This window comes from Trachemys scripta, chromosome 3 (assembly GCF_013100865.1).
Source record: "Trachemys scripta elegans isolate TJP31775 chromosome 3, CAS_Tse_1.0, whole genome shotgun sequence".
Taxonomy (NCBI): domain Eukaryota; kingdom Metazoa; phylum Chordata; order Testudines; family Emydidae; genus Trachemys; species Trachemys scripta.
In genome coordinates, this window is record NC_048300.1 from 88881466 (window position 1) to 88953554 (window position 72089).

A 72089-nucleotide genomic window follows, 5' to 3' on the forward strand; every position below is an offset into this window, starting at 1 on the left:
ATTACCACCTAGGCACAGCAGAACTCCCACTTCTGTCAATAGAACATATCCATAAAAATCAAGATAGATTATGACTTTTAGCTATTATTTGTTTAGGGTAAAAATTTAAAGAGTAAAATTTTCAAACTATCCCTATGGGTCTTAGGTGCCTAATGGGGGTTTCAAATATATCTAGGCACCTATCTGCATCTTTAGGCACCTAGTATCAGAGGAGTAGCTGTGTTAGTCTGAATCTGTAAAAAGCAACAGAGGGTTCTGTGGCACCTTTAAGACTAACAGAAGTATTGGGAGCATAAGCTTTCGTGGGTAAGAACCTCACTTCTTCAGATGCAAGAAGTGCATTACCCACGAAATTATGCTCCCAATACTTCTGTTAGTCTTAAAGGTGCCACAGGACCCTCTGTTGCTCTTTAGGCACCTACATACCTTTAAAAATTTGGCCTTAAGTATCTACATGACTTTTGAAAAATAGGACTTAGGTGCCTTTGAAAATGTTGTCCTTAGTGTCTTATTGTCACATTCAGCATCATTCACTGGGAAAATAATTTCACCTTTAGGACCATTATTATTTCTGCCATTTATTTCCTTTTCCTCCTCATCCTCCTTTTTCTATCACTCCATTGTCTTTGTGTTTCTCCTTTTTTCCCTTCTGCATCTTCTTCCCTTCAGCCATCTCCGAGGTCTCCCTTGTGGGTTTCACTCCCAGTCTTTTCCCTCCTACGTCTGTTAAAATTATCAGCAATGAGCATTAATGCTGACAGTTGGATTAATGGAGAGTGGATCCAGTCACACCTCTCAGAGCTATTTTCCAGGCTCTCTGAAGACTCAAGAAAATGACTGCACTATTGTAACATTTGAAAGTTTATTTCTGCAACCAATAGGGCTAGAAACTTAATTTAAATGACAGTGTGTATTCTGCAAAATCTGAACATTCAATGTGAGTCATATATACACATCGAAAAGGCCAGTTATGCTTTGACTGACAGCACTGTGCTTCGGCATGAAACAGGAAGTGTAATTGACTATTAACAAAACAGTGGTAACACTTGTACACAAAATGCTGTTAAATGCACAAAGATAAAATATTTCTCTAATGTGTTATAGTAATCATTGGCTCCAATCCTGCAGATTTATGCAAATGCTTACCTTTATTCACATGCTTAATGGTAAGCATGCATGGATTTTCAGAATCAGGACCTAAAGCTGTTACTTATATCATCAGTGTTTGGTATAACATTTTCTGATGGAAATGTGATGTTCAAGTTGACAGTGTTCATGTAACACACATCCATGTCAAATATTATTTTAAAAATTATCAGTACATAATAGTTTATTTTTAAATGGTCTCAGTCATTTTACATTGTAAAATATGTCCAAGAGGCCTACTGTGAAATCTATTTCTAGTTTTTCCTATACAAGCATTAACAGTAGTGATCTTGTTAAACTTTGACAGCCGTTCCCTGAGTATTAGCTATAGGCATAGGGCCAAATGTGAGAGTGAGGGAAGATGGATTTGACAAATAGTGATAGAATTAATCATAAGCTTTAATGATTTTCAAAGGCTTCAGAACATTAGCTTCTCATACCTGACTAGGAGAATGGGCTTGTTGTCTGGATTCTGCAAGAGTTGGTTTATAAAAATGCTAATTTTCATGTAAATATATTCAAATGAGAAAACGTCTGCCTGTAACTTAATTACAATTTAAACATTATAACATTCTAATCAAAGAGACCAGGAAATCTTTGGAAGTTGTAAAGGAAATTATTCAGTAAATAGGTAATAGTCATAGATTAGTCTAGGAGATGTATATTGGCACATACAATTTATCAAAAGAAATTTAGGAACAGGAGAGTGGAATGGAAGGAGCACAACTGGGGGGGTGGGAAAAAACCCACTATTTTCCTAACTTAAAAGAAAATGAAATTGGGGAAAACATACTGGGTCAAATTCAGACCTGATGTACCTCTTGCACCAGATCTGAATTTAATCCAGCCTTTGTTAAAACATACATATTTCTTAGGTAAAAAGAATATTCTTTAAAATATTGAGTTTTCAGAAGAAGGAAAAAAGTGACAGAAGGAATTTATCCTATTCTTGCAAAGATAAATTCAAAGATGTTTTGTCACAAGGAGAGATTTTGTGATTTCTTCCTTATCTTTATTTTTGTAACCATTTTCTTTTAAGATTTAAGCTAGAGATGTAATATTTAAAAATATATTATTGTGTAAATCTTTTTTATTTTTACAATAAGCAATAAACACCATAACTTTGTTTGACAGCATTATCCCTTTAAATAGATAAAAATACTATCAGATGCTGCATTCAATAGATTAAGAATGAAATTCACTTTGTCAAAAAGGAGCCCAGAACACTGTAAATATCATCTATTCTTAATACTAGGGACAGCAGAATTAATTGTACTGTGTAACAACTTTCTCTTAAGGTCTCAAAGCAGTCTGACCTAACCATAGCAAGGTTGGGAAACTGAGTTTGTGTCTACAATTTGTGAGTGTCTGGGAAGGCCTGGCTGATCTAAAACGATGAGTGCAGTATAGAGCTAAGAATGAAAAGGAGACCAGCAACATAGTGTAGGCAACACCTACCACAGGCCTCAACCTTGCAATGAGCGCTGCATAGCCAGACCTCTGTGCTTACACAGAGCTCATTACAGGACTAGGGACATGTTTGTTCCAAGTATCAAGGAACTGTAAACTTTGATGAAAAATTAAGCGTATTTTAGTTCTGTGAGTATATCAAAGCATTCTAAAACAAAGGGTTCATGCTCTTTTGTCTATTTGCTCCATTTTATCTATTGTATACCAATTAGTGCAACCCAAGATCTAGTGCAAAAAGGTTTAAAATAAAAGCTACAGAAGGTCAAGAGAATTTACAGCACTTTTCTAGAGAATAAATATGGACCACTAAATGCAGAAGTGGTTAGGATGCCAGTGGTTAGTTTTAAACTTTATTTCTGCTCTAAAAATGAAGCCCCATTTACAGCATAATGGAATTACAGACTTACTTTAATGATAACAGCATGAGTGGCGCCACTGTAATGAAAAATGGAAATTAATTTCCTAAGTATGATTTACAAAGTACAGTACTTCATGTCTCTACGAATTTTCAAACATGATGGTGCTCTAAAAATATCTGATCAAGCTAACTAACAGTGTTCAGTTAGTCATTGATCCTTTAATGTACTAGTGCACTTTGCCAAAATAAAATCAGTAAAGGTAATGTTTCAAGAGTCAGAAAAAGATTACAGGAGATGAAATATTAATCAACAATTCCAATCTGCTTCATACTTGGGATCTTAATATTATTATTTTCTTCTCCCCTTTGTCTCCTCTCTGGAACAAACATCCTTCCCTGCAAAAAAAAAAAAAAAAAAAAAAGTACCATGGAGCATGTAACAATTAGGCTTCATGTAAACTTGCCATGAAATTATACAAGTTTTGAATATTGAGCTGTATAGAATACCAACTGTCAGATGTGAGCAAACCAAAGAAAATCTCAGTCTGAGATCAACTGAATATTTAGCTTCAGCTCAGTTCTGTGATGATGAATGAAGCTGATCCACAGAAAACTGATATTAGTCCATGAGGATATTCTGTCATTACTCCATGGTAGTCTCAGGGCTGCTATCCAGAGTATATCACCTTACACATTTATTTTTTAACCATATACTGTTAGCTACCATATTGTACAGTACAGTTAGCTACTATTTAGCTCATTGATAGGGAGCCTAGTTACTATGGTGACAGGCAGATTAGAAGTGCATAGATAGATGGGATGTTTTGGTATTTACAGGAGAGCCAAATTTTTCAGAGGACCAAGATATTGCAGGGGGAGATTTTCAAAGGCACAAGGAATGCTTAGGCAATCAACTCCCATAGTCTGTCAATGGAAGTTGGTTATCTATCTCCCACTTATGCCTTTGAAATCTCCCTCTCTGAGTTGTGTATAGGTGCTAAATGAATAAATAATTTGGTCTTTTGGGGAGGCCTGAAAGCAACCCCAAATATATTCAACCTGCATATATCAGGCTGTGAAGCTATTAGTCCTCTCCCCTGCTCTTGGGAATGGTGGACTGACTATCTTTAGTGTGTTTCCTGAAAAATATAACATGATCATTTCTTGATGTTTTCAGTTCAGATGTTCTAATTTTCTTGATTCACTGTATTGTCCCATTAATGGGATTCTTTTAAGCAAATCCAATGTACAGAAAATAATTGCATTTTCTAAGGAGTCTAGACAATTTATAGACAGTAATTCACTCCAGTAATTGTCACACTTTCTTCTCTAGCTCAAAAGACATTGCCAACCTTACGCAGTTGGATATTAATTGTCCACCTTACCCCCTTTCCCTGGATGTCTCAAGCTGCTAATTAGCATTCCTGTTTTCCAAGGCATTGGCATAATGGCTAATGTCTTGTCAAAAACCTGCACAGAGACGGAGATGAGATTAAAACAGGAATAAAATTTGAGTGTTCTATATGAATCCCTGCCAGAACACCCTTTTCATGATGATGAAGTTCAAGGTTATACTCATTGCTTTTTCTTTCTCTCTCTTTTTTTGGGGGGGGAGCTATCGCTGGTGGGCTTGAGCCAATCCAATACTGCAGTACTTCCACTCTGCAGAAATTGTTGAACTGTTAACACAATGAAAATCTATGTATTTTTTAAAGATGATTTAACATGCAAATTGACATTTTAGTATGCAACTTGCTGCTCTTATAAACAGTATAAATAGGAAATAGTATAAATAGAAAATCAGAAGCACTTTATTCAGATTGCAGTATTAATTTATGTTACATGAATCATTTAATTAGAGATGCTTTTCCTCTATGTACCCACAGTGATAATTATCTTCCAGTATGAGCCTGAGAATCAACTACTTCTTCCAGGCCTTTTTTAATTGTAATATTAACCACAGTAATTAAGCTGCAAGAATGACCACAAGAAGGTCCTTTAGATAAAATGTTCACTGAAGCTGTTTAGAAAATTGGTCCCTTTCACATTATGCTAATTATTTTGATACTTTGGTATTTAAGTACATAATGCTCTGTATTAAGAGTGGATACTTCCTATTGATGAATGAATTGGCCCAGTTTCTTCTATCTTTGGGCTACTTTGCAACACATTGCCAGTGGTAAGTGGCCCCCAAACCAATTTAGCCAGCCATGGGAGGACCCCCCAGGTGGCATAGCAGCTCCTACATGTCCCATTCCAGCAACCAACACATCAGTATATTAAAAGGTTGTGGGGACATCTCTTCTCTAAATGATGTTTTCCTGGTGCCATAACAGCCCTTTGGGGCCTTTGGTATCCAGTGTACGTTAGTGCACTGAGTCAGGATCAGAGGACAGCTAATACAGCTTAAAACCATATTCATTCAGCCCCTCTCCTGAGTTGTACTCTGTGCTCCTCAGATGAAGCCAACGATCTAGGTCACAATATACTCAGCACAAAGATATAGTTGTTGAGTGGCTTAAACCACATGCAACAGTTTCAATATGTGCCCCAGTATATTCAGTGCCTTCCAATTTTTCATCAACTGCAGACTTTAGCCACAAACTGACCAAATTTACTATTGAAGAGGTTTGAGTCCCCATTACATTTTGAAAATGTATAGTTAGTTATTTTGATGCCATCTCAGGATCAGTGTCTCTTCTTGATGAGGCCTCCTGTGTAGTCTGACCTTTAAGTAGTTTAAGCAAAAAGGCAAGGTGACCATTAATCCACCATTGTCTTTAACAATCTAGCTTTTAAAAATTCTTTTGGAAGGTTGGGCTTACACTTGGGCCCCAAAGGAAGCCAGATAAACCCAAATGTCTCAATCTCATTTACATTTTTCCATTTTTTTTAAATTCAGGTTCAGATTACGAGTTCTTTAGGGAAGAGCCACATTTTCCTGTTTGTTTTGTAGTGTCTAGCAGAATGCAGCCCATGCCCTAATTGGAACCTTTAGGGCTACCATAACACTAATGAATAAAAAATATGAAATCATTTATGGAATGGAAATAATGCAAGATAGTTTTCTCATGCTATTTTCACAGTCCAGAGACTAAAAATGAAATGCAAATACTACAATCCAGACACATGCCCAATTCTTCAGCATTGTGAGAGATGTCAAGGATTTGTGTCTTTAAAACTATGGCACTTGGTGCTTGCATTAAAAAAGAAAAATCCTTTCAATAGTTTTAAACCATTGTCACAGGGTACAATATATACTTCTTAAAGTCCTCCCTCTTCTGGCATTATAAGCAGGAAGATTCCTGTGTAATTGAATCTGGTCTCTTGCCTCCCAGATGGATACTCCTTGCTACTTTCTCTTTTTATATATGGCTGTAACAGGACGCGACTCACTGCTGCAGCGCCGCCTGGGAATTAGCTCTTTCACAGCTTTGGAACACCCTCTGCAGGCCCCTCTCTCACCTTGCCGGGCCCCCGAGTCCCTCCCTGACCCCAGTGCCCCTTTCCACTGGGGTTCTGCCCCTTGCAGTACCCCCACAGTCTCAGTGGGTCTCCCTTCCCCAGGGAACCCCCACCCCCTATCCCCACCTTGCCTCAGTCTTGGCTACTTCCAGTCCCCATCTAGCCCCCATTCACTGGGGCAGACTGCAGTATGATTGCCATTCATCACTGGCAAGGAGGGTTTGGGCCTGCTGCTTCTGCCTTCCCGTGGACTGCCCTCTGCAACCTCAGTACCTTTTGGCCTTGCACTAGGCCGGCAGCCGGGGAGGGGAGATTTCCAGGCTGGAGCTCCCCAGCTCCTCTTGCCTTCCCCCAGCCCTGCTCCACCTTAGGTACCAAAGGTACACTCCCCAGCAGCCAGGTCCTTCTCCCTCTAAAGGCAGAAAGAGAGTCTCAGACTGCCTGGCTCACAGCCCTTTTATAAGGGCCAGCTGTGTTCTGTTTGGGGCATGGCCCCAGCTGAGGCTGCTTCCCCAATCACAGCCCTCTCCTGGGCTGTTCTAAGCCCTTTAAGGCGGGAGCGGGGCAACGACCCCGCTACAATGGCTTAGTACCTGGAGGAGGGAGGGCAGGGCCTGAAGTGCCTCCACACTCAGGTCCATGTCTTCCGCCTCCAGGCCCTGCAGAGGCTCCTTTATGGTGCAGGTAATCCGGCGTGGAGCGTATTGGCGCACGCCTTCCTGCGCCGCTTCCGAGGGCTCCGATACGACCGGCAGCTCTTTTATCTCGATCCGAGAGGGCTTCCGCGAGACCTCTCCGGGCTGCCGGTCTTCTACCAGGACCTCCTCCGGACCTGGAAACTGTTCTCAGCGACCAGGTCCGTGGCGGCCACCGAGGGGGCAGATCTCCTCGCGGAGCCCCTGCTACACAATCCCCAGCTCCGTGTGCAGGTGGCGGAGTCCCCCGCGGTGCACCAGAGGTTGGTCCTGGCAGAAGTCACTAGAGTCGGAGACCTCCTGGACTACGACCGGGGAGACTGGCTGGATCCCCTGATGCTCGCTCGGCGCATGGGGCTCTCCAGGCCTTGTACTCCCCAGCGCGTACTTCAGGAGGTGAGGGCCGCTTTGCCGCCCGCTGCTCGGGTTTGCCTCGACCGGATCCTGCACGAGGGCACGCCCCGCCCACCCTCCACCCCTGGCCCTCCGGACCTTTTCATCGGGCCCCTGCCCCGTGGACCCAACCGGCCCCCCTGCCCCTTCTCCGTGAGCCGGCTGCACGACTTGCAGCCGGTTCGTTTCCTGACCGCGCCAAGGAAACATCTATACACGCTCGTGCTGCACACTCTTCACTTCCTCACCCTCGTGTCCCGCCCCGATACAAAGTGGCGGGACCTCCTGCCACCTGTCGAGGGTGAGAAGCCCCGGTGGGCCAGCCTCTATTCCACTCTGGTCCCGAGGCCCGCCGGGGATATCAGCTGGCGGCTCCTTCATGGGGCCGTGAGCACGGGCGTGTACTTGGCGCGGTTTACCCTAGTCCCGGACACCTGTCCTTTCTGCGGCGTGAGGGAAACCCTGGCTCACGTTTACTTAGAGTGTGCCAGGTTGCAGCCCCTACACCGGCTCCTCACCGATATTATGTTACGTTTTTGGTTACACTTTTCCCCTCACCTTCTCATTTATGCACTCCCTATCCGTGGCCCCACAAAGTCGCGGGACCTCCTGGTCAACTTCCTCTTGGCACTGGCTAAACAGGCCATCTATAAAACCAGGGAGAGGAGGTTGGCCGATGGAGGTGCCTGTGACTGCGGGGCCTGTTTCCGATCCTCTGTCCGTTCACGTATCCGGGCAGAGTTCCTCTGGGCGGTGTCCACTGGCTCCCTTGAAGCCTTTGAGGAGCAGTGGGCGCTGTCCGGGGTTCTCTGCTCGGTGTCCCCGTCTGGTTCTCTTCTTTTGACCCTTTGACCACACTCCTGTCCCTGTTTTTACATTAGTTGTCCCCCGTAATTATTTGAGTTCCAGGCCCTGTGGATCCTCCCCTTAGGCTGGGGGGGGATCCTTTAGCAGTGGGCGGGCTTCCGCCCGCCCACTTCCCGGAACCCAATATGTACAATGGCCTAGTTGGATTTCAAGACTTAGCTGCACCTGCTCTACAGCCACTTAACCAAACCCTTGGAGACACGACAGGGAAAACTGAAATTTGGTCCTTGGCTCTACTTCGCCCAGCTACTAGTCCGGGGTCTCCTGTGACCCAAATGCATAGTATACTTTGTCACGCAGATGCAGCTGTAGAATTTCAAGGAACCCTAACTCTACATGGCTCTGTCGCTGTAGATACGATGTGTATTTTATACTTCTACAGATAGCTCCAAAAAATATTTTTGGAGGGGTCGGGGGGCAGAGCAAATTTAGTGCTACACAAGTTAGATTAATAGTGCCAATGATAAAGTCGTCTTTTTATCTACAGAACTGGTTAAACAAAGGAAGCAACAGTGCAATCTTCTCTGATACTGTCCTACCAATGTGTCTCAACCCTGTTCTGAAATAGCTCTTTCATATCCCAGAAGTGGTTTGATACCTAGTCATTCCTTGGTAGCAATACCAAGAATGCCAACAGGATTGCAAATTAATGCCATTTGTGAAGGTAGATTTTGTGATGAGTAATGTGAACAGTGATCTACTGGAAACGGGAGTGAAGTCACCAACTCATTTGACATAGACAACCAAGCCTTCATCGCATAGTTATGACTTTTACTTTCTACCAAAGTGAGTTGGATTTGAACTGGTGAATGATGCTATATTCCTTATCAATCTCCTGAGCCATCAAATCTCCTCACTTGTAATCAATTTTAACTTGAATGACCAGCGCTTAAACACTAGAGGTCTACGTTTCACTGCATGTCATTTTCACATACATAAAAAATAAAAATTCTCAGAAAGAGTTAGTAGACTGGAATAACATCAGGTATACAACTTGTTCTCACTGTGTTTTTTTCAGCATACACATCTGTAGTGAATGTAGTCTATGGTACAATTGGTAAATAATTATTCCATGAATGAGAGTCTTGTTCTACAATAAATATTGAAAAAACGCAGTGACCTGAGGATCTGTTCTTGACACGTGAATTACAATCACCAGATTTTTATTTCTGGATTGTTATAAGAAAGACATTGTTCTCACCAGTTTTTCCATTAAAACCCTGAGGATGGTGTAGAAATCTTAATCATAGATTCTTACCCTTTTCTTCAGTTCTTGCCCAACAGACCAAAAAGCTGTTTAAATGCATTTAACTATCACGGAGAGAATAGCAATACTTGGGATTTGAGAAAGATTATACTGCAGCTTGTTCATGTCTCTATCTGTCCACAAAGTTTTATTAGGGTAGGTGTATATAGTTTCAAAAATATTAAGAGACCAGGTGAAGACCCCTTCGAAGACTGCTTTTATAAAACCCAGCAAATGACAATCACATCAGTTTTACTCTAGCTTAACTGCTATATTCCCTTCCTTTCCAAAAATGTGTCTGGCTCCCTCCTGGAAGTATTTATATAACCAACTTCTGTTGCTGAACTTGGCAGTTTGACCAATACTCAAATCATCCTTCTATATATTGGATTTTTAATATATATATATATAGAAATCATATCCAATCCAATAGGCCCAGAACCACAAGCACAATTCTGTAGCTAATTTTGACTGCAATTATTGTGGTTACACTCATAAATCAGTTATCTGTGTATGCAGCTAGCCAGTTTGAGGAATTAGTATATATATTTACTAATTTTTTTATTTATTACTCATGGCTCAATGGACTTACACATTACCCTTTTTTCCTCTTAAGAGCTAGATTCCAGTGTGTCTTAGGTCATGAGTGAAATGATTTTGGTGGCCTCAAACTATTTGCCAACCTTATCAAGCCACTATACGATCTTGCACAATTAGCAATCTCTGCTCAGAAGAGGCCAGGAATAGTAGGGGAATTGAAGGACACAATTCAGATCCATTCACAGGGCTATGCTGGAAAGCTTGCACACTGTGCTTGGCTGTTCTCAATGCTGTCAGTCTGTTGGTGGCAGGAATACTAACATTCACCAAATTAAAAAATTTTTAAGCCATGTATTTACGTAAACCTGTTCCTTTTGCATTTTGCTTGAAATTCTCTCTTTCTGCTTGTTTTCCCTTTTTCTAAGATAAAGTCCAACACATACCTTGAAAACAAAATATTTTGATTGCACCCTAATACATATTTCAAAATTCAGTAACATCTTTACCATAAAAAAAAATCACAAATAATAGTCTGTGTTTTTGTATAGTGACTGACACAGTAAGTTCTACTTAATTATATTCAATTGTATACATTTTTTAATGTAGCTTCTATACTGTGTGCTCACAATTACTATTGTGTAAAATTCTGGATATCCATGTTTTTGTGTACACACACATGCACACACGAACACACACAAACGCATCTTTGTAACCAAATTTGATGGACCCAAACTGAGTACCTCCAATTTTGCAGTTTTGTCATACAAATATAGTTGATCAGCTCAAATTCCAGTTTATTGGTTCTCAGGTTGTAGTCAAACTCAACTAGCAAATGTCACTAGAAAGTAATTTATTTTTATTTTTCAATTCTCTCAACACTGTATCCTTACCATTTGTGCATATAGGATTTTAACCCCTAATTTTATGAAGGTCTAGGTATCTGATATCTGAAACATTAATAAAATCAGTGTTTCAGAAAAAACAGATGGGTTCTATATGAATTTTGGGAAAAGGGGACAAATTAATTTTGGATAAAAATTTTAGGAAAAGCAAGGTTAAGAAAACTGATATTTACATGTATAGCCTAACAGTGAGAAGGGAGGAACAAAGAAAGGTGAATTGGGAAATGCAAGTTCCTTCTATAAGGGATACTTCTCTTCTTTTTATGTGAGTGTAATTTTTTTATTCATGGTTGATGATGCAATATGAAGCCCAAGTAGCTAGTTTATAGTGAAGTGACACTACATCTTTCTGCCTAAATAGACATGGTTCTGGCAGATTTTGATTGGTATTGTTCACGAGAACAAGCACCTTTACTTTGTAATCTTGAGAAATATAAATGTTATTCAGCAAAGAGACTAGATTTCATGGGTTTCATGCTCTGTTTTGTGGCCTTGTCAACAATTAACAGAGCTTAATCTTTCCTGAATCCTTTAAAGATAACATTGGGGCTTTGCTCAAACTAGGATTAACAGCACCATTACTCATTTCCTTTCTTTTTTCTTCCTACTTCTGGGAAAAGTTTGAAAGAAGGTAATTTCTGATTTCATATCATTCAGGACAAGTACCTTGTAAAGAAAATCCAGGAGTGGTCAAAGGAGTATTTTATCATCAACTTTGTACCGCACAACATTTTGATTAAAAAAAAAACTAGAACAATACGAAATTAACCAGCACACATTAAATTAATTAAAAACTGACTGATGGTCTCAAAAATGTAATTGTAAAAGAGGAATCATCATTGAGTGGGTGTGTTCCTAGGGATCGGTTGTTGGCCCTACACCACTGTTTTTCAACCTTTTTTCATTTGTGGATCTCTAAAAAGTTTCGAATGGAGTGCGGACCCCTTTGGAAATCTTACACATAGTCCACAGACAACAGGTTGAAAATCACTGCCCTACACTATTAGTGCCTTACGTTATTTAGCCTTTTTATCCATGATCTGGAAGAAAACATAAAATCGCCACTGGTAAAGTTTGCAGATACCACAAAGAGTGAAGAAGTGGTAAATAATGAAGAGGACAGGTCACAGATACAGAACAATCTAGATCATTTGGTAAGCTGGACACAAACAAACAATATGTGTTTTAATACAGTATTTAATACAGTAAATGTAAAGTTATACATCTTGGAACAAAGAATATTTACAGGATGAGGAGCTCTATCCCAGGAAGCAGTGACTCTGAAAAAGATTTGAGGGTCATGGTGGATAATCAGCTGAATGTGAGCCTCCAGGAAAAAGCTTTGGCCAATAGGGCTTATGTGATCCTGGGATGTATAAATGGGAATATCAAGTAGGTATATGGAGATAATACTGCCTCTGTATTTGGCACTGGTGTGACCACTACTTGAAAACTGTATCCAGTTCTGGTGTTCACAATTCAAGAAAGATGTTGGTAAATTGGAAACTGCTCAGAGAAGAGACACGAGAATTAATTATTAAAGAATTGAAAAACATGCCTAATAGTGAAATACTCAAGGAACTCAATCTTTTTAGCTTAACAAAGAGAAAGGTAAGGGTGACTTGATTATAGTCTATAAATACTTACATGGGGAAAAGATATTTGATAATAGAATGCTCTTCATTCTAGAAGACAAATGTATAACAAGATCTAATTGCTGGAAGTTGAAGCTAGACAAATTCAGACGGGCAATAAGGCCCAAATTTTTAACAGTGAGGATAATTAACCACTAGAACACTTTACCTAGGGTTGTGGTGGATTTTCCATCACTGGCAATTTTTAAATCAAGATTGAATGTTTTTCTAAAAGATATGTTCTAATTCAAAGAGGAATTAATTCAAGAAAAGCTTCCGGCCTGTGTTATGCAGGAGGTCAGACCAGATGATCACCATTGTCCCTTCTGGACTTTGACTCTATGACTCAAAGAACATAAGAAGAAGAAGTCATTATCACTCCCAGTTCAATGATCCTTCTAGCAGATGCAACATCAATCAAGAATGAACTTTAATTAACAAAAATAAGAAAATGGGAGATTGTTTGTAGGGCTTTTATTACTAGAAGAAGGTCTCCTTAAGGCAGAATTATTTTTAAGTGATGGGGTTTTAAGTAAAAAGCTTTATAAAAAGTATCTGGGAAATGAGAATTTGAACCAAAGAAATACATTTTTCTGTAAGAGAGATTAAATGTGCCCAAGACACAGCCTGGTAAAATTCATGTGGGGAAATAGCCGTAAGAATACCTGCTAATTCCTGATAGTATTTGGTGTCTTATTGTCTGTGTGTGAAGAGACATTCCCTCACACTGGGTGAGAGGAGGCTGGTGCTGCCCTGGAGGAGGAGAAGCTTAAAAGGGGAAACTTACCACAGGAAGGTCTTCCCACTTCCCTCCCCAAGACTGACCATAAGAAAGGCAGTCCAACTGAGTAGGAGACAGCTGTGGGACCCACTGCTCCCAGAGCTTCCCTGGCTGTCAGAAAAGCAATATGCCTTAGGAAGAGGGGTAGAAGGTAAACTACATGAAGAGCAATAGACTTTGAGAGACTAAGCTGATAAAGCCAAACATCCCAGGGCTCTGAGAGACTGGCGCTTGTTCCAGCCACCCCCCAAGTGTTGCCAACTGGGGTAGAAGAGAGGGTAAAAGAGTGGGACCTCCAGGAAGGGAGGTGTAAGGAGCCTTGCCTCCCCACACTGTGTCAGAGTGTTCCCAAGTTTGGAAGACCTTCAAAGGTCTTGTAAATTTTCCATATCATAATTAACTGGAGTATATATGTGTAGGGAATTATCATAGCTTTCTAGTAGCTCTAAAGGGATAAAAAATATATTGATGGCTGGGGTTCTCCTGGAAGGCTGAGGTTTCAGGGTTTTGTTTGTTTGTATTTCCTCAAAGAAAAATTTTCCACTGGGTCAATGAGACCAAAGTTACCATTACTGGATTACTAGAATTGGAAAATGATATCAGCTTCTGTGAAAAAATTAATTTGGGTGCCCCAGCGATAGGAAGAAAAGCAATTTTCTATAACCCAAAGGTATCTATCTAGAGACTTTTCCCTTAGAAAAGGAACTTGACATTCTGGAATTTGGGAGTGGTGTCTGCTGCTAGCATCTGAGTCACAGATGTTGTCTTGAGATAATATTGTGAATAGATACTTTACCTTAAATCTTTATGGAGTGAAAGACAGACTCATATAGAAACATGGCACATTACAATTGTACCTCTTTCTAAGGCACAAATCCCCATATCATCTAGGCACTGTGACGTGGTTTTAAAGGTAACCTACAAAGGATTTTCTAAAAATAAGGTCTGAATGTTTTTCTTTTTTCTTTTTCAAAACTGTTTGTTTTTCACAGTTTTTTTTTATATTAGCAATTGAGGTCCTGTCTACCTTGCAAGAGTTACAGCCTTTCCTAAATAAAAATCCCATCAGTAGCACTGGTGGGAACCCTAGTGTAGCTAAGTTTCCAATAGCTTCTGCCAGTATTTCCATTGCATTGTTTGGGCTCAGTAAATCCTGAAAGTGGCCCCAGTTAAATGCATTCTGTCAGTTACATTGTAGTAAAATGTCTTCTATGTCCATAGTAAAAGGTATTTGTTATCAAATGCTTTGGTAAAAAATATTATTGTAAAATAGGTAACTAAATACTTAATCCACCGCATACTCTGTATTGGAGACATTAGGGCTGATTCTCCATTGTCCTGCACCGTACGTAGTCGCACACCTGTACAAAGTGGATGGGATAGTTGTTATGGCTTGCCACTGATCACATCCAACCAGAAGATTTATAGGTTCTTATCCAATTCAGACAACAGGGTTCAAGAACTCAGAGAGTTCTATATCGGGAGAGGACTCTCGAGGTGCTTGGCAAGAACACATACACTGAGGACAATACCAAATTGATAAAAACTTTATTGAGATTAACAAAAGAGTAATAAATGGTATGAACTTATAACTGCAAAACAGTAAAAGAATTCCAAAACTCCTGGTGGTAACATTTCTATTTTAAGAACCTTAACCTAACATACTCACACGCTTCCTTGAGGACCCGGTAACAGGAGGTGAAGGACCAGCTTTACTCCTGGAATGCCCGATAACATGATGGTGCTGGTTTCCCCAATAGTTAGGAATGTTGAGTAGTTATACTATATTGCACAAGCTGAGCTGATAGAATAGATAGATAGATAAAAAGATAGTCTATAGAATATAGGAAAACTGGAAAAAGCACTCCAAGAAAAAGAAGCTTCAGGAGCTAAAAGAGCCTCCTGACTCTTCCTTACAAGGTATTTTATAGGATCGTGACACTATGTAATTCAGGCCCAACCTACTATACCCAAATCTTATTTCCATACCCTAAGAAATTTATGGGTACCCTTCTCCTATAGGTTAGCGGATTATGACACTTACTTTCTATTTATATTAATAAGGATTATCTCACTCCAAAACTGGCAATCTAGGCTCTCTTGGTGACCTCCAAGTTGTGGTGTACCCTGGGGTTACCAACCGGTTGTAGAGGCTGGATAAACCTGTTCAGTGATGTGGATAGTTCCTCCCTTTGGTTCCTCAAAGTTCAGGGATCATTCCTATCTGTGCCAAAGGTTACCAGCTTTTATGCTGACATATTCTTAACTGATTATACTTTTTGCTATATAGCGGATCTTACAGGCCAGTAGGCTACTTGCATTTCAGCATTTCAGCAAAACTTATTATTAGGAAACACATGCCTCAACACATCCTAAATTTAAAGGAATTAATACTGATAACATATAAGAATGAAATGGATTAATTCAGAAAAAGAAACATATTATTTGATACGGCTGGATTAGTAGGATATAACAACTAGCAAAATAATCCTATGGGCTACAATGCAATATATCACCAAAACAAAATGGTGGCGTTTTATACTCTCTTTTTACAGGTGCAAATAACTTCACAAGGAGCAAGGCAGTGGAGAGTGAAACCCTATCTATAAAATGTATTCAACAGTATTAAAATCTGAGAATCCCAGCTGCATAAAAGCAGTAACATATTTCAAAATAGGTAATTTTAAAATAGTTCCCATTTTTAGCTTATTCAACAGAATCACTTAAAACTTTCCAAAACATTTTATTTAGACCACTTTAGTAACATATGTGAGTTTGGGGTGGGAACAATAGACATAAGACCATCCACAAATAAAAATAAATATCTGTAACATACAACCAACAAAAAACAAACCCTAAATAGAAGGGAGAGAGCCAGAGAGTCCTTGATTTCCACTAGCAAATTTACTATTGATTTTTACATAGATGGTACTCAGATTCTATGGCAATGTACAGCAGTATGTGTCACATAGATGGATTCATTCAGCAAAGCATTACACATATGCTTAGGTATATGCTTTATTCCCATTAACTTCAATGGGACTTCAGCACATTAATTTTGCTGACATGGGGTGTTAGTGACAACAGCTTGTCCATTTACAATGACTTGCATGTTTGGGATATATGGAAGTTGAGACCTGTGTGCATGGTGGGGAAGTCTGAGAAATTTCCATTCTAAACTAGTCATTCCCTAACTAATCATTCAATGGCTTCCCATCCCCTCAGGAAACGCAGTTTTCTCACCTCTTCTGTATATATTTTTTTACTGAGTGTATTATGGCATTATTTACTTTGTTTTGCAGAGTAGAGACCTTGATGTGACTTTCCATCTGCCTGTCCTAAGTATTTTGAAAATAAACCATTGGTGGAGAAAACAAAAAACTGAGATGGGAGAGATCATATAGATGGAATGTTAATTAATTATGTGTTATCAAGCTATCTTAGGCCCTGATCCTACAACTTGATAATAGCAGGGTGGATCTGTGACTTTAGTGGGACTCTGGGTGTAGGAAGTCACATGCATGATATAATTTGCAAGACCAGTGTGAACTTGCTCTTCCAAAAACACTACCAAAAAAGGACTGCTTGGATGCTAGGGATATAGCAAAAATGGAAAATCATAGAATAATAGGACTGGAAGGGCCCTTGACAGGTCATCCAGTCCAGTCCCCTGCACTCATGGCAGGACTAAGTATTATCTAGACCACTGGTCAGTAACCGGTAGATCGTGATTGACTGGTCGATCCTGGAGCCTCTGCCAGTCTATAACAATCTCCGGCCGCTAAAAGTCTGGCGGCACAGCAGGTCTAAGTCAGGCTCCCTGCCTGCCCTGGCCCCACGCCACTCCCAGAAGCGGCTGGCATGTCTCTGTGGCCATATCTCAGTCCGTGCACTGCTGCTGCCCTTCCCACTGGCGCCGACTCCGCAGCTCCCATTGACTGGGAACTGCAGCCAATGGAAGGTGTGGGGGTTGCAGCGGGTCTCTGTGTGCTACCCGTGTCTAAAAAAAGCAGATAAAGCACAGTATCTGCTACAGGAAAAGGCATCTATCACATGTTGAAGAGTGACAGAAATAGTACAGTTTAGGAATATAAGAGATATAAGAGAGAGAGAGAGAGAGATTAAATGAGTCCTTGAAACAGTCAGCAAAAGCTCTCTGTGCCCTAGTTTCCCCATCTGTACCATGGGGATAACAATACTGACCTGCGTTGTAATGCGCTTTGAGATCTACTGATGAAAAGCACTAAAAAAGTTAGGTATTATTTGCCGTGTTGTAGCTGTGTTGGTCCCAGAACATTAGAGAGGCAAGGTGTCTCTCAGATATTATTACTAATGAGCATATTTACATTGAGCTTTACAAAACATAGAATAAAACATATTTTTCCTTTATTAAAAAGTGTATCTTGCAGCAACGGAAAATACACTATAGTATTACTATTGTAAAATTATGTGTCTGGCCGAGGACCAGGACCCCACTGTGCTAGGCCCTATACAAACACAGAACAAAAAGACGTTCCCTGTCCCAAATAGTTTATATTACTGCAGAATACTTTAGTATTTTTTAAGAAACAAAGGCTGCCCCAAGAAACGGACAGTCTATAATACACATGCAGTGTTAAGCCACACACCACCAATCTTCATGGGATTCCAGCTGTTCTCACAGCTTGTCCCTTCTTTTACAAAAGAAAAAATATATTTTATTGCCACCAGTTCTAGCCCAAACAGCTTGCCCCCTATAGGGACCTCATGGTCAAGGAGCCACCAGGTTTGACCTGTGGGTCTATATGTCCCTAGGGCCAACTCTGCACACATCAAAAGTGGGAGGCCCTCGGAGCCCTAAGTTAATGCCAAGTCCGGGGTCTCTCTGGAAGGTGCCGATATGCAGCCACAGCTGTCCCCTCAGTGGGTGCGAGGGAGCACTCCCTCAACATTAGTGTGTGTGTATCATTTTAAACAGCTTTCACTCTCTTTATGCACACCCCGGATTAGCCTGCCTATGTCAGCAAGACATTTACAGGCCCCCTCAGCCGCTGTTTTTAAGTCGCCCCTTCAGGCTGATTGTCTCAATACTTTCTGACAGGTTTCAGAGTAGCAGCCGTGTTAGTCTGTATCGCAAAAAGAACAGGAGTACTTGTGGCACCTTAGAGACTAACAAATTTATTAGAGCATAAGCTTTCGTGGACTACAGCCCACTTCTTCGGATGCATATAGAATTTCACTGAAACTCTAAGGTGCCACAAGTACTCCTGTTCTTTTTGTCAATACTTTCTGTCACACACCAGTCCCATAAACTGCCCCGCCGAGCCCAGCTCCCCTCGCAGCTGGGGGGCGAGGGGGCATCATTTTAAGGCCGTTTTGACTCCTTGGAGGGGCGGTGTATCAAGGGGGAGAGGAGGGGAGCCGAGGCAGGGCAGGGTACCCCACTCCCTTAGCTGACGCTAGAAGAGACTGGCGCTGCGCCTCCCCCCCCCCGCAGACGGGTCTGGGCGGCTTGGGGAAGCCTTGCCGTGGCGGTGTGAGCAGTACGAGGGACTCTGAGCCGAGCGCTGCCGGGTGCACAGGCGGGGGCTGGGCTAGCGCGTCCCTGCCCAGCTCGGTTTCCATCCGGGTTGCAGGGAGGAGCCTCGCTCGCAGACCCGAGCATGATGCCGGCTGCTGGCGCGGGGGACCCCGAGGGCACCGCGGCTCCCGCTGAGGGGAACCCCGGGCTGGGAGCGCCCGTGGCACTGGCGGGCCGTCACCCTGCAGCAGCCCAGGACAAGTTCTTCTTCATCAAAGGTGCAGAGAGCCGGGGAGTAAAGGCCCCATAGCGGGGAGGGGGCGGAAACGCTGCTGCTCTGCCCAGTCTCCACAAGGGGTGAAGATTCCCCCTTCTCCTAATCACAGCAATAGTGTGAGAAAGCCCCTTGTCTCCAGGGCAGACAGGCTGTGTCCCAGGACGGGCAGTGGGGCTGGCTGGGATGCTACTGGTCACAGCCTTGGCTGTAACAGGAAGGTCCCAAGGATGCTGCTGCTTCTCCCCTCCCCAGCTGAGCTGAGTGCCCCACTCCTTGCCCTTTGCCTCCTTGGGGGAGTTATGGGTTGCCGGAGGGGCTATCACTGTTCTAGCAGGTGCCGTGGCTTCAGCCACATCTTGGTACTGACAGCCTCTATCCACCCACCCCCATCTCTGAAGGGGGGTTTCCCCTGCACTGCTGTTGCCTCAGCCCCAGCCCCCCATTCCAGCCTCAAAGGAAGCAAGGGGACCATCCCTTTGGGTGGAATCTGCTTCTCCTGCAGCTTGCTCAGAGGGCAGCAAGAGAGTGCAAGCAGGTTTAGAAATGCTTCTGAAGCAACTGCACTTGTCACAAAGCCACCACTCTGTATCTGACCTCTCACGCCTCCTCAGAGGAAACCTGCACAACAGCTTCAAAAGATGAGCCTGGGAGCTTAAATTCACACCTTTGCTAGACACTACAAAATATAGACTGAACAGACACACTGGATTTATGGCTCATTATAACAACAATCTGTAACCCTCATAATCAGCCTACGACTGGAGAGTTGTTAATGGGCCACTTCACCTTGAATGGTCCTTTGAAATATGTGTTAACTATTTATGCTAAACAATCTGTTCCATCTTATGTTTATCAATGAAATTTGAGTACATTTCCCAGACCGGAAGAAGAACTCTGTGTAGCTCAAAAGCTTGTCTCTCTCAGCAACACATATTGGTTCAATAAAAGATATTACCTCACCCACCCTGTCTCTGTGAAGCAACTGAAAGTTGCACTTCCCCTTTTCCCCAAGACCCACAGAAGCCCCTCAGCTACCACCATGGGTATAGAAATGGTGCTCCAGGCCACAACAGGGACAAAGCTGGAGAACAGCTGCTGAATGTGTCTTCAAATATGGGCAGATTTCCAACTGGCAATTTGAACTGATGAATGCTGCAAGAAGCAGAGTTAAGTCTCCCCCTTGAAGAAAGGGTGCAGCCATGGGATAAACAGCTCTTGAGACACCCATGCTGCTGTGGGGAGATATTATTCAGAGAGCACTGTAAAGGAGAAGGACCTTACCTGGGAAAGCCAGGAGTCTGCTTGGTTTTATCTGACTTTCCTATAGATGAATGCAGTGTAGTTGTAGTTGTGTCAATCCCAGAATATTAGAGAGACAAGGTGGGCGAGGTAATATCTTTTATTGGACCAACTTCTGATGGTGAAAGAGACAAGCTTTTGAACCACACAGACCTGACCAGAAGAAGAGTTCTGAGTGGTTTGAAAACTTCTCTCTCTCAACAACAGAAGTTGCCTCACTCACCTTTCCGATAGATGATCAGTCTCTACATGGATTTACTGGCCATGTGCCCTTTCTCTTCACCAGGAGTGTGAAGTAGCAAATCAGAGTTTTAATTTGTTGATATAAACTAATAATTGATTTTTAAAGTATTATATTACAAAACATTCCTTGTCATTCACTAGATTAGAAAATGAGCAGTTTGACAGCTATTCCTTTCCCTTAGGCAGCTGCTGATAGATCTGCACTTCTGATTTTTTTTTAAATGCTTAAACATTATTTTTTTCTAGGAAAGAAATCCATTATTTTAATTTCTTAAATTTTGTTGGCAGGTGGAATTTTTCTAGGTACTGTTGCTACTGCAGGAATGATAGCTGGTTTTGGTACAACACTTGCTATGGCTAAAAAGAAAAACCCCAACTGGTTCAATAAGGTTTGTTTCTTTTAAAGTACTATACAACCAGGCAAAAGTAAAAATAAAATCTTTGCTTCATAGTGTATTATTGCATGCTCGTTTTGGCTATACTAATTGTTAAAGGTATAGTAGTTTTATAACCAGGAGGCCTGATTTTGCATCAATGAAGTCAATGAGAGCAGGAGTTAATTCTAAGTTAGGTGTGTGTTCCTTACTGCTCTAGTGGCAGATCTGGGCTGGTTATAATAAAGCCCTATAAAAAGTTTATTCAGTCTGCTGTGATCATATTACTATAATCCAATGAAAAATATTAAATACATGTGTCACAGTTCAGGGCGACTACACCTGTATTCCCCCTCTATTGTCCATCAAGGGCACATATGCTAGGCTTCTGGCTCTCCAGCCATTGTCTCTCTTGGGTGGAGACATGCGTCTCTCACTTTTCTGACCGAGATATTTCCAGGCTGCACAGCTCCGTAATTATACTATAAATTCACCAGCAAAGTCAGACTGCCTAAGCAGACCTGTTTGCTTTCTCTTCAGAGACTAATAACAATGTTACTGCCAACAGTTGAGCTACCTCACAGCACTTTCTGTGCAAACTTATTTATTCTTAGGATAAAAGCATTAAAGAGAAAACATATTAAAAACAAAAAAGAACCTACATGTACGCTAATAAGCTTACCAGAGATCATCCCAACTCTAACATGGGTCCTGATAGGTGATTAGTCCTTCAGACCCCACAAAGGATTCTTGTCTATGGTCACAAGTTTATAACAGCCTCAGCACAGAACTAGCACACTCATGAAAAGTATACAAGGTATACATTAGTCAGTATCCTAGAAAAGTTGCATACAGTCCTACAACTACACAAACAATTCTATTTTTAATACAATGGATCTTTAAACTTAAATCTTACTGAATTAAGTTAAATCTTATTATCTGGGATATTGCAGGAAATTGCCCTCTGTCACAAAATGATTGAAACACAAAGCTGTTAAACAATAAATTTGCCGTTTAAAGCCCTGATTCTGCAAACATGCAAATACTTTACTCATGTGAGTGGTCCCATTGACAAGTTCAAAGTTAAGCACACACATTTGCAAGATTACAACCTATATGATTAAATGAATATCATGTAGATAAATACACTGTCACAGATAAACCTAGTGTGTGAATGATCACTGTTATAAATAAATGTGCAGAAAGCTGTTTTAGTAAGATTATACAGAGAAAAACATGGACATTCAAACTTAAACTCCATCTTTCATTTGTCCCGTGCCACCTAGGTATTACAACACATGGTATATATACTGGTCTGTGACTCACATGTATGTAACACTTGCAATAAGATACATAAAAAATAGTGTTAGATCATTCAAAAAGTTTCTAAAAGGTATTCAAGTTGAGGACATTTAGTATGTATCATTAATGTAAGTAGAGAATTTTAAAATAAAGATTATGTAAATACATAATGACCTAGTAGAACATCTGTGCCATAAACATTTAGACCTAGAAACCTATAAATATTTTGCATTTTTAACTGCAAGGACAAACCTATGATGGGACTGTATGTGCAAATATATCTAATCTTGGAACAGAACACAACTTTTCAAGAAGAGTTTTTCCTTAATCAGTTTTTCATTGAACGAGCATTTGTAAAATAAACACTTAAAATTGATCAAACACTAAACCTACTATAATATCTATTGCACCTAAGAGAGGCCTCATCCTCTAAATCCTTTTGATCTAACATACAAAATCATATCATTTTATTCATTGTACTTTCCATTAAGTTTATAACAGCATTTATTCTGAACCCTCAAAATCTCTTCTTTTGGAGGAGGGAATATCTGAGATCCATCCTTCATCTTGCAAAACCCTACTTTAGGCTGAGACATATCACTCTGTGGCTGTTCCATACTGATCCCATGTCGCCTCTAATACTAGAATATCTAGCAAAAAATGCAAACGCCATCTAATTTCAGGTAGGTGAACAGTAAGATGAAGCATACACATTTTTTTCTGTGAGTAATGTAATAATTCTTCTAAAGACAAACTAATAGAAAATAAATTATCAAAATCTAGATAATTTTAAATAAGAAAATAAACAGCAGGGTTCTTTTAGTAGCAGAAAACCAACAGGGATCAGTTTTTTAACATCCCATCCTCTCCAACAGTGAAAAACATTTTTACAGTTTAGCACAGTGGTGGGCAACCTGTGGCCCATGGGCCGCACATGGCTCGTCAGGGTAATCCACTGGTGGGCTGCGAGACAGTTGTTTACATTGACCACCCGCAGGCACGGCCGCCCGCAAATCCCAGTGGCCACGGTTCGCCGTTCCTGGCCAATGGGAGTAGTGGGAAGTGGCGGCCAGCACATCCCTGCAGCCTGTGCCACTTCCCACCACTCCCATTGGCCCGGAACGGCGAACCGCGGCCACTGGGAGGTGCGGGTGGCCATGTCTGCGGACGGTCAACATCAGCGAAATGTCTCGCAGCCTGCCAGCGGATTACCCTGACGGGGGCTGCATGCGGCGCACAGGTCACAGGTTGCCCATCACTGGTTTAGCACAATTATTATTCTGTTCAGAAGAGCCTTGTGTTACTAGAATACTGGAAAAGGTGTGATGTAGGTGAGGATTAAGGTACACTGGGTGAGATTTTTTGGAAAAACTTGCAGAGTGCCTTCCTGCCTTATACCTGGCTTTGGCAAGTGCTAAAAGATTTTGATGAACATTAAATTTCACTGGATTTAAAAATAAACAAGTCAGTCTAGTTGTAGAATGTATTTATACGTTATTGTGTGGCAATATTGTATTTTCTATGGCCTATTTAGATTTGAAAATATACAAAGAATTATTTAGTCTAACAATGCCCAGATTTTTTAACCTTCAAAGCTGTCTGCAAAACTCATCTTTCTTTCTCAGCTTTTGGAGAGAGGAGGGTTTGAGGGATATAAAGTTATAGTATCAGTTATTATGTTTTGTTTTGTTCTACTTAGAGTGTGTGAGTATAGTGTCGTTGGCTTTTTTACGTGTAATTATTTGTAATTAATGTTGAGACATTCAAGTTTTGCAAGATATGTAGAAACTAAGACAGTTGTCTCATTTTAAATCTATTAAGAAGTAGGCACACTGTATAATAATATAATTCCACAAATTATATAAATCCTGTTACAAATAGCACAGTTGGTTTCATTCTGACTGGCTATTATTTTTTACCATCTTGCAATGATGTTTTAAAACAACTTTTTCCTGGACATTATGTTAACACCATTTCAGACCTGTAATGCTCTTCACTGGCTAACCTGCCCTACTACTCAATATGAAATTAATCTAGAGGACATTAAGATGACACTGAAGAGTAGTAGTAAGATTGGACGAGGCACCAAATGAAGTGAAGGATTTTCCTTTTTGGTTGAAACTTATATTTGCTGCTAGCCCTGCAACTGGGTTAAAACAGTTTATCAGCAAACATCAGTGTCTACCAAGAACTAGAACTTTAGAGAGCATAAAAAGGAAATGCTGCTTTTTGCCATGCTGACTGTGAGGATAGCTGGTGAACAGTTTCACAAGACTGAGGCTAGACTTTGAAAATGGTATAACTGTCAACAAAAGAATGGCTGACTAGTCATCAGAACAGAAAAGTAGCTCTGTAGTAGCATTATTAATTTCATTTAGAATTGTATATTTTAGAGCACTGAACATTATCATTTGTAACAATACAACTTTTAAATGATATTGTACAAAAATAAAAGCATAACCATGAATAACTAGCTTTAAAGTTAAATGCAGTCATCATAGATGTAAAATGCATAGTTAAAATGAATAATGTTTTTATACTTACAAAAGTGAGAGACTAACAGCAGGGGTAAGAGCCAGGCATGATGCAGGAAAGGACTGCTATAAATAAGTAAGTAAGTAAAATCCATTTATTCATGTCTGACTATTGGTGAAACCATAGCAGAATTTTCAGAAGCCTTCTCAATCCATCACTAGCTTTGAGCACTCAGCAGCTGACCTCCCAGTGATCTGCTGGACACCATCTATCCATCTCCTCGCTGGTCATGCCCTACTATGATGACCTGCCGCCATTCCTTACATGAGGACTAGGGCCCTACCAAATTCATGGCCATGAAAAATATGTCACAGACCATGAAATCTGGTCTTCCACCGTGAAATCAGGCCTTTTGTGTGCTTTTACCCTATACTATACAGATTTCACGGGGCAGACCACCATTTCTCAAATTGGGGATTCTGACCCAAAAGGAGTTGCAGGGGGGGTTACAAGATTATTTTAGGGGGCTCATGGTAATACCAGCTTAGTTCTGCGCTGACTTCAGAACTGGGTGGCCGGAGAGCGGCAGCTGGTGGCTGGAGAGTGGTGGCTAGTGGCCTGGGGCCCAGCTCTGAAGGCAGCGCCCCACCAGCAGCAGAGCAGAAATAAGGATGGCAACACCATACCATGCCATCCTTACCTCTGTGCTGCTGCTGGCGGCGGCTCTGCCTTCAGAGATGGGGTCCTGGCCAGCAGCCGCCGCTCTCCGGCTGTTCAGCTATGAAGGCAGCACTGCCGCCAGCAGCAGTGCAGAAGTAAGAGTATTAGTACTGCAACCTCCCCTACAATATCTTTGCAACCCCTCCCCCCCAACTCCTTTTTGGGGCAGGACCCCTATAGTTACAACACTGAAATTTCAGATTTAAATAGCTGAAATCATGAAATTTATGATTTTTAAAATCCTATGACTGTGAAATTGACCAAAATGGACTGTGAATTTGTAGGACCCTAATGATGACCTTCTCGAGGTTATTTCCATCTTTATGCCTGACGTGACCACAGTACACAAGTTTGCACCTTTCGATTAGGAAAGTACAAGGCAAGGCCCCAATCCTGCAGATACTTATGTAAATGCTTAGCTTCACTCCCATGCATTGAAATAGGAATCAGTGTAACTACTCAAGAGAGTAAAGTTAAGCATGTATGGAGTATCTGCAGGACAAGCTTTGATAATGTACCTTAATTCTGACTTGCAACACCCAAAGGCAGAAACTGCCAATTAGGAGATTTTTTAAAAATAAAATCCAATGCCATTAAATGACAAACTCGTAATTTCTTTTTTTTGTGATTTAGGCTCCAATCCTACCAAGATTTGTGTATGTGCTTAACTTTACTCACAGTGGGGTCAATCATGCCAGGTGCTGAGAACTCTGGCCCCGATCCAGCAAAGCAGTGAGCATGTGCTTAACTTTAAGTACCTTGAAGGCAGTGGGGCTTCTTTGCAGACATAGAAAGCTGCTCACATGGAGACAATTGCAAGTTTGGGGCTTTTGTCCCTAATACATTTGAAAAAGGTACCTTCAACTCCAGTTTACTTCGCTGTCCCTCAATCTCGCCCCCCCAAAAGTAGAAATTTGGAACATATATTTTGGAATCAAGTCAGCCAATTCTGTTCCATATTTTCCTGGCCTGTTTTTAAAAAGTGTTTTAGCAGTTTATTTTTGTATTCAGAGAGGTTTTTTCAAACCTTGGAGCTGTGATGAAGAGAAACCAATGTGTACTGACAGTAAGTAACAAACGTGTGAGTAAAACCCCATTTACTTAAAAGAGCAACACATAGCTATTTCTATGTTTTAATTAATGAAACATTTTTTCTATGCTATTGCATTGTGGTCTCAGAAGTGTTTCTCCTAGCAATTCATTCATCACTTCTCTTGAGGATTTAAATAGCTTGCCTGAACATCTTATGACAAAGATTTCTGTAAACACAATTTACTTGGATATTTACTACCCCAGAGGAGTCAGCTTGTGACTGAACTCTCTTGAACTACTGCCAATAAAGCCAGATCAGTTTCTTCCATTATCACTTTTTCTGGTGCAATGAAGCATTTAAATAGAATTCATTTTTGCCAGCCGTTTCCACAAATAACACTCGTGTCTCCCACTTAAAGATTCAATGAAGTGGATATTTTTTGTGCATGGTTTGTCATGTTCAAAAGTAGAGAAATTCAAATATTATATTTGAAATATTTAGATAGGAAAAATGTCAGACAAAGAAAAGTTATAGAATTTCTAAAAGTAACAGAATCATTGTTATGAACATTCATTAGCTACTGTACCAAGATCATAGGATTTTTATATAAAGGACTTAGTCTGAATAATCATCACTGTAGTTTGTGTCTTTGTGCATATATATATATATGCATATACACAATGCATGTATACTTGCATGCCACTCTGATTTTAAACGATATGTGCCCATCATTCTAAGGTGAGAACTGAGCCAACAGTGTTTGAGTTGCCCCTAGTCTAATAACCTTTTGTTAATGGCTTCTACTCTTGAATTAGATTAGGCTATGTAAAGAGCCAGATTGCTATTGAATATATCCTTTGTGAACATATACTTCAGCTGGATAACCATGCTCAGAACTAAATCTCAGAAATTTAAAAAGTGAATGAAAATGGTTAATGTTTATGATTGTCTTTGGGATTATTTAAATATATAGTTGTTTGATGATTCAAAGTTGAATGAAAAGTTTTTGATCCTATTCCAAAGTCCAGTAGATATTGGAAGTGGTGGGCACTCTACATATGCTAAAGATAGAAATGCAATGCAGGAGGGCAAATAGCAGGATCTATATTAAAATTTTCAGGAAGATTATTTAAAGATGACCTGCAAAGGGAAAATCTTGGGTTCGTGCACTTGGTTTTTTGCACTTTTTTATGATGTATAATAAAGGCTTAACTAGTGGGTAGGGTGGGGTCAATTTAGATATTTTTTCTGCTGATTTACATTAGAAATATCAGTAAGTGTAAAATCTTGTCTTCTCTGATTTTGCTGGAGGTGACATTGGAGAGCTAAAGAACTGGTGTGGGAGTTTTCTTAACTTTAGGGTAAGGGTAAGGATGTTGATCTTTTAGCAATGAGATCTTTTCTCACAGCTGTTTGGCACATGTTTGAGTTAAATAGGTATTAATGAAAATAAACAAAAACCTAGAATTTCTAAAGTTTGTGACTAAAACTCCCTCTCTCAACTGCTCAAGGTTTATTTTACTGGTAATTATGAAGACATCATCCTAGTTCATCATATCATCCATCACCATCAAGAGATTTATAAAGCATTCCAGGAAAAACAGGATAGATAAGACAGGAATTTGTAACAAACTTTTTTAGGGAAAAAAATAAAACCATCACTTACTTTCAGGTCTTCTGTATATATCATACAAGATCATAAACCTAATCTTTTTCCATGGCAGGTCACCTTTGAAAAGCAAAAATCCAAGAGCTATAAATGCTTTAAACAAGTTCGGAAATCAAGCTAATCCCAATACTTAGTTTTAACTACATATTTCTCTTTGCTATTAGAATATCTGAAAAAAACCTGTTCTTTAAATTCTCTTGCAAATGAATTTTCTCTGTCAGGATTTCATATTTTTGATTAAATAATTTTGCAAATGAACCTATTTTTTTGCATGTTTACACTTCTAATGACTATTTGTTACCTTTGCACAGAAGTTTCATGCTCTTTAAAAATAAAATGGCAATTTTTGTTATACTCCCAGAATTTTACCTACCAGCATACTGTTTCCATGGAGAAGGCCTCACCTTGAGGATTCATTCCTTCCGTTTTTAATCAGTTCTTCCAGAATTCTGAGTACAAAACAAAATTACTGTTAAACAATTTTAAATAGTGTGTGCAGATACTGGTTTACTTTATTGTGCAGGTTTGAATCTTAATATTTCTAGAATAGTTTTATTTAATTTAAGGGCTAATTTACATACAGCAATATGTTCTTTGTCTTCTGTCCTGCAAGCACTTACGTATGTGCTTAACAGTCCCATTGGGTTCAGAGGAAAAACTCATGTATATACATTTAAGCACATAAAAGTGTTTCTAGAATCGGGGCCTGAATGGGAGCATTTTCAGGGTAGTAAACTTTAGCACTTACCAAGGTTTATCATGACCTTTTTATGTGGTCTTACCAAGAATTTTGCCTCATATTATAGTTAGCATACTAAAGTTTTAGGGTCCAATCCTGCAGTCCTTACCTGAAACTAAGTAGTTCCAATGAAGTCAGTCTGAGTTTTACTTTTTCCCAGGGGTGCTCCACCTTGCTCCCAAGGTCCCGCCCTCTTCCCGCCCAACTCTGCCGCCTCCCCCGAGGCCCCACCCTCATTCTGAATCTTCCCACCCCTGCTCTGCTCCCTCCCTGAGGCCCCTGCCCATTGCTGGCTGCTCTACACCCTCCCCCAAGTCCCTCCATGAGCCGCCAAAGAGCTGTGGCTAGTGAGTGCTGAGCACCCACTATTTTTTTCTATGGGTGCTCCAGCCCCATAGCACCCAGGGAGTTTGTGCCTATGGTTACCACATTGCAGTGGTATCTGGTTTACTGCAGTTACATTCTGTAGGTTACACATATTCTACAGGAATTAAGTACACTTAATCAGATATCACAGTGTGATAACTAGGGAAATGTTGACTGTTCAGTGTAAACCGTACTATGTACTCCTATATTAGTAATAATACATTAATATTAGGTCAGCACCCAAAGACCTCAAATCACAACAGGGAACCTGTTTGGCTCAGCATGAAATGATTTTTCCAGAGAAAGATTTCTGTGTTATTAGGTTTGTCAACCCTGATGTATCGGAATTTTGACAAATGGTTAAATGGTTAAAATGACTCAGCATGACCAGTACGGAGGCTGAACAGGATTCTACATTTGCCTGTCAATGGATTCTTTGGAGAAATGAGATCCAAGCAGTGCCAGACAACATTAGTTGTTGTTTTTTTGTTTGTTTTTTAAAAGCCCATTTTCAGAACTCCTTCAGGTTATGCTCCTCTCCCCCCATCCTCACATTAGTCCCACTCGTTCTGAGGTACCTGCTCCACATGGGGCTGAAGGTCATCAGGGCCCTGCTGTTTCTCCAGCTTTCTCTGCTGTTACCCAGGGGGCCAGCATACAGGTCTGCAGAGATGAGTTTTAGAGCATTATTACACTCTGACTCCTAGTGATCTGGGGCTGTGAAAGTGTTTCTGGGCCCTTCTGTTTTTCCTGATTCCTACTCAGTTACTGCATCTTCTGCCCCCAACCAGTCAGTCAGTCAGTCAGTCATCCCCGCATGGCAGCTGACATTAGGGTTCTTGAGATAGCAAGTGTGCTACCCACATGTGCTATTGACAACTGCTAGGACTGTCAATAGCACATGTCTCCTTCCTGGAGGATTAAGAGCAACTAATCCTGAGGAATTTTGTGGAGGGTTTCACCCCAGCTCTGTGGGAATTTGGGGGGACAGGAAGGGATTCAACTAACCCCCTTGTTCTACCCTCTGGTGCTACTGTCAAATGCTGTTGAATCTTTAGTTCAATAGTAGAGTTTGCTAAAGAGACAAATGCCTAGAGCTAATTTTTTTCTTAGCTTAGATATTTTAAAATCCTTGTGTTACTGAATCTTGACCTTTTTAATCTTGATTCTAGGGTATTACTGCCACAGCTGCACTACCAGAGAATGGTTCATCGCTGGCCTTACGAGCCTTGGGGTGGGGTTCGCTGTATGCCTGGTGTGGAGTTGGGCTGATCAGTTTTGCCATCTGGAAGGCTTTGGGAGTTCACAGTGTGAGTACCACACATCATTTCCTCACAGATTGTGATCTAGGTGTGGAATGTCTTTCGTGAGTCCTCCGCACCACTTGAGCCCTACAGAGTGCCATCTGCAGGGGTGTATGCTAAGGGAGAATGGCTGCTCAGCCTCTGTGCACCAGAAAGCGGGGGCTTCATACTAGCCACAAATAGGCTGTTTTGGAAGGGGCTGTTGTGGGTGATATGGGAGAGGAACTATTTATACCATACTTATATGAACCAAAAACAACAAAGAGTCTGGTGGCACCTTAAAGACTAACAGATTTATTTGGGCATAAGCTTTCGTGAGTAAAAACCTCACTGAACCAGTATTCCAGAGCCTTCACATAGGGTCACTATTCCAGCCATAAGACTAGAATAGTAGCCACAATTTTTCTCTGTGTTAGGGGGTGTGAATTCCAAGCTATCCCTTGCTTAGCTCCCCATACAGTCTAAGTTTTGCCTTTAGCACCATCTGTTTATTTTCAGCACCCCTTCAGGCATGAGATGTCCAAGTTTTCCATTAGTACTTCAGCAATATAAGAGCCATCTGTTTTTCTTTCAGATATCAATTTCCTCACTGGTGTCTTTCTGTAGAGAGTAAGGGGACAGTGGATGGCGGTTTCATGTGAAATAGAAGGAGGGGGAATCTTGTGAAGTCATCAGTCAGGGCCAAGGAGCTAGGGAAACATCCTTATACCACAAGGAGTTCAAGCTATCTTCAACACAGAGGTGTTTATGCTCCAGTGCCACATAGTATTGAATATGAACAGTAAAGATCATACAAGCATTTCATTTTGTCCCTGGTAGTGGGACATGCCATCAGGGCTCCCTGTGACTGCAGGTTTGTGGAGCTGTCTGCTTCCCAAGCTGGAATGTTAATGAATAGATCGTTTTCTTGGCTTCTTTAACAAACTACATAAATCTCCATAGCCAGCAAGAACTTCCCTCTTAGTTCCCAAAATGAAAAAAACATACTCCCGCTTGACATTTTCCTTATTAAGCAACACCCCTATCTCCACTCCTTCCTCTGGCCCCACTGTGAATTACCTCATAACCCTTCTACTAGTAAGTCATGTGTGTCATGGCCCTACTTCCCCTGGCACTTTTCCTAGAAGAACATTTGGCTCCAACATATAGTGTTCACACACACTCACAATATTCTTAATAGGAACAAGTGAAGGGAGGCAGAGCCTTCAGTTAGGACATGAGACAAATGCAAAGCAATTTTGTTTAAACTCAGACACTTTATCAGGCTGCAGTGGGGTACAATGGGGGAAAGAAGATGGGGACATCCAATTATCTCCTTTACATGCTGAGCTGCAGCACATCACTCAGCAGCCAAAATGGTGCTTTCCACAGTATATTGCTGATTCTTATTTCCATTCTGTCAAAGCACTTCTGGCAGTGCCAAAGGATGGTGGGATTTGTCTCTAGTCAGTAATTTCTGATAATTCTGTTTTATTGAGTTTAGTTTGTATTTCCCTGAGAAGTATGGATCTACGCTGACACTGGCCCAATATCCAACCTACCGACCACTGATGTATATTGTTCTGTTAGCTTTTTAAAATCTTCAGATCTTAGAGAAATTGGCATATCCCATATCTGATAATGCAGATTAGCACGGATTATTGAGTGGGTATCACCCACATGCTCAGGGTCTGACTGATCATCAGGAGTCAGGAAGGAATTTTCCCCCAGGTCAGATTTGCAGAGACCCTAGGGGTTTTTTGCCTTCCTCTGCAGCAAGGGACATGGGTCACTTGCTGGTTTGAACTAGAGCAAATGGTTGATTCCCTGTAACATGAAGTCTTTAAATCAAGATTTGAAGACTTCAGTAACTCAGCCAGAGGTTATGGGCCTACAAGAGGAGTGAGTGGGTGAGGTTCAGTGACCTGCAATATGTAGGAGATCAGACTAGATGATCATGATTGTGCCTTCCTGCATTAAAGTCTGAGTCTTTTGCACAATCAAAAATTGCTATTTTATACTAACTACTGTCATGTATTTGTTTCTCCTCTCCTGATCTTATCATGCACCTACTGAACTGTAAATGTTTAAAGTATCTACAAGTACAAAACCCAAAGTATACTGTAAATGAAAAGTTTTCTAACTGAACAAAAAATTTCCTCTGAATACAAGTAGTATTTCTGAGGCAAGTCATCTTTTTGTATTGTTGCTGGTGTTTTTTTGGCTAGCCCTTTAACATAATACACAGAAGCAAGGTTGAATATCAAAATAGCGTCATCTGGAGTTTAGAAATTAGTTTCCAGAGATAGCTCCCAAGTGTCCCAAGAGCTATCTCTGGGAACTCACATTGTAACATTGCTATCATTCCCTTAGTTCTAGTTTTGCATGTGTTAGACATAATCATTTTGACCAGGAGTTGCTGATATATTTTTTTTCCCTGTATCCAGGGAAACAAGTGCATGCTTTTTGGAAAGTTATCAATTGCTATCATGTGAGCAGAGGTACAGACCTACAAAATGGTCTGTTAAAAATATGTTAGCTTGTTTAACATATAATTGTGGAATGATGAAGTACCAGGCAAAAATCAACTTTAATTAATAGAAATGTTGTCTACTAACAGTTACTTTTAAGAGTGATCTTACATTCCTTTGCACATAAAACTATTAAAGCTACAATAGCGATTATAGTTTGTACCCCGAGGTCAACATTTTCAAATCTGGGTGCCTAAGGTTAGATTCCTACATGCATACTTAGGCACCTAAATAAAAATGTACCTTCAGCTCCCATTGGCTTCAGTAATAACTGTGACACTCAGATGTTAAGGCTTATGGACTGCATTGATCTGGCCTTGATAGCAATGTACCTGCCATAAACCTATTCTAATTCTTTCGTGCAAAAATATGTGGAGGGAAGTGGTGAGCATCTCATGCAACTTGTCTACCGCGTGCCTGGAAGTAAAGCACTGCAGCGGGACTGGGATCCCCCAGGACCTGCTGTCATAATAGCATGAGTGGGATAAAAATGCAACAAACAATGTGGGAGTGGGTGAGAGTGGGTATTGCATGGCGGAATGGGAGTGGCATTAAAAAAAACTACCCCATGCCGGGCTCTACCTGGAAGTATAAAATTAAAAACAACATAGGATATTACAATTTAAGAGCTATTTAAGGGTTAACAGAGGTGGATAAAGGAAAGGAGACTCACTGATAGGCTTTTATAAGAGCAGTGAAACTTGAGTTGTCCTGACAGAATTGGTATAATTAAGGGTAGAAATGATGCCAGCAGTTATTGTGATCTATTATAGTGCACAGCTATGAAGGCAGAAGCATTTATTAGACTGGGTTGTTATATTTAATTGTCAGCATCCAGGTTGCACTTACTTCCATGCAAAACAAAATCTTCCCTAGGAGACTTCAGAAGAGTAAGAGCATACTTGTCTAACAGTCACCTTCTAAGGATAATGCCGTCTAACCACAGAACTGGAGAGAACATCTCTGATGTGTTTGCATTGTGTATTGCACCACAGCTACATCTGCTGGCAGGAGATAAAATAAGCACACTTAAAATGACATTTCACAAACATTTTAGTTTTACTTGCTGGGATTCTTTTTGTATGTTTACACAAAAAGACATTTCACAGACGTTGACCTTTAGTATTTTTGTGTTTTCTAGTGATTTATTTGATCAAGTATTGTAGTAATGGTAGGATAGTACTAGTATTGACAAGTGGTCTGTATTCCTTGAATAACTGCCAAAGAAACTTGATCGTCACTTTCAGCATCTTTGCTAGTTCAGTACTGTTTCTTCTGAACATGTTGCCAGATGTATTGAATTGTGTGATGGGTGCAGGTGTCTGTTATGGTCAGGTTTATGATCATTTAATGCATTCATCACCTACAGAAAGTCAGAATTTAAATGAATGAAAAATCTAGCACATTTACTTCTAATGCATTTTATACTATAACTTTTCCAATAATTTGTTTTCATTAATGTGTTCATGTGGTTCAGAAGCAGCTGCAAAGCATTTGTAGTGATGTTTCTTCACTGGCTTCAAAACAATTAAAGCCAGCACCTATTCTGGATGTTATATCCTTAAGCCTCCAATAACAAGACTGTATACCACCGCAACTTGTGCCTGCTGTAGGAGCAACCACAGAATAGTTATTGTCTGTTTCTAATATTGCAACTGTATGCTGGTGCCCTAGTCACCAGCTGGGGACAGACAGTCAGCCATGCCCATCTTAGGTTTTTGTCCCTTTCTTTCGGGCTCTGTTTATTGTCTTCACAAAGAAAGAAAGAAAAGTGTGCGCAAAGTATCACAAACAGTCTGGTTGGGAGTTCAAACTGGGATCCTCTGGCCTCCGGTAGTTACTAGCTAGGACCCTTTCCAACCCTTGGATCCTCCACAGGGCTTGCCTGCCTGCAGTCTCCTGCTCTGGTTACCAGAGTGTATCTTCTCTCCTGGTTTCCCCCCCTTCCCCTCAGTCCTCCATGGAGCTGAACTCTGCTTTATATTATCTAGCTGAAAGTGTGGGCCAATCATGACGTGCTGACCTGGGCTGCCTTCCATATAGTGATTCAAAAGAAGAGAAGCCCATAGAAGACTGCGGGACTTCTCTGATCGCAAACCACAGATAGGATAACATCTTATCCAAGTTCCGGGACACAATAGTTACAAATTTTCATAGCATTCCTTTTAACGTGCAGTTAAACCTTTCTATCAATCCGTCTGTTTGCAGGGGGTAGAAAGAGGTTCTTACAGAGAGGACCTTCAGAAGGGCCCATTCCTCCTGCATTAGCCATAATGTGAAGGCCATGCCCCAATATGTCAGGATGATTCTTAGGCTCCTACCCAGGAGAATACTTTCAGTAACTGTTGCCTGTGTGGTTGCAGAGCGCAAGGCCACGGCCTCCAGGTACTGGGTGGTGTACTCTCCAGTTACTAAAATAAATCAACATTCACTTGAACTCCGTTCTAGGAGTCCTACAAGGCCTATCCCAACCCACTCTAATGGGGTGCCCACTAGTGGCCAAGGAATTAAGGGGCCCCTATGAGCCAGTCTGTGGCCCACTAATTGGAATTCTGGGCAGGATGCATAATAATCTTTGCTATCTTGGTAAATGCCCCACCAAAAGAACCAGGCCAGGATCCTTTCCCTGGTTTTGTCCACCCTCCCAAGTGGCAGGCTCAAGGTATATCATAAGCTAGTTTTAATATCTGGTTCCAGTATGGCCTGGGAACTAGGCTCTACGGACTCCAGTCTGTTTGTCTTGGGTCACCTTTATCAGGCGATCCCCCTCTAGTTCAAAAAGGGAGTCCTGAACAGGGCCAACCAGTACCCCATTCGCTATAGTCGGTCACCATATAACAGTCTGAGCACTGCATCCTCCCTCTGTCCCTGAATGAAGTTTTCTCCCTGGTTCAAGCCTGGCAGGTCTTCCCCTGTTGTTTGGGTCTGCCTTTTCTGGTGGGTGAACCCCAGGGGAGCCCAAATTACAGTGCACTCCAGTGTCCTTCCCTAATCTCTTCCCCTTGGGCCCCGAGGGCTTCCCTTCTGGCTTGACGCCGTTCCCAGTGTGACTTGGGCCTTAGATCAAACAGCATAGGGTCAGAAAAGGGAAGGACTTCTTCTAGACTATAGTCCGACTGGGCACCAAGAGTGGGTTCTGATCCTGCTTTAATCACTGCCCTCAAAATACTGGCTTCAGGGCCCAAGACTCAGCCTCACACCACCATAGGCTAGGGCAGGTGCTGAGCTGCAGCCATACTCAAGTCAGCTTCTTGGGCCCCCCGGTCAATTTAACACTGATTGTGGGGTAAAGCATGACACTCCCTGAACGTAGCCCATATACACCCATTCTGCACCCCATAGAGCCCCAGAAGCTACAAACTGCTCTTGTACAAATGTCTGTCCCGAGCCAGAATCCAGTAGGCCCCGCACTGTGGTTCTCTCTATTGTGATTGGCACACCATACCCCTTCAGGCCCCAGGGTTCCTCCAGGAATTTTAAAGCACAGGCATGGGTCTAGTCACACTTCATCTAGGGACTATCTTTATACCCATGGCCTTCCTGATCCCAGGTAAAGCTAGTTAGGAGACATCCCCTTGGGAGAGCACAAACATATCCCATAACCTACTGATCTGCTTGAAGGGGGTCTTGCAGCCTGTGCCCATCCTCTTATAGACTGTGAGGCAGTGGAGTTGGGCTTCTTGGGCTTTTTTGTCAGCTCAGTCTAATTTTGCCTCCAGAAAGTGTTCCGTGAGGCGGATTGCCTTTTCTACACACATGAGCAGGATGCCTTGTAGCCGCCAGCAGGCTCTTGCAGAGCTGTTCTAAGGTTACCAACTCCACTATTCCCATTAGGGAGTGATCCTCTGCTTTTAACCGACAAGTGCTAAAACCATGGCACCGCTGTACTGTCATCCTAGGGTGAAAGTCTGGGGAAAACAGTTTCTGTCTAAATCGCTGGTGATACCCTTCTTCACTGAGCTGTAAGTGATCTAATATGGCAGCCTTAAGCGTCCCATAATCTTTTGCTGCAGACACACCTACAATCCAGCACGCTACTGGTGCCCCTCCAGTTCGATAGGGTGCTAGCCACGCTTTCCAGGGCCACAGTGGGTATTTTCTACACTGCAGTTAAAAACCCGTGGCTGGCCCATGCCAACTGACTCACGCTCACAGAGCTCAGCCTAACGGACTGTTAATTGCAGTGTATATGTTCAGGCTCAGGCTGGAGCTCGAGCTCTAGGACTCTGCAAAGTGGGAGGGTCCCGGAGTTCGGGCTGCAGCCAGAGCCCAAACATCTATACCACAATTAAACAGCCTCTTAGCCCAGCCCCTTAGCTTAACTCAGCTGGCACAGGCCAGCTTTGGGTGTCTAATTGCCGTGTAGACATATCATGATAGGCCTTAGTCACCCACTCAAAGGTTTCTAGGAAGGCCTCCGAGTCATCTTCTGGTCCCATCTTAGTGAGGGATCCTCCCTGCCACATTGGCAACCATGGCCCTGCACCAATCTGTGGAGCCTGGGAGCAGGGCCGGCTCCAGGCACCAGCGCAGCAAGCTGGTGCTTGGGACGGCCCAAGGAAGGGGGCGGCACGTCCGGGTCTTCGGCAATTTAGCGGCAGGTCCCTCAGTCCCTCTCGGAGGGAAGGACCGGCCGCCGAATTGCCGCCGAAGAATGAAGCGGCGCGGTAGAGCTGCTGCCAAAGTGCCGCTGATTGCGGCTTTTTTTTTTTTTCCTCCTCTTTCCTTCGCCGCTTGGGGCGGCAAAAAAGCTGGAGCTGGCCCTGCCTGGGAGTCCCAATCCAGAAGTCTGAGCATGGATGGCTGCTGATCCTCCTGCTGCTTCTCCTCTCTTTGTAACTGCTGCTGTAACCATTGCTGTGCTAGGATCAGTTGCAGCTCCTGGTGTTGCCGCTATTGCTGCTCTCCCAACCATTTCCCAAGAGTTGCAGGATCCACGTTTCTCCATGGTCAATGGCAAGCTATGCCCATGTTCTCCACCAGTGCCCTAGCTATCAGTTGGGGATAGACTGTTAGCCACACCCAGCTTAGGTTTCTGTCACTTTCTTCAGAGCTCTGTTTGTTGGCTTCACAAAGAGTATAAAAAGTAACACAAACAACACCTTGGTTAGGGGGTTCAGACGGGGGACATCTGGCTGCCAGTAGCTGCCGGTAGGGCCCTTTCCAACCCCAGGGGCCCTACAGCTGCTGCGGCCTCCTGCTCTGGTTACCAGAGTGTAATCTCTCTCTTGGTTCCCCCTCGGAGCTGAGTTCTCCTTTATATTGTCCAGCTGAGAGTAAGGGGCAATCATGAGATGCTGATCAGCTGTATCACCTGATTCAGAGCACCTGTTTGCTGGGCTTCTCTATGGGGCAGGGTTGGCTGCTCCCTGTCCCCCAACCCTGCCTCTGGGCTATTAAAGGAGCAGATCGGGTTTTGGATTAGGCTCCAGGTGCAAACGCATTGCAACCGAAGATCTTCTTTCTCAAGGTTAAATATATATTTTGCAGAATAGTGCAGAAAAAAAACCTGTATTCCACCTTAAAACAATTTAATTTCCGCCTACTTCCATGCTCAAAAAACAGTCAGAACACAGCATTCCTGTAAATTTCATCAGGAATTTTTAGATGAAGTGTTTTTTTCATCAGAAAATGCTGGTTTGTCAAAACTTAAACTTTTAGTGAGAAAGGGTCAATTTAGATGAATTTCCTGTTTCAACATTTTTAAGGGAGGGGGGGAGTTCTGAAGTTGTCAAAATGTTGCGTTTTGACATTTTCTAAATTAAAAGTTAAGTTTTTCAGTTCTAAATGACTTTCTTAATTAAATGTTTAGTAAAAAAAAAGTCAACATTGAAGCTGAACATTTTGAAATTAAGATGAAGTGTTTTGATTGACTTGAACTGAATTTTTTTTTGTAGTTTGCAAAAGTTTTAGAGATTTTTTTCATTCTGATTCAGGATTCTGTGCTGATTGAGCTGCAAGCACCCATGGGCCGTGGGTTGAGAACCACTGGATAGCATCATGCACACCACATAGCTCCTAGCCCTCTTTAAAGGCTGGTATAGACAGGGACTTGTTTTGAAGAGGAAATAATTTCCTCTCATTTTGAGGAGGTCCTCCAGGACCCATCCTTCCAGTCAAGCATGCTACTTACTCCATTCTCCTCGCTCCTGCCGCCCTGGAAAGCTTGCTTGACTCACAAAGTCTGACTCCCATGTGGCAGACTGCCAGGCTGCCCCATTTAAACTTCCTCTTATACTGTACTCAACATAAATACTTAACCGGAAATATTAATATGGTGACAATTGAGTAGAATGATTATGTTCAAGCAGAGATTATAACATCAAAGGAGAGCTCTGTCACATAAGAGTCCTTGTGTCTTGAGTCAGCATATGGAGCAAAGAACATTTTTTATATGTAATTGTAAGCTAATTCCAAGCACTATCATGAATCAGTTATTCTAAGTGAACATATGTGATGACGACAACTCTATTAGCTTTAATTCTGCTTCCCTTAGAATTATAATAGCTACAATATGTCAACAGCACAAATCACTTAAAAAATGTGCTATAGTTGAGCAGTTTTCTAGCAGTTATGGTTGAGTTGTGGTCACATATTTTAAACTAGAGGTAATATGCAATACATTTTTGTTTTAATTAAACGTGCAGCTATAGCATTTGGCAACTATCAAAACATACCTTTGAATGCCTATTTTCTACCACCAGCTGATTATGGTTCTTCTTCTAAAGCCAGAACAATGCCCCCAGCATTTGTAGAGCTGAAATGTACAACAATTAACAGTCAAGATAAACTGAGTCATAAAAGTCCTTTTGCTTGTGCTGCCTTCAATAAATCAGTTTTTTATCACCTCAGAAATAGAGATGTTCTCTTTCTCCTAGGAAAAAGGCAAGGATGATTCATGAAGGATATTTGTGGTGTCTTTTTTTTCTTGTTGCTTACACATCTGTTGTATGGGAAGCAGGGAAAATTCTGGGGAGAATCACATGGTAATTCGTGACTAATGTAGTTATTAACTAGACTTTGTCATCTTTGTGACAACTTCTAACACACTATTCTGTTTTTCATTTATCTTAACCTTTAGAAAATGTTAACAGTACAAAACCACTGCACAGCTGTTTACATAAGCTAAAATAATTAAAACACAAAAGACATGTATGCCATCATTTGTTAGTGAGGGCACTTCCACAGATTTGCTGTGTGGCCTTGGGTAGGTGATTTAACCTCTGTATCTCCATTTAACCATATGTAGAACAGCAATAATATTTTCCCTCTTTAGGGGGTTAGGTGTTTAGTTTAATTATAGGAGACCTAATTGAAAAGTACATGTAAATACAAAGTAAAAGTAGCATTAAATATGGATAAACTTCAAAAAGGAAATAAATGCAAAGAGACGGGATCTCAAAGAAAGCATCCCTTGGGCATTCATAAGGCTACATCTACACTGCAAACTAGGGGTGTGATTCGCCTGTACATATACTCACGCTAGCTTGCTGAGAGTAGTACGAGTATAAATAGCAGTGTAGCCACGGCAGCATCGGTAGTAGCAGCAGAGGCAGCCACACTGCTATTTATACTCATGCTAGTTCGCTGAGAGCTAGCATGAGTATATATACATGTGCAAGGGAATCACACCCCAAGCTCATAGTGTAGATGTAGACTAAATTGCACTAAGATTTATAGATCTGAACCAAGCACAAGCATGTTTTACGATAAGAGCTGAATTTTGATGATAAATGAGCAGTTGCTGTTATCAAAGCAGTGAATTATTTACATTTATTCAGATTCTTAATTTTTTACATTTTTATGTTAGAAAATGGTGAATGATGAAGTTTTTATTTACTAGAATTAATGTTTTTACTTGTGATTTGTGTCAAGCTGAATTTGGATAGCAATTCAAATTCAATAAAAATGCACAAAAACAGCACTTATTTTTTAAATTAAATCTACTTTAAATGTGCTGGATACATAAGAAAAATATTTATCAAAATGTGCATCAAAATATGTTTTGGATTTCAAACTGATTTATTAAACAAAGGAAGTTCTACTATCTGTAGTTAGTGCATTAAAGTGATGCTTTCTGGTCACCATGTCTTTCATCTCACACCTAGTTTTTATACATAGTTTGGAAGAGGAAAACCAGCTTTTCTGCTTTTTCAACTGCCAGTTGATTTCTTGACTTTGACTGTACTATTCATTATTCACTGAACTATTTGAATAAAATGAAATGAAGAAAATATTCTCTCTGCACCTGCAAAAAAGGCTGGTTTAGTGCTTCAGCAAACTCTATGCAGGTGTTTGGCAGTGACTTCCACCAGTTAAGCGGTTTGACATTCTTTAAAACTTAGCAGCAAACATGTACTACTTGATATTTTTTCTATTTAAGTGATTTTAATAGATTATAACATTAGGCTTTAATATACATTGTAAATGTCATATTTAATTTTAAATAGGTTTGTGTTTAAAAGATAAAACTGTATTTAATTAAAATTTTTAAAAATCAATTTTTTAAAAAATCATCGATTTTTATCTACCCTGGATAGAAGATAAAAATCTAATCCTTCCAAGCTTTTCTATTGGTAAATGTTGGTAAACATTGATTCTTCCATATACATGCAACCCAATGAAAAAATATTTTAATTGATAATCCAAATTTACAGATAGGCAAAGTAAAAAAAATGAATTAGGCTTGTGAATGAACAGTAAAAACAGGTATGATTTGTTGATTTGAAGATATTTACTTGGTATATTTTGACATGCGATGTTGACAATTAGTGTTTTAATAGTTTATAACTTTTTGACTCTCAATATCTACTGTCATTTAATAATTTTCTGACATCCCCCAGTAACTTCCCACAACTGTGAAAATGCAAATAGACAAAAATCTAAAAAAATGCTTAAAATAAAGCAGTGATATTAACCATCAAAATTATATAAAAAAAAAAAAAAAGAATTCTGCCAAGCCTAAATATAGAGTGGCTTTGAGGAAATTTTAAAGCCAGGACAGCTTCATTTTCATTGGGATTCCCTTTACAAAATAAATTTTCCTCCCTCTTCATGAATTTTAATTTTTAAAAGAAATATATGAAAGTAATATAAACTATGGTACACCTATATTAATTTATGATTATGTACACAATATGGCTGAGATTCTGGAAACACTCACGCTTACCTTTATGCACTGTGAGTTCAATCGATTTTAGTGAGACTACTCATATTGCATATAGTTAAGCACACATGCAAGTCTTTGCAGGATCAGTGTATTATACCCTCCTAAAGGTTAGAATTCTCTCTGCTTCTCTGCATAAGCCTGGAATACACGATCCAGAAGACAGGTTAATAAACATTCCTATGACAATGCAGAGTAGAGTAGTTAAGATGAAGTATGATGTGCTGCCTAGACTGACCTTTTAGATGCTATTTTCTTACACCTGTAATTTTTGAATAATTAGGGAAGATTTATGGTACTTTTCCAATCCAGCATGAGAGCTGAGACTTTGAAAAAGGGCATCTTTTCTATGCTCATTTTAGAGGTCATTTTGCACATTGGCATAAAATCACCCACAATCACCCATAATTTACCTAGAAAATTAGAGAATTACCTTGAGCTAGCAAGCTGTTCACTCCGCTCTTAGAATATTTGGAGGGGCTGCATGCTTGTCATTTTCTAAGAATAACTCACTATTTCTGTATGCTCACCAAGATCTGCGTTTGCTAACTGGTATGACAGCAATAATTTTGAGATTTGGGGAAAGGCAGTAAGAATAACATCCCTTTGTGATTCTCTTAACAAATCCAAAGCCTCTGAATTCAGTATAGGGCCACCTCTCTCATCTGTATGTCATTTAAAATTGAGTAAGGATGATTAGAATATAAGACGTATGCATACTGTATTCTGCTGCCAGTCACTATTCCATTTCAGAGTATCTAACCTCGTTTGACATGGAAGCTAATGTAAGCAATTTTAACTGGCACAAGTACTAAAATAGAAAACTAATAATCCTTAGAATCTGGGTTGCCTTTTATGAATGTCAAACATTAAAGAGAACATTCCTTTGAAAAACTTTCATTCTAGGATTCATAGAGACGCTCCACCCCCACCTTCTTTCCATTCATTTTAATATGAACGGACCCGTAAGTGCTCTCTGTAATAGTGCGATCCCCATTTTTGTATGACATTCTGACAACAATGTACATTAAAAAGACATTTATTTAATGGAAGATGCTTTTAGGTCCTCTCTTTTTTCCTGAGGTGGGATCATTAGGTTAAGATAAAAAAAGAAAAGTTATCTGTAGCTATTAGAGATTATTTAATGCAGTGAGGTAGATGAGACCCTTTTAGAAAGAAGCCTGACAGTCAGAGGTGGAACAGTCACTGCAATTTTTTTGGTAAGAAAAAACAGCATCAGGTTTTGCAGTATCTATGATAAAAATATAAAGTTCAGTTGAGTGAAATTCACTTCAGAGAGCTGTCTCCAGGAACTAAGCATGCTGGGATGTTAAATCAGGAAATGTGGTACAAGTTGTTCACGTATGGTTAGGTATAGAAAGACTATGTTAGAGAGGGGCCTGTGATAGTGAAGCTAGCAGAGAAATGTACAATACATTCGACTGGTGTTCAATTTACTAGACTTAATTGAAGATATCATTGCAATTGAACTATGTGCCCTAGTGTTGCTGACAATAATAAAGAGCCATTTCAAAACATTGCATAGCTCAGTACATTGCACATTAGCTTTTATTATTAAATTAATTTTAGTTTGAGACTATTGGTGTGTATTGCGGGAATGTGGAAGGTAAAGATCACTGTGTAATTTGTGTTCATAAGAAAGACTTTGTTAGGTTAGGTTCCACCTGAAGAGCAGTGATTTTTAAACTAGAAAAAGAGGGTTTAAATATAAAGTAAAAAGCATGCTAGTCACCTCAAAAGAGCAAGTAAAGGCATGGGGCCCAATTCTTGAATCTGATATCAGTGGTACAAAGGGGTTGTACAGCTGGACTGACCAGCCCCCGTGAACATTTCCTCAGCATGGGGGAATCACTGATTAATGTAGACCTGGCTGTATGCCATCCGGGCCCCAGCATAGGGAGTATGGCTGTTTTATAGGGGTCATGGCCAGAGTACAGCAGCACTACAGTGATCTCCAGCTGCTCACCAGCCCTTTTGGGCAATTGGCAGTTAGATGCAAGTCAGAGCAGCCCTGAGGCTGCTGTCAGTTACTTTGGGGATTGAACTGAGTCCTGTGCCAAGCATAGCTGGGCCAGACCAGAGAATTGGGCTCATGGTTCCTGGAAGGTACTGGCTTGATCCCAGCCCCTGAAGGACCCACTGCCACGGCCAGACTCTTTCCAGACACAATTCTAGTTTCCAGACATAGGGGGAACCTCTCCCACCCCCAAAATAGTTCCTCAGCCAACTCCTGGGATACAGCTCCCAGGCACTTTTTTCCTTTGCCTCTCTCAGTCCCTCCTGCTTCAGGACCTATTGCAGGATTCTTCTGTGCTCTTTTAACTGAGCACTGGAACCCAGGTCTCACTCTCTGGAAGCTCTTTTTCCCCAGAGGTTCCTTCTGCCTCCCCTCCCAGGGGACTCTGGCAGCTGCTCCCAGAGAATTTCCTACTGTTCCTGTTCCCCCTTCTTTACTGACTGCCTGACTCTTTTAGCTACAGGTGCTGCCCTGCCCTCTTAATTTGCCACATTAAGAGTATCTGTTCTAGCACAGAGGAGCTGGACTTGCTTCATTTAAAGGGTCCAGCCACCTTGTGACAATCTCTGACCAGAAGAGCTTACAATTTAAGGTTTGTAAGCTCTTCAGACAAATAAGGTTCAGAGGTGGGCAAATAATAATATTGGAAGAGAAGGGACAAAGATTACAAGAATAAGATTATTCGGTCACTGAGATACGCACATCTTGGTTCCTTTAAATCAGAGGGTTTGTTTTCTAAGTTATCTCAATTTTTATAGAAGTAAGTTTTATGGGGAGATTTGAGTGCAGGGTGAGAAGTGCTCTGTATATAAGTTTAGGTAGAGCTTTCCAGCATAGAAACAGGCACAGAAGTGGAAGTGGGAGAAGAGAGCATCAGTGGTGGATGGTGGGGACAAGGGGAAATACATTATTAGGTAAAGAACCCCAAAACAAAACACAACACTACACACACAGTTTTCTCCCCAGGAAGGAGAGAGAGAAAACAAACCACTCATGACAAACATTAGCCACGTTGCTTAATGCACTATTGAAAGTTGCCCAGATAGTACAGTGATGAAGGTGGTTTAGGAAATAATATCGTATACCATCTTGTGAGTAATACAGATATGAAAACTTCCCAATAAAAGTTAATAGCTGTGACATCTCTACTTCAAGCAATATGACGCTCTTTAGAAATGCTGTAACAACATGATATATTGTTTATTATTTAAGTGCCAACAACAGGCTGGACATTGTACTAGTCACAGAATATTATAGACAATTCCTCCTTTGAAGGGCTGACAATTTAAAAGATAAAATGGAGAAGACAAGATGCAGTAGTAAACTTTCAGGAAAGATTAATTTGGAGTTATAATTTATTATTATTATCATCATCATCACCACCGTGGCACCACAGAACAAGTGAGTTTATAGAAGGGATTTGAAAGTAGAGAGACTGGTAATTTTGTGCAGTGGGATGAGAAGAGCATTTTATGCATGGGGGTGGCATGGAAAAAGGCATCGAAGCTGCAGTGAAAGGAGGCAAAAAATGGGACATTGAGTCTAGCGTTACTGGCAAAGTAATATGATAATGTAGATGAGAAGCACAACAGATTTGTGATGGTCCTTAAAGACAAGAAAAAGATGTTGAATATTCCAAATTTTGTGTTCAGGTGTGAGGAAAAAATTACTTTCCCAGGAAATGAGTTCCTTTTATCTGCAGAAAACAAATAAACATTCAACATTCTTAAAGCCACAGCCACCACAAGAGGTTTAGTGCTTTCTGGATAAATACATAGTTGTCAGAATAGGCCTTTAGTATTTTTATTGCTCAGACAAGATTGCCTGGTACAGTGCGTGGTTAGTGGTTTGGTCTCTGAGTTGTAATGAGATAGCTGTTAGTAGGGTAGCATTATGTTTTATTGGATGTTTCCCTACCTTTCTAGAGCTTTTATACTATTGCTTGCAGTTTTTCTATGACATTTGTATGTATCCTCTGTGTATTAATTGAGGGTGAGAGCTTATGAGTTCAGCATTTAAATTTTGGTAATTAAAAAAATAAATAAAATGAAAACTGAATGTAGAGGTGTAGCTGAGAAACATTGGACCAGATCCTCAGCTGGTGTAAAATTTCATATTTATCTTCCCTGACACCAGATGAGTTATAACAATTTACACAAGTTAAGTATGTGTCCCATTATCTCTTTTTAACACCAAGATATTGAGAGCAAGAGTGTTTCAGTGTTGAGAATATATAGTGTTGATTGACTGGTTAGCGAGTAATGATTGGAAGTTAAACCTAAAGTACGTAGAATTGTTTGCACACAGCAGAGCAGTGGGGTGACTGAATTACAGGATAGGAAAACAGCTGAGCCACAGAACTCTGATGGGTATTTCCTGCTGTAAGTACTTGCATTTACTTGTCAACAGTTGTTTAACATAATTTGGGTTGTCCCTTATGTCAGCTCTGACACTTGTATGCAATATCCTTAAGATATATTAACTCTCCAATTCATCAGCAATGCTTACCTGTGATTGAAAGATCTGGCCATTTGATATGAAGCGAGGGGAGTAAGAAATGGAGTGCAGGGTGAAATAATTTTGCGTTAAAATCTCTCAAAGAGGATAATATAACTCAGTTTTCCTCTTATTTCTTCATATAGTATTTTTCACTTGAGCAGCAGTGGATGGGGAATTTTTTCCCCCTCAACTAACAGCCCAATATGCTTTCTTGCATTGAATTTTTTTGAATTATGGCATCTCTAAAAAACGTTGTCATTTCTTTAAAAATTATTTTGTTTCTTGTTTCTGTATTTTGCCACATTCCAGCAACATTTGTATAAGGAACTGTAGATTCTCTGTCAGAATTTCTCTGAAATCTTTCACTGAAGAATTTAATTAAGAAATATCCAGAGGTATTTGTAATTTTTTTTATTGTTACCTTTTAACACACACAATGCCCTCTTTAATATGTTAGAGGGGATGGCCCAGTGGTCCAAGAAGCATTACATTTGAAATATCTAGGCTCCCTGGACCCAGAGTTCAGAGCAGGACTGAGTCGGCCCTTTACTCTTGAGAGGTAGATAAATTGAGTTTGTGTGCAGTTTGTTGTCCTTGATTACCAAGGTCCTGTCTTCTTTTTGGGGACATTATAGATACCCTGGTACTTCCTAAAAGTGAGTTGGCCAAAACATTCCCTTCAGTTTACCCCTTTCCTTGTTTTTCAGCAGGATTTGCATTGGTTCCCTTGCTTCCCAATTGTGGCTATACTTTAGTAGTGCTATATGTAAAATAGTTTAGGATGAAAAGTGCTATATAAATATACATTTTCTACAGAGAGAAGCCTTCTTTAAAGAAATAGGACATTGATACTGCCCTGCAAAATTTGCCATAAAATTAGACTAGTGGTTTTCAATCTTTTTTTCATTTGAGGACCCCTACAAAGTTTTCGAATGGTGGTGCGGACCCCTTTGGAAATCTTAGGGTATGTCTACACTATGAAATTAGGTCGATTTTATAGAAGTCGATCTTTAGAAAGCGATTTTATACAGTCAATTGTGTATGTCCCCACTAAGCACATTAAGTTGGCGGAGTGCGTCCTCAATACCGTGGCTAGCATTGATTCATGGAGCAATGCACTGTGGGTAGCTATCCCACAATCCTCGCAGTCTCCGCTGCCCATTGTAATTCTGGGTTAAGCTCCCAATGCCTAATGGGGAAAAAACATTGTTGTGGGTGGTTTTGGGTACATGTCGTCAGTCTCCCCTCCCTCCCTCCGTGAAAGCAACGGCAGACAATCATTTCGCGCCTTTTTTCCTGGGTTACCCTTGCAGACACCATAACACGGCAAGCATGGAGCCCGCTCAGCTCACCACTGCTGTTGTGAGTATTGTAAACACCTCGTGCATTATCCTGCAGTATGTGCAGAACCTGGCTAGGAGCCACCAGCACGAGGACGATTGTGAGGAGGACATGGACACAGACATTCCTGAAAACACGGGATGTAGCAATTGGGACATCATGGCTGTACTTGCCACGAATGCATCCCGATTCTTCAGGGAAAATCAAACATTAAACACAATTGCTTTTAACCCCTGTAGTGTAGTTACAAATGTGCACTCACCAGAGGTGCCTTCTCCAGCTTCAGGGTCCGGGAACCTGCCTTGGGAGGGTATTGGCTCTAGGGTGATTAAAAGGTCCTGGCTGCCGGGGAGAACGGATTCTCCACTTGCCTGCTACGCATTCTCCTCCTCCTCTTCTTCCTCATCTACAAAATCCTCCTCCCTGTTGCATGAGACTCCCCCCTTGCAGGTGTCCACGGATAGTGGTGGGGTAGTGGTAGGGTCCACCCCTAGAATGCCATGCAGCTGATCATAGAAGCAGCATGTATGGGGCTTTGACCCGGAGCAACCATTTGCCTCCTTTATCTTTTGGTAGGCTTGCCTGAGATCCTTATCTTTCATGTGGCACTGCTGTGTATCCCTATTGTAGCCTCTCTCCACCAGGCCCTGTGCAATTTTGGCATATGTATTAGCATTTCTTATGCTGGATTAGAGTTCTGCCTGCACAGATTCTTCTCCCCATACAGCAATCTGATCCAGTGTCTCCCGTTCAGTCCATGCTGGAGCTCGTTTGCGATTCTGGGACTGCATGGTCACCTGTGCTGCTGAGCTCACCACACTGACCAAACACGAAATGAAATTCAAAATTTCCTGGGGCTTTTCCTATGTACCTGGCTAGTGCATCAGAGTTGAAAGTGCTGTCCAGAGTGGTCAATTGAAGCACTCTGGGATAGCTTCCGGAGGTCAATACTGTCAAATTGTATCTGCACTACCCCACATTCAACCCATCAAGGTCGATTTTAGCGCTACTCCCCTGGCCGGGGAGGACTACAGAAGTCAATTTTAAGAGCGCTTTAGGTTGATGGAACGGGGGTTGGTTGTGTAGACGCATTGCTTATAAAATAGACCTAACACAGCTAAATTCGACCTAACCTCGTAGTGTAGACCAGGGCTTAGACTATGGATGCCCTGGGGTCCTTGGAGCACAGGTTGAAAACCACTGAATTAGACTAACCCTGGAGATGGTGACAACAGGGTTACAACAAATACAGATTTGATTATACTTATTGTTATTTTGATATGCAATGTATGATACAAATTATATTTTAATCTTGCAGCAGACATTTTTATCCATTGAAGCTTGACTCCGTAGACAGAGATAGGAATTTCAGATCTGTTTTTTCCTTGCTATTGCTGTACACTTTACATGCTCCCCTTAAAAAATATCAAAACCAGGCTTCCCATTGCATCACATATATTCACATCCTAGGATCAAACAGAATTAAGTTATGTAATATAGTTGAGGGATTTTGTATCCACTTTTTAGAGTCCCTGATTCATATTTATAGACTACCAGGCTTTTATTAAAGTGTCTTTCTCCCATTTAAAATGTTCGTAACCTTTCTTTCTTTCTTTAGGAGGAATATGCACTACAGTCAAAATCTGTACTCCTGCCATTCAAGTAATTTCCCTTCCTCCCCCAAGTAAACATTCTTAGTTATATTATGTCTGTGTAGTAAATCATTTGGAAGGAAAGTATCTAAGGAAGACAGTCTGGACAGTCTTGCAGAGTTATAAACCCACAGGGTTGTCCTTAGATATGGTTTTTTTCTGACTGGTTAATTGAAATAAAATGTCCACAGGTGGAAAGTCTTAGATTTTAATTGCTTTCGGGGTCTCTCTCTCTCTCCCTCCCCCTCACCTCAGGCAACCGGGTTTTGTTGAGTAATCCAAGATTGCGAGGTGTATCGGTCTTGATTTGTTTCCTCTACAACAACTGCTGACTAATTTAATATTTTTAACCTCCCTTATAGATCAAAGAATTTCATAATAAAATGCAATCAATATTTCCAGCAATTCCTAAAAGTGCAGAGCACTCGGTCGAATGGGAAGACTTACTGAAATCCAAATGAAGGCGCAGAAAGGATTCAGAATTGTATGCTTCAGTGGGAAAGACTGCAGAACTTGTGGGAAAATCCCATCTAAAAAAATAAGAAAGAAAATCAGACTGATTTGAAGGCATGGAAGTGAGCAAATTAGTGACTGCTGAACATGGGGACGGCAGTTATTATTTTAACCGCAAGAAAACAGTTATGTTTTTGCTGTTACTTTTTCAGCATTGTCATTAGAGTTGAATTGTGGAGAAAAGAACCTTATGGGATACCTTGAAAGAAGAATATAATTGTATGAGAACGTGTTTCAGTAAAACAAAAATCAAACAAGAAACTGATCTTGAGTGGATATTTACAATAAAATATAGTTGCAAACACTTACCCTCTCTTGCTTCTTGGATAAAATTCTAGGTTTTTTGGAAAATAAGGAACAACAGTAATTTCATTGACATTTACCTGTCTTAGTAGGAATAAAGGAGGCTGAGTCCATCACATCAGATCAGTTAATCTAGTCTGTAGCAAAGGCATGTAATGGGTTACCTCAATTCCTGAAGCTAGAGGAGATACCTGAACAATACCTATGGAGGGAGGGCTGAACACATCCAGCATACCAAGGATATACAGGAAATACCTATCTGGTTTTCTCTATAAAGTGAAGGATGTTCTCTCTATAAAAAACATTTTTTTTGATCCATTATCTATTTTTTTACTGGGACTCTGTAACAACGGGTCTGATAACTTGCACAAGAACCTGTCATGAAAATGTAGATGCTATAAAAGTGTGTGACATCCGGTCTGCCCTATACCACAGACACTTCTCAGCTCAGAAGCCATGTGGGCAGGTATAGGTTTTAGTATCTGTGTGGTTCTTATGGCTCTGCTACCAGGTGAATCCTAAGTAATGTGTCATTTTTCATGCTGAAATGATCTCATTGTGTGGGTGTAAGCTAAGGAAGAAAAATGTCTAATTCAAATGTATTTGCAGATCTGTAGATCTAAAACAGTTGTAAAAATATTTTTAATATGTAAATTCTTCCAGTGAATTTCTCCCCAATCAATGATCAGATTTCTTTTATTAATTGCTCAAGGTCCAATTAGCCAGCCATCAGGTTTAATAAAGTGCTGTTGAAATGTAACCTTTGTGTTTAAACCTTTTCATTTCTAGGAAAGAATATTTTTTAAAAAATCGAAAAGGTCAAATGAATAATAGCGTAGTGTGGTTTCTCGCTGTAATATACCACAAAGATATTATCTTTGAAGAAACTGAAGTGTAATAACTGACAGCATTTAAATAGCTTACCCCATGCATTTCAATATTAAACAAATCATGGTGAACACACTCTTCAGCACACATCCAAAGATGGCATTATTTCATTATTTCTGTTAGTTCATGTACAATATTTACTAACTACTGTATGGCCTAATACTATGGCAGTTTGGTGCTGAGTTGCCAACATTTAACAAGATGGATGTGCCATTTGCAAAGCCAAAGACAATCAAGTGCTAAACAAAATAAGTGCATGTTGCATCATGTCCTTAAAATGGCTAGGCTCTGGTTGAACTGCATTCTTGCTTCCACACAGCTAATAACGTTCTTAGGAATAGACATCTCATATGTGGTAGCACTTCTAAGGTCCAGAGTCCATCACAGATCTTAAGAAGCACCTACACTCTGGATTGACTTCTTTGATGTTCCTAAATTCAATAGCAGTTACTACTTCTGTTCTTCTAAGCCCATAGCAGTAACCACCGTGCTTCTAAGGCCTGGTCTGCACTACAGGGTTAGGTCAATGTAAGCTGCCTTGTGTCTACTTAGCTGTGGAATTGCATTCACTTAAATTTGGCTCCCACAGACACAAGTCCCTCTCTACGCCGATTTAGTAACACCACTTCCCCAGGCAGCATATAGCCATGGTCAATGTAAGTAGGTTGACACAGTGTCAGTGTAGAAACACCGTTGCTAACGTCAACTGTTACTGGCTTTCAGGACCCATCCCACAATGCCCACACTGACCATAAAATTGATACAAACACTCCTAACGAGGTCGCACACCGCCGACACAAGGAAAGGGTGTGCACACACAAGCGATTTAATTACTGTGATGGCTGTATGCTGATGTAAATTAGGTTTATATAATTTTGTAGTGTAGATATGGTCTAAACCTACAGGCTCCACATATATCATTTTCAGAGCCATTTTTGAATATTTCACAGTATAAATAGTAATATATATCAGATTTTATTAAAAACCTGGGAAAATCCACAGACAAATATTTAAACTAGAATTAAATTTTATATATATAAAATGATACAGCAATCTGGTACAACAGTCTTAGGATATTAAAGCGAATATCAACAGAAGCAACTACTGAAAATGAAGACATACATAGTTCAACTTCTTATACCATCCATGTTAGGGTTCCCTCCCCACTCTGAACTTTGGGGTACAGATGTGGGGACCCCCTATGCTTGAAAGACCCCCTATGCTTATTTCTACCAGCTTAGGTTAAAAACTTCCCCAAGGCACAAATCCTTTCCTTGTCCTTGGATGGTATTGCTGCCACCATCAAGTGATTTAGACAAAAATTCAGGAAAAGGGTCACTTGGAGTCCCTATTCCCCCAAAATATTTTCCCCAAACCTCTTCATCCCCTTTCCTGGGGAGGCTTGAGAATAATATACCAACCAATTGCCTTTAATATGAGTACAGACTAGACCCTTTATCTTTAAGACACTAAAATCAAGCAGGTTCTTAAAAGAACTTTATTATAAAAACAAAAGTAAAAGAAACACCTCTGCAAAATCAGGATGTGAAGTAACTTTACAGGGTAATAAAAAGATTTAAAACACAGAGGACTCCCCTTTAGGTTCAGCTTTAAAGTTACAAAAAAACAGGAATAAAACTCCCTCTTAGCATAGGGAAAATTCACTATGCTAAAACAAAAGATAATCTAATGCATTTTCTTGCCCTTACTTACAATTTTTGTAACCTTAGATAGATCATTTTAGGTATGTTTTTAGGAGATGTTTTTCCTGCCTGGTCTTTCTCTCAGAGAGGGAACAACAAAGAGAGCACAAACAAAACCTTGCCCCCCAGATTTGGAAGTATCTTCTTTCCTTATTGGTCCTTTTGGTCAGGTGCCAACCAGGTTATTTGAGCTTCTTAACCCCTTACAGGTAAAGATTCAGTACAGCTGCTCAGGAGGGATTTTATGTTACTCTTAGCTGTATGTTTATGACAATCCATAACTCTGCATTATTTATTCACATTTTGTCTGATGCAGCTTTACTTGCAAGGAAAAGTTTGTGTAAAAAAGACAGAGAGTGCATGTTTTGTAAATCAGATTCCAATCCATGTGAAAAAGTGGATTGCTGATCTTTTTTAACTTGTGCTGTGGCTATAATCCACTGGATATACATGCCACTCTTCCTGTGCCATTTTCCTGCTTTTTCTTACCACATTTAGCATGGATGCTACCTGAAACCATAATAACATCTCAGAAGGCTTGCATACTTCTGCACAAAAGGAGAAGCAGGAAGGCAAGAATTACATCAGCGTGGCTAAACGGAAAGGCTCAAGAGATTATTCAAACCAAACTGAATTTGGAAAAGCTAACTCTAGTGAAGCAAATAAAAGGGAGCATAAACTGTAGCAGGCAATACATAAGAAGAAAATTAGAAGGGCTAATGGATTTCAAAGAACATGTAGCTAATGGTATACAAACAAACAAACAAACAAAAAGTTCTTTAAATGTCTCAAAAGCAGTAAGCCTGTGAAAGAATTGATGGGCCCTTAATGACCTAATTTTGGCACCTTCCACTGATTTAAACCAGTCCTGAGTGCTGAGCACCTCTGCAAACTTAGGCCATGAAAATACACACCGAGCAGACTGGCCCTGGGTTTTTAAGCCCCCGGAGAGTTAAATGTGTGAACTTCAATTAAGGATGAAGAGCTGAATCAATACTGCTGAGTTTGAACCTGTTGCTGTGGGCATTCTAGATGTTTCAAACCTGATGCGCAGGCCAGTAAGCAATCCCATCTGGGTAAAATGGTATATATTAGCATTTGGAATTAAGCTGACAGAAGTTTTTTGTAATTTGTCTATTTCTTTTATACCAGAGGCATATTGTTAAACATTCCTTCCCCCCCACCATTAACTAATTTAACAGATAATGTTATCCTTTATGACAGGTTTCAGAGTATCCTTTATGTTATCCTTTATGTGAGCACCATCTGTGTATTGTGTTCTGAATGTTCCTGGCTATGGAAGAGCAGAAATTATATGGAATTTCAACTTTGCTTTATTGTCATTATCTTGGGCAGAGTATGACAAACAATCACATTTATCGTCTGGAGCACACAATCACCCTATTAACCAGGAAGACATTTTTCACAGACTTAAAAAGAAACAAAGCAGATATTATCTCCCCACAAGCAATCCATTTCATGGGTGCTGAGCACTAGAAACATAAAAAGGGCTGAATGAGACAAGGTATTTCCACTTTATATCCAAATTAAGGGATTTTAGTCAACAAGGCCCATTTTAGGGGTTAATCCTGAAATCCTGAACTTGAATGCACAAAAGAGCTTTTGTAAAAAGCAGAAGAGAACTTGGTTTGAAGTAATTTTTCCATGCATACAAAAAACAAATTTTGTTTGGCCATTTATTACTACCAAATAGGGTTACTATTAATTTAAGTTGCAAGAGAACTGGTCAGTTATTCATTAAACTGGTAAGTAGGCCACTTGGCCTCGTTTCATCCTATGTGTTTTTCTGATAATCCAGGCAATGGGGAAGGACACAACAATTAATAGTTTTAGTATATAAAACAATATTCCTCCTATGGCTATCTAACCCTAGACCTCAAGACAATCATGAAAAGAATTAAGGAGAGACAGAACCAACCCTAACTGACTGTAACAAACTATATAGTCACTGCCCAAAACTCTGTTGATACAGTGTACAGGTTGAGTAACAGTGCCTGGTACCTTCCAGAATGTTAAATGCACCAATACTTAAAACCTCTGCAAAACAGGAAATAAAGCATTACAGTAAAACAAATTTAAACCTTTGAAAAATGCACCTCTCATCCCCACCTTAACTCTGCCCTCCTGGAGTTGGCTTTGGGCCTGGGGACTAAACCAAGCCTGACCCATGCCAAACAAAAATCTGCTATTTTCTGTGTTGTGTCCCACACAACGCTCATAAACCCCATACCCTCCCTCTGCTAGGTATAGCTGTATTGGATCTGGGATCAGGTGCAGCGAGTCGCCAGAGGTTGCACTGACCTCTGAGAAGTGCAGCTGCAGCTAGAAGAATCAGGATGTGTTTTTCCTGGGCTGTGCTATGTAGGCTGTCCAAGTAGATGGACATACAGGCATCTCTTGGCTCTAAAATCTATGAATTATGAAATTTTTTTAGCTGCTACAATGGCTGCAACTTTCACTTCCAGAGGCCAGCATTCCACTACATATGTCAAGAAAACCGGGGAAGTTAAGAGAGCTTCAACCCTTTGTAAAACTTGCATGTTCTCAGTGCCCATCAGAACTCCACATCTGCATTGGATCCCCATTCTTCTGTACTGCACTGTTGTCCTGAGGAGTTCTAGCAGTCGGGTGGCACACATCTGTCTGCCCCAAATGCTCAATCGGGGCTAACTGAAGATGATGGCGTGGAGGGAATCCCTCTGACGAGGCTGAATAGGTGTTACCATCTGGCAGGACTTTGGTGGTTTGCCTAGAGTAGGTGAAGTGGTTGAGTCTAGTCTAGTTTATATAAGTTCTTACATCACCCTCATCATAAATTTAGTGTTTGCTAAGCCTGTCCTAAACTCAACCTTTGTTCTAGTGCAGAGACAACCTAAGTGTCACCCCGCAACACACACACTATTCCTGTGCACTTTTCACACTATCCAACAAATGCTCAGGAAGGGTGAAGTCCTATGATCTCACACAGGCAGTCAGTGTGTCATTGCTTGAAGAGGAGAGAGTGAAGCTTATGGCACAGTTAATCTCAGGAACTCCTTGACCAAATGACCCCAAATTTGCACCATAAACTGTAACACAGCCCCTGTTGTGGCATACCAGTTTTCAAGACAATCTCCTTATGCACATGGCATGTAGTGCAATTTGAATTTTAAAAGCAGCTTCAGCCAGGGGCATATCTGAGGCACCCCAGACCAAATTACTTCAAACTTGCATCACTAATTCTACCCACTGACCTTGATGAGGTACAGCAATTTTCAAAACAATCTGGGTATGCCTATGAATTTTAGGGCACTCTGAAGTACCAGTTGCAAATCTTCCAGTACCTTCTTAGCTGAAGCAGACAAAGACTAACTAATGTGCACAACACATTTTCAGAAAGCTTCCAAGGGAAGGACTCAAATCCTCAGTACATAGGTATGGCTCAGCTCCAATGGCCATAGCACATCACCTTAAGTCACCTGGCTACTATGCTGGCCGGCTGCCTGCAAACATTCTGGCTTGCTACAGAGTTCCAGTTCTGCTGCACACATGCAAATGACTTTCTCTAGCACATCAGGTTGTCTCAAACCTCACTGGGAAGCCTGAATAAATTTTTAAATATTGCCAGACACTAGCTCAGATCAAACCTGAGGTGGTGATACATCAGTTTGGGAAGAACCAGAGCCATTCTCTCAGCCCCAGGCATGAACAAAATAAGTTATACAACCCATAAAATGTTGCTGTCATGATAGTTTTTTGGGGAGGCTATTTCTGAAACCCCTTGCTTAAATGACCCCAAATTTAGACCATTAACCCTACTCCAAATCCTGATGACGCATAGCAAATTTCAAAGCAATCTGAATATGCATGTAGATATTAAAGCACTTAGGGAAAAATCAGCTGTTGAAGTCTCAGCCTTTACTAAAGTGGTGCTACAGTGCCATTCTAATGTTGTAACTCCTTAGCTGTGTAATGGTATGCCTTATTTTCTGTATATTCCACCTTTAAATCTCTAAGGACTCTGAAGACATACCTCTTGTGTATGTTCAGTGCAGCATATCAAAGGAGACACACCCTGCATGCGCTAACCATGGAGACATTGGTTCTTACTGGTATAGTTAGTTCTCTTCAACTAAATTAAAGGTTATACTGACTGAAAGCATCTATTTGATTTTTTTATATATGGAAACACACAACAATACACAGAGTGAGCAGTCACTTCATTTTAACAATCTCCCCCAGGATTTGTTAATCATCTCCTGGCCAAAAGCACATTTTCTATGAGAGTTTAAGAGCGGGACAGGTTGGTGGTCGGTGAAAAACAGGAAATGGAGGAGATCCTTTGCAGTGCATTTATTTCTGCTGCATTATGCTTCACACTTAATTTGAATTTTACCTTACTTGTAAAACCACAATGGAAACCTTTTTTCATTGTTTTGCTGACTCTTTCCATATAGGATAATTCTGATTTCAAGCCCGTAAGTTCTTATCCAGTGCAACTGATCTTAATTTACCTGTTTCTCTTCAATGATGCCTCCATATGTCTTTGCCACCTAGATTAAAGTAGGTTCGTGACTTCTCTCCTTCACCTTATTTGTTGGCTAGGAAACTATTTGGATAAAGTGGACTGAATCAGAGGTTCCTTTCTTCAGACTATGGACCAGACTACTCTACGCAGTTACATGGCCTATTGTTTGATATTTTGTATCATTCATCTCAAGAACAATCTGTGGATGGGATATGCAAAAAATCTGGGATCCAGTCATTTAACTCTTGCAGAAGAAACCCAGACCACTTTCTTGATGAGTGTCTGTGCTTTGGCCTTTTAGCCCTTGACTTCATGTTTCATTGTGCTCCATATTTTGTTTCCCGTTAAGTAGGGTAGTTGCCACTCCCACACATACACTTTTACTTTGCTTTCCCCCCTTAATTTCCTTTTCCGCCCAATTTAATGTAAAAATAATGGCCATGATTTTCAGGAAGGAACAAGCGATTTTAAGTGCCTTGATTTTGAATGTCAAACTTGAGAAGCCGTAACAGGGGCTAATATTCAGAGAAGAGGGCTCAGCACTTTCTGAGAAGCAGGCTCCTGCAAAGTGTTTCAGGTTGGGTACTCAAGTAACTGAGGCACCAAATTAAGTGGCTGAGAAGCTGCTCTGTATGTGCCCACTCCCAACACATCTAGGGTTAGTGAGGTTGAAAAGCATCTATCAGCCAGGAATGATGGGGCCCCACTGGCCTGCAGACATTTTTCCTGGATTAGGGTCTTCGACATCCTCTGCAAACAGATACAGATTTACCTCAAAGACTTCTGCACATAAATCCTTAGGCACATGATTTGGTCCTCTCTCCCAACCCCTCTTCAGGGGAAGACAAGTTGCTTAGGCAACTCCCCACCCTGCCTTCAGCCACCCAGATCCCTTGATTAACTGAACCTCCCACTGTCTGAAGGTTTCAGGCATCTATAAAGACTCTCAGATAATTAAGGCTCTACTGCATTTCAAAGCTAACGATTAGCTGAGTAAGCCATTACCATAATGTCTGACTGATGATATGATCAATTAGGGATGGGAAGATGAGTTACAGTAGAGTAACTGGAAAGGCAAATGATCTCATACAGAAGAGCTTTTTCATCTGTAGCTTCTATGACTGCATGACAAAAAAATAAAACTAGCGAAGAAAGCTTAAGGTTACACACTGCCTTCAGTAAGAACGAATCAATATGAAATACAAACTCTATTAAAATTAGTTACTGTAAGTGACTTAGAAAAATTCCAGGTCCAGGTGTTTAACTGATATGCACAAAAATGTCTGCCCTAGTAACTGTAGCTTTGTTTGATATGTATGAGGCCTTTAATATTTTATAACAGTGATGGTTGTGCTCAGATAAAGGCAGCAGCTTAAAAAAAATAAAATCCCAGAAAACACTTTGTCTTCCAAGTCAGCATTATGTAATATTTCAAATGTGATACATACTCCTTTGAAGACTTTGCCACCTGGTAACATTAGTGTCATCTAGAAAAGATGTTTCATTTAGAAAAGTTGGTTTTAGATAGATAGATAGATAGATAGATAGATAGATAGATAGATAGATAGATAGAGAGTGTTAATGCTTCATCTGAAACAAAATCAGGAGCTGAATAGGAAGAGTGTTATAGAGAAAGACATTGGGGAACATAGCTATCACACAAATTTTCAGTGAAGCCTAAGCAGAAATGCCTGGAGTATCAGATCTTAAGAGAACGTAATGTACTCCAGAAAGGGTAGAGATACTGCATCCTAATATATTCAATATTTTCCTCTGACATAAACTTAATGATTATTCCATATATTTTACTCTATCTCTGAATTAATTTTGGTTGGAAACCATTACACATTAATGATCAAATATGACTAAACTCCGGCTCACTTGTTTTCTTAGGTTACTAGATGTCTGCTGTGAGGCAGCTTTGTTGCAGAACGTCATTTATAACAGCTTTGGCTAATGTGTTAATATTCCTCCATCCTGCACCACTGTATAAGGCATGATCAGCGCTTAAAAAAAAATAAACCTAAGCTTAAAGGGGCATAATCATGTAGTTTGGATCTAATATTTTACTTAATGGCAAATGCTGCCATTCTTAACTACTGCAGTAAGAGTTTGCTTGAGTAAAGATGGCAGCATTTAGTCAAAAATATTCTCCAGATTGTAGATTATATCCTGAGAAGTGCTGAGCACCATCAAGTCCCATTTGACCCCAGCCTCGTGTGTTGGTTTTTAATAGCTATCACTTTAGCTTTCAATAATGTTTTAGATAATGGATGATCTCTAATTACAGCCCCAATTTCTCCTGGCCAAAGTTCATAAATTGAGGGACCCCCAGAGCTTGTCACTTTAAGACCAAGCATACACTAGGTAGACATAGATTCATAGAACTCATAGAATCATACAGGGCCAGCCCACAACATTTTGGCACTTGAGGCGGGGAGCTCAAATGATGCCCCCAGACTCCCTTGCTTGGGCCAAAACTTTGAAAAGTCTCAATTCTGCCTTCCTCCTGTTCTACTCCTCTCATGGTACTACTCTGCGACCTACTCCAATAAAGGAGAACTAACAACTTAAAATGCCTTGTTCAAAAATTTTAAGTAACACTTAACTTTCAAATGCCTGAACAGCAAATTTAGCTTTTCTTGTCTGCATAGTAAACACTGGCATTTTTATCTGTTTGAATCAAGCTCTTTCCACCTATAGAATGCTCTCTGGTGATTTGCTGCCTTCTCATAGCATCCCAGATTTCTAGCCAGATTTTTCCAGTCCTTTGTTCCTGTAGAACCCAGTGTGGCTGGAATATTAGACTGGAAGAGTTTGCAAGAAAAACAGTATGCAGCATTCTGGGTTTTTGAGTACATAAGCCATGGCCTCTCCACTTTGTCACCATTGCGGATTTCACGTCAGTAATGTGTTGGATGGGAACTTCTATTTTCATTGTCTTTGGGGAACATGAAGTTTTTCACTTGCTGTAGCCCATGCAGTACAAGGAAGTCCCTCAGGCTATTGCGCAAGTGGGTCCACAGTTCTGGATCATCTAGACTTAAGCAACAAAACTCAGCAGCAGCTGTTTCTTGCGCCGCCACCACACTCTTCTCTGATCTACACTTTTCTTCAGGAATGTGCATGGTTACATCCATTTGAGATGGAGATATGGATGCTGCAGTAGCTGCCAGGTCACCTGCACTCTGACTAACTGGAAGATCAGGCATCTCCTCACCACTCACATCCTCACTGGGGCTGGAAGGCTCATCGTGAATATTTGTGTCTATGTATCTCAGGAGAGCTCCTTCCTGCTTAGATAGAAAAGCTTCCTTTGCTTGCTTTCTTTTTCTGAATGCTGCCCCAGAGGGGTGTTTTCTTTTTTCACTCATGACTGCTGGTCTGTGCCAGCTATAGTAGCTCTCAACACTCAGTTGAAGGGGACAAATAAGCAGACTGGTAGTAGGGCCTGAGTGAGGGAAGATATCAGCGTCTTAAGGGCCTAACGGGCTCCTAATACTTCAGCTGACTGCCTGTTCTCCTCAAGTGGGTTCAGGGAAGCAGCAGGAAACAGGAAGCTCCCTGAGAAGCTGGTGTTAATCAGTCCAGGCTCCTGGGGGTGCTAGAGGCTCCTCCTCCTCTCTCTCTCTGCAGCTCCTGCTGCTTTCTGTTATTCCCTCTCAGCTTTACTCCTGCCTGCCTGTTATGTTTCTTGTGCCCTCCTTCCTCCAGCACAGCACTCCACCATCTCTGTGCATCCAGAGCAGAGAGAATACATATGTACCAGCAGCAGACACAATTTTCTACACTCTGGGTCCTAGTGGCGCCCCCCCAGTCTGACACCTGAGGCAGCCGCCTCAGTTCGCCTCATGGTAAGGCCAGCACTGGAATCACAAAACTGGAAGGGACCTCGAGAGGTCATCTAGTCCATACTGTTGGCTCCATTTTTCCAAAAACTGAATTGTACTAAGAAATATAAAAATACATTATGTATTTTTCTGATATTAGTTTTCCATTTAAACCATTGCAATTGCTGTAGTTGCCACAGGGTACTGCCTACTGCGGTTTGAAGGAGCTGGTGCATATAGTTATTAATGGGATACAGAACCATCTCTATATTCAAATGATGAAAAGTTTGAGAAACCCTGTATGAGCTTGTTTTCCCATTTAAATAACATTGTTAAGGAAGGCGGCAACATCCCTTGGCAAACAAACTAAATGCATTTCACTGGAAATTTATTCCTGAAAAATACGACTGTATCGGTAGCATAGCATTATGTGCAAGTTCCCTGGGAACCTTTACTAAAAATGCTGCCATTTGGTGCAATCTAGCCCATTTCACAGGTAAAACCCTTGTTCTTTAGAAGTATTTTTATGATCCCCCAAGTCTCAGACAAGGATGATTTAGCTACATCTATATAAGGGTGAGCTCCAACTGTGGTAGAGAAGTCATCCAACACATCACTGCACCTGGTTGTGTTACTGTACATTGGCTAACTGCAGAATCCAGAGACAAATGTGTGTATTCCATCCACAATAAGTAAATAACTCTTCTCTTCAGTTTGGTGACTGAATTTTAAGAAAGGTGTCTGAGAGCCCCCTACAAGCAGAACTCCTTCCTGAAATGTTTATAAAATCCATCTTTCAGGACAAATTAAAATATTGTGAATGGCAGGTTTTAAATATCTCCCAGTACACTGATGCAACACAATCTCTTTCCTTCTCACCTACAGGAGTCTGTTACTGACCACTGAAACAATGTCATGTGTTTAAATTTCTGCAAGAAGGCATAATGAAGATGAACTCCTCACTCCACTGAGGTGCTGATACAGCAGCTCTTCAGAAGTATAGGATCTGTGCAGAAGACCAGTGAAGCCTAATTTATCAGAATACAGGGCTACAGAAAAAGGGGAGTGGGGAATGGTGGTGGTGGTGGAGGGGTACAGTAGCTAATGATTAGGAAGTACTTGAAAAATAAATCTGAACAAAACACCAGAACATGCAATGTTGTCCTGTCATACATTTGAAATTAACTTTTACTCCCTGTTTTATTTTAAGTTGCTGTGCTGACAGTCAGCTGTATTCTTCTTCTTATTAAAAAATAGCCTCTTCACCCTCAGCAGATGTTCAGGTCTTTCAATATGTCTGTTCTGTAACTCCCCATAACGCTAATAATGTGTCTAGTAATGTCAGGTCCACAAGTTTACTTATGTTACTTCTACAATATCTGTAGCATTCCCCTTCAATTCTGAATATAAAACATCTTCAGGTTTCAATGCTTAGAGGGAATGGTTTTCAGATGTCCTTATAAAACAGCCTTTGCAGCTTCCCTAAAGGGCAACAATTATAATCCCTTGAGTCCGCATCCATTCTAAAATATTAAACCAAAGCCTTACCTATCTCTGCCATAACTCCAAGATCTTGTAAAAGACATCTGTTGCCCTGGTTATATTACATTATATTAACAAAGGATTTGGGAGTAGAATTTATACCTGCTGCTAATTGCATTTGATACAAAATGTAGTTTTTCCACTGTTCCACATCAATTAATGTGGAAACAAGCAAGTGAAAATATAGAATGCCATTTTTCCACAATGCCAGCCAAATATATACCCTCCTCCATGTTCATCTAGACTATGTCCACTCAAGATTTAACACCTCAGTGTTTTTAGATACATGAGAATTTAGTTGTTTCCAAAGATCCACCACTTTTGGGTTTCCTAAAATGTGTGTGTCCTGGAATAAATGTGCAAAAATCATTGCCCCTTTCTCCTCTTTGAACTCTCTTCTAATTATAATTTAACATTTAATATGAATTTTAACCCCTTAAATGCTACTAAATCAGGGAACATGAAGAGGATTGGAGGCACAGATGAAAAAATAATGAAGATTCATGAAAAAACAAATAGTAGGCACTACTGATACATTGCTATTAGAACTGGAAAAAAAACTCAATTTTGATTCACGCCTCCTCATTTCATTTTGAATTTTTAATTCAAATGGACCTGAAAAATCCAAGCAAGACTTAACAAAATACAGTTTTGAAGCAAAACACGTGTGGGCAGACGGGTGCTCTGGGTAAACTCAGCCCATATTTGCCTATAATTTCAGTTGTTGTCAAGACTGGACAAAGTTTTGGGCTTAATTTCAGAATCTGAGTTTTACCTAGTCTTGAGCTTTGTTATGAAAGCAGGATCCTTGTTCTGTTTAATTCTATCACATTTCTATGGTGGCAGCAATATGTGCTCCTAATTCTGACTCATAGACTCATAGACTTTAAGGTCAGAAGGGACCATTATGATCATCTGGTCTGACCCCCTGCATGCTGCAGACCACAAGACCCTTCCCTGGACTCTGCCGTTGAAGTCCCCAATCCTGTGTTTTAGTGACTTCAATCGGCAGAGACCCTCCTGCTAGTGATCCCTGCCCCATGCTGCGGAGGAAGGCGAAAAACCTCCAGAGGCTCAGCCAATCTACCCTGGAGGAAAATTCCTTCCCGACCCCAAATATGGCGATCAGTAATACCCCGAGCATGTAGGCAAGAGTCTCTAGCCTGACCCTTGTTGGCCATTATGCTATTTACATACCATTGCTTGGTTTTCCTTGGCTACTATGTTTTACCATTAAACCATTCCCTCCATAAACTTATCTAACTTAATCTTAAAACCAGACAGGTCCGTCGCCCCCACCGTTTCCCTCGGAAGGCCGTTCCAATATTTCACCCCTCTGACGGTCAGAAACCTTCGTCTAATTTCAAGCCTGAACTTCCCCACGGCCAGTTTATATCCATTCGTTCTTGTGTCCACATTAGTACTAAGCTGGAATAATTCCTCTCCCTCCCTTGTATTTATCCCTCTGATATATTTAAAGATAGCAATCATATCCCCCCTCAGCCTTCGCTTTGTCAGACTAAACAACCCAAGCTCCTCTAATCTCTTTTCATACGACAGGTTTTCCATTCCTCTGATCATCCTAGTCGCCCTTCTCTGCACCCGTTCCAGTTTGAGTTCATCTTTTTTAAACATGGGAGACCAGAACTGCACACAGTACTCCAAATGAGGTCTCACCAGCGCCCTATACAACGGAAGCAGGACCTCCTTATCCCTACTAGATATACCTCGCCTAATACATACCAAGACCGCATTGGCTTTTTTCACCGCCACGTCACATTGTCGACTCATAGTCATCCTGCGGTCTACAAGGACCCCTAGGTCCTTCTCCTCTTCCGTTACTTCTATCCAATGCATCCCCATCTTGTAACTAAAATTGTTATTAGTCATCCCCAAGTGCATCACCTTACACTTTTCACTATTAAATTTCATCTTATTTCTGATACTCCAATTCACAAGCTCATTCAAGTCTCCCTGCAGAATATCCCTATCCTCCTCCGAATTTGCAACTCCTCCCACCTTCGTATCATCCGCAAACTTTATCAGCCCACTCTTGCAATCGGTTCCGAGGTCAGTTATAAATAGATTAAATAAAATGGGTCCCAAAACCGAACCTTGAGGCACTCCACTAGTAACCTCCCTCCAACCCGACAGTTCACCCTTTAATACGACCCGCTGCATTCTCCCCATTAACCAATTTCTTATCCACCTCTGGATTTTCATATCGATCCCCATGTTTTCCAGTTTAACCAATAATTCCTCATGGGGTACAGTATCAAACGCTTTACTGAAATCCAGGTATATTAGGTCCACCGCATTTCCCTTATCTTTCTCAAAGAAGGAGATCAGATTCGTTTGGCACGATCTACCCTTCGTAAAACCATGCTGTAATTTATCGCAATTGCCATTAACCTCTAGGTCCTCAACTAGTTTCTCTTTCAGAATCTTCTCCAGCACCTTGCACACTACAGATGTTAAACTAACAGGCCTGTAGTTACCCGGATCACGTTTTTCCCCTTTCTTGAAAATAGGAACCACGTTGGCTATTCTCCAATCTAACGGGACCACCCCCGAGTTTACAGATTCATTAAATATTATCGCTAATGGGCCTGCTATTTCCCGTGCCAATTCCTTCAATATTCTCGGATGAAGATCGTCCGGTCCTCCCGACTTAGTCCCATTAAGGCGTTCAAGTTTTGTTTCTACCTCGGATGCGGTAATCCCCCATCCCTGTATGCCCCTCTGTAACGGTGCTAGTATCCCTAATACCTTCATTGGCCTCATTAAACACCGATGCAAAATATTCATTGAGATATTGCGCCATGCCTAGATTATCTTTTATCTCCTCTCCGGCTATAGTCTTCAGTGGTCCCACTTCTTCTTTCTTTGCTTTCTTCCTATTTATATGGCTGTAAAACCTTTTACTATTGCTTTTAATTCCCCTCGCTAGGTCCAACTCTACACGGCCTTTGGCCTTTCTCACTCTATCTCTACATTCTCTGACTTCACTAAGGTAAGTTTCCTTACTGATCCCTCCCCTCTTCCACTCTTTGTACGCTTTCTGTTTTTTCCTAATCGCCCCTTTGAGTCGGTCGCTCATCCAGCTCGGTCTAAATCTCTTGCTTAGTAATCTTTTTCCCTTTTGGGGATACAGGCCTCTGACATCTCATGCATCTTTAACTTAAAGTAATCCCAGGCTTCTTCTGCCTTTAGATCCCTTAATACGTTTGCCCAATCCACTTCCCTTACCAGTCCCCTTAATTTGTTAAAATTGGCCTTTTTAAAATTATAAACCCTAGTCTTTGACTTAATTCTGTTACTCCTTCCATTTAGTTTAAACCGAATTAGCTCATGATCACTGGAGCCCAAGTTGTCCCCCACTACCACTTCCTCAACGAGGTCCTCACTACTTACCAGAATCAAATCTAAAATGGCCTCCCCCCTCGTCGGTTCAGCTACCACTTGATGAAGGAATTGATCAGCAAGCACATCTAGGAACATCTGAGCCCTATTATTGCTACTAGCGTTTGTTCCCCAATCTATATCCGGGAAGTTAAAGTCCCCCATAATTACACAGTTTCTATTAGTATTTACTTCCCTTAATACATTAAATAGTTCCTTATCCATATCCTGGGTCGATCCCGGCAGTCTATAGCACACCCCAAGCACTATCCCCGGAGAGGCTCTAGTAGTCCTTTTACCCAGTGTGAGTATTGCCCAGACGGACTCCGTGTTATCTATTCCATCCACTATTATTTCTTTACAGCTTATTTCACTATTGACATACAATGCCACCCCCCCACCTTTACCTTTATCCCGGTCTTTCCAAAACAGCGTATACCCCTCCATACCTGCGTTCCAGTCGTGACTGCCATTCCACCACGTTTCAGTTATTCCTACGATATCTGGTTTCAATTCTCGGACCAAGAGCTCCAATTCCTCCATTTTATTACCTAGGCTTCTCGCATTGGTGTACAAACACCCTAATGTATGTCGTTTAGCCTGTCTCCCATTAGTAGCACTGTATGTTGCGGGCCTCTTTGTGTCCGTCCCCCCTGTCCTTCCTATGTCCAATCTCATCTCCCTGGCTATGTCTCCTCTTATTTCACTCAGCTTTTCAATACTGGAATCTGGTGTGGAGATTAACTGTGCATCTCCCAACCTTCTCCCCAAACTTCCTAGTTTAAAGCTCTTTTGATAAGATGAGCCAGCCTCCCTCCCAGAAGTCTATTTCCTTCCCTACTCAGGTGAAGCCCATCCCGCGAGAACAGGTGTCTGTCCCCGAAAGCCTCCCAGTGGCCATACATCCCAAAGCCCTCCTTATAGCACCACTCCCTTAGCCAACTATTTATTCTCACAATCCTATCAGCCCTTTGCTGCCCTTCCCTCGGAACAGGCAGAATCCCACTAAAGATAATCTGAGCCTCTATCTCCTTGAGAGTCTTCCCCAGCCTGGCATAATCTCCCTTGATTCTCTCTAACGAGAACCTAGCCGTGTCATTCGTTCCTACATGAAGGATTATCAAGGGGTTCTTACCTGCTCCTTTTAGGATCCTTTTCAACCGCAGGTCCACATCGCGTATCTTTGCGCACGGTAGACAGCACACCCTTCTGTTCTCCGGGTCTGCCCTGGTCACAGGCCTGTCCAATCTCCTCAGTAAAGAGTCTCCAATTACATACACCTGCCGTCGCCTGGCAACAGTGCGATCTAGTAATCTAGTCTCTGATCCCTCTAGTCCTGACCTGTGTCTGTTCCTATCTTCCCTTATGCTCCCCCTTATGCCTTCCTGTAGCCTCTGGTGGCCCATAATTGGTGCTGTCTCCATCAACTCCTCCCCCCTCTCTCTCGGACTAGCCGCTCTTCTCTTCTTCCTCACCCTCCCACCTTCAGTCACCACCTGCTGCCCCTCTACCTCATTATCCAAACACTCAAACCTATTCCTGAGTTCTATTCCCCCCTCACTGGCCCTCCTTTTCCTTGGCCTGCTTCTCACAGTCACATGCTTCCACTTCCCTTGTTCTCCCCCTTACATTCCCCTCTCGCTGTCATCTACTACTGCCTCCTTCTGCACCCTAGAGCCTTCCCCTTCAGCCCCGCCTTGCCTATCCTCCATCAGCTGCTCAAACCCCCGTCTAAACTCCACCAGGGTCTCTACCTGCATCTCCAGCCCCTTAATCTTTTCCTCCAGTAACACTATAAGGCGACACTTCATACACACATACCTTTGTTCCAGGTCTCCTGCTAGGACTATATACATACCACAGCTCCCACATGTCGCCATCTGCATTCTGTCTGCTGCTGCTGCTTGGCTCATGGCTGCTGCAGTCTCTGCCCACAGCACCTGGGGAAACAGAACACACACCACACCGCGCCCTCCTGCCTCCCCCTTTACCTCCCCCTGCAAACTCCCCTGTTAGCCGCCCTGTTTGCTGCCTCCGGTGCCGCTGCTCGCAGCTGTGCCGCTGCCTGGCTGGGCGGCCGCTTTTATGGGCCCCCTACTCAGCTAAGCCCCACCCCCTAATCAGGGCTCGGCGTCCCTCCCAGCACCCTGCCCCTGCAGGCCTCTACAAACACACAAGGACAACAAAGACAGACACAAACACAGATACCTTCTCCTCCAATGAGAACTCCCTCTCAAACTCCCCTGTTAGCCGCCCTGTTTGCTGCCTCCGGTGCCGCTGCCCGCTGCTGACTTTTCCTTCACTCCATGTTCTATGCTTTACTGGCAGACATATCCGCAGTACAAGGAGATAGGAGGCCAATCCTCAATCTCAGCCATAGAGAAAGCACACACACCGCAGTAGAAGGGGCTCTTGCAAAGTTACACAATCTGCTTGTCTAAATCTATTACTGCCTAGCACCTAATGTCTCTCCTAGGGAAAGGGTCCAAACTAACCTGTTCACAATCAACAGACAAACTCTAGAGCCATTACCTCAGGCAAACTCTCCCTCTCCGCTTCCACGGTCCCCATATGGTCTTTGGATCTTCACAGCGCAGCACAGGCTATAGCCCATCGGGTGACTGGCAGAGAGCAGTCACCACCACTTGCTGTTTTGACTGTTGTGTTTGGGCCCCTCCTCTAATTTCCAGCCCCAGCCTTAATCCAATTGGGTAGGAGTGTTTGCACCTAACTAAGCCTATATGTACACTATAAATGGAAGTGAGGAGGGGAGCAATCTCAGCCATGAATATCCTAACAAAGCTCCTGCTCTCACCTTTCCTATTCTGATTAAGCAAATATGCAAATGCTAAAGCAGCTCAGAGCTGGATTAACATTCAGATATTTTTAAAAAGCTTCTGTGACCATATGCAGAGTGACCTTTAGGCCTGTTTGAATCTGGCAGAATGCAGATGAGGAAAGAGCCACATTATAAAGACAGAACCATCTTTCTGTGTCTTGCTGTCACCACAAAAGGGCCCACAGGAGGAAATGAAAATCTAACCCAAGCAGTCACAGCTCATCTAGGTTTCACAGCAATAAATCACGGAGTATGTAAGCATGCCTCTTCCAGCAGCACTTCCCATAGGTGCAAAGAGTTGAACAGTTTGTATTTACACAAACCTGGCTGATTTTGTGCTTTAGATTATGCGGAATTAACATCTCGTTCTGCTAGGCAGGGGGCCAATTTAAGGTCGTGAGTTTGCTATGAGAGGGGCTGGGAATATCACAAAAGTAGCATGGGAGGGAGGGAAGAAACAACTTGCATTGATCTCAAGCATGGACCCTTCCATCAGGCGGTGCCCAGAACACCATCAATAGGTTCCAGAGAGAGCTACATTAAGTCCTCTTGGACTAAAAGGAACCCTTGAAGGAAATGATGAGAAACTTCATTGCCAATGTCAGATTCCTTTTTACATAGATTACGACTTATGACATTAGGACAGGGGTTCTCAACCTACATATCACACAGGTGTCAAAGGATTGCGACAACTTTGCCCTATTGCTAACTAGGAGAGGGGTTCTGGGGTTGTTCTGATTTGGAAAAGGTTGAGAACTGTGGTATTAGGGCAATAGTAGCTATAAATATTAGAACCAACTTCCCCTTATCCCCCTTCTCTTGTTATAGGGATATTATGTAGGTTATATCCATAAATTTAGGCATAATTTTTCAAGTGTCCATTAGTTTTGGATGCCCAACTGTAAAAACCTGGGGCATAGTTTTCAGCGTTGCTGAGCACCCACAAGTCCAACTGAAATTCATGTGAGTTGAAGATGCTATTAAGCATCTGTGAAAACCAGGCTGCAGGTTTCTAAGTTAGGAACCAAAAATTAGTGCAGTTCTACTTACCTTAAGTTTCACTTACCTTTGATAGTAATAATATTAGAAACTATCTGGTTGAAATGTTTTCAACAGATTTTTTTTGGTTGAAAAATGGAATTTTCAGAAACTTTTTTTTTTGCAAAAAATTGCTGATGTTGAGATTTTGTGGGGGTTTTTTAAACGGAAAACATTGTGCCTTTTTATATTTATTTCAAAATTTGTATCAAAACATTATAAAAATAGTTTTTGATTTTTGTTTACTGAAAACCCAGGCTTTGAGCCTTTAGGGTTAATAATAAATAAATAATAATAATGTTTTCAAGTTTTTCTCCACAGCAATGAAGGCTAGAAACTTAGGGATTTTTGTAACAAAAGCCTAGAGTCTCACATAATGACATGACCCCAGGAGCTGGAGCTTAAGGAAAACCCCAAATATGATGACAGGTTTCAGAGTTGTAGCCGTGTTAGTCTGTATCAGCAAAAAGAACGAGGAGTATTTGTGGCACCTTAGAGACTAACAAATTTATTTGGGCATAAGCTTTCGTGGGCTAAAACCCACTTCATCGGATGCATGGAGTGGAAAATACAGTAGGAAGATAGATAGATAGATTATATCTATATATATATATCTATAGATATATCTATTATATACACAGACAACATGAAAAGATGCAGTCATGGGGTCTTTGTGGAGCTGCAGAGTCACTTTGCTCTGAGCCCTGCATGGGGAGCTCGGTGCTCTCAGAAATCAGGGGACGAGGGCGTGTGACCCTGCATTCTCTCCCATCCCTCCACAACCCCTCTGAACTAGAACCTATCTTTCAGAAAAACAGCCATCTTGATTTAAAAATTTCCAGTGACGGAGAATCCACTAAAACTGTGTGGTAAGTTGTTTCAATGGTTAATTACCCTCACTGTAAAAAAAAAAATAGCACCTTATTTCTAGCCTGAATTTGTCTCGTTCGTTCATCAGGCTCATCCTCTAACCTTATTCCAAAGTATACCACAGCTCTTCTGTATGTCCCTAATTCTTCCCATCTCCCGTTCACAGATCAAAGCCCCATTTTCCCCTCCACCTTCCTACCTATTTCCCATGCAAATATCCCTATTTTATCTGCTGATATCTATGCATTTTTGGGAGGTCAGAAATTCCAAGCTTACCCTCTGGCATCTACAAATGTACCAGTTCCCCCAACTTTCCTCTTAGCCCCTATAAATTCCACACACACATCCCTCCTCCTTTCCTTAGACAGGTCTGATTCCAACGAGACTCAGCCTCCCTAGTGAGGGATTGTTTTAGAAAAGTCACTGGACCACACTGCCTGATTTCCCCTCCAGTCTGTGATATTTTCTAGGGGAAACATCAGGTGTCAGTCCTCCAAGAGGAGATCTTCTGGAGTGACTGAGTGGCCTGAACTGCCATCATTGGCTCAAATGTGAAGAACCCTGCAGCCTAAACCACATATATACTAAAACAACAAGGAGTCCAGTGGCACCTTAAAGACTAACAGATT

General features: G+C 41.2%; 1 protein-coding gene across 1 annotated transcript; it reads left to right on the forward strand.

The window, feature by feature from the left end:
• The first annotated feature begins 19109 nt into the window (after positions 1–19109).
• On the forward strand, positions 19110–51580 carry TMEM242 (transmembrane protein 242). The gene is made up of 4 exons (XM_034765326.1): positions 19110–19275; positions 21105–21205; positions 30667–30804; positions 50367–51580. Exons 1-4 carry the CDS (start codon positions 19140–19142, stop codon positions 50463–50465), a joined length of 474 nt encoding a protein of 157 aa, XP_034621217.1. The 5' UTR covers positions 19110–19139; the 3' UTR covers positions 50466–51580.
• Positions 51581–72089: the final 20509 nt, after the last annotated feature.

Coding starts and splice junctions, on each gene's coding strand:
- TMEM242 (XM_034765326.1), top strand. CDS start 19,140: ATGATGCCGGCTGCTGGCGCGGGGGACCCCGAGGGCACCGCGGCTCCC. Junction 19,276..21,104: donor CAAGTTCTTCTTCATCAAAG/GTGCAGAGAGCC, acceptor TTTTGTTGGCAG/GTGGAATTTTTCTAGGTACT. Junction 21,206..30,666: donor ACCCCAACTGGTTCAATAAG/GTTTGTTTCTTT, acceptor TCTTGATTCTAG/GGTATTACTGCCACAGCTGC.